Below are 65,580 nucleotides of genomic sequence, written 5' to 3'. Positions count from 1 at the left end.
CTGTTCTGGCACCTCCTCCCCAGCCCCCTGGCGGCAGGTTGTGGTGCTGGGTGGATGGGAGCATGACCAGGGGGCCGGGGTCTCCTCAGGAGAGACCAAAGAGTGCTGTGTTTGCCAACGAGACGAAGGTGAAGATGAGTGTGGAGGAGCAGCTGGACCGCATGAAGCGGCACCAGAGCAGCTCCATGAAGGAGAAGCGACGCAGCCTGCAGCTCCCCAGCAGCCAGCAGCCCGAGACCCCCAGCACCAAGGCACCCACAGCCTACAAGGTGGTGAGTCCCTGCCCCAGCCACGGGGCTGGTTTGCTTTGGAGCTTGATGTGGCCCTGAGCAGCCTGCTGCGGATGGAGCTGTCCCTGCTGGCTGCAGGGGGCTTGGACGAGACGACCTTGGAGGGTCCCTTCCAACCCAAACCATTCATGATGCCAAATGGCCTCCGAGGCAGAGCCCCCAAGGGCTGAGCCAGCCCAGATCCCAGCGTGGCCATGGAGGGGGTGCTCAGCAGGCTGCTGTGGGCAGGGGAACTCCTGCAGGGAGCGAAAGGGCTGCCTCGGGGCCGGGCTGGAGCTGCTTTGGAGGGTGCCTGCAGCTCCCCGGAGAGCCCTGGGGGGGCGCTGGGGGCTCCCGGGAGAGCTAAGGGGACACTGGGGGCTGGGGCAGGGGCCGGTGCCCCACGGCAGGGGGCTCAGCAGGGCCGGGGTCCCTGGCAGGTGCGCCGGCACCGCAGCATCCACGAGGTGGACATCTCTGACCTGGAGGCCGCTCTGCGCTCTGACGACCCCAGCAAGGTGCAGGAGACCCCCCAGGAGGAGATCGCTCGGCTGCGCAAGATGGAGCTGGAGCCCCAGCACTACGAGCTGGACATCAACAAGGAGGTGAGGAGGGGGTGCTGGGGGCGGCCCTCCCTCTGCCCCCCTGCTCCAGGAGGGGCTTGATCCACCCTCCTGCATTGCTCAGCACCCTGCGGCCTCTGGCTGTGCCCAGCCAGGGTGCTGGGAGCTGGGGGGGGGGGGAGAGGGGCAGTGGGGCAGGTTGGGTGCTGGGGGGGGGATGGGTGCCCAGCGCTGGTGCTGAGCTCAGCCCCTGGCCTCTGTGCCCAGCTCTCCACGCCAGACAAGGTCCTCATCCCGGAGCGCTACGTGGAGCTGGAGCCTGACACCCCCCTCAGCCCCGAGGAGATGAAGGAGAAGCAGAAGAAGGTGGAAAGGATCAAGACCCTCATTGCCAAATCCAGGTGAGGCTGCCCGTGCCCCCCCTGCCCATGCCAGCCCTGCCCTGCCCGTGCCAGCCCTGCCCTGCCCATGCCAGCCCTGCCCTGCCCGTGCCAGCCCTGCCCTGCACCCCTGCCCTGCACCCTGCCCCGGCCAGCCCTCTGGGATCCATCCTGTGGAGGCCTGGCAGGGGTGCTGACGCCGGGCACTGATGCTGGGCGCTGTGTGTGCAGCCTGCAGAACGTCATCCCCCTGGGTGAGGGGGAGGTGGATGCCCCCCAGGACCCCGAGAGCCAGCTGCAGGAGCAGGAGAAGAGGATTGAGATCTCCTGCGCCCTGGCGGCAGAGGCCTCGCGCCGCGGCCGCATGCTCTCGGGTAAGGCACCGGGGGGGTGGGCACGGGGGGGGCATCCTGCCAGCAACGTGGCACAGAGGACCACCAGGTGGACAGGTTGGGTGCAGGCAGGAGGCTGAGGAAAGACCTCGTTGCTCTCTCTGCAGCTCCGGAGGCAGGTGGGGGTTGGTCTCTTCTGCCAAGCACCAGGCGAGAGGAGGAGAGGGAAGGGCCTCGGAGCTGCTCCAGGGGAGCTTTAGGTTGGGCTTTAGAGGAAACTTCCTCCCTGAAAGGCTTCCCAAAGCCTGGAGAGGCTTCAAAGCCGCAGAGATGTGGTGCTGAGGGCCAGAGTTTAGCCCCAGCCTTGGCAGGGTTAGAGAGCGGTTGGACCGGGTGAGCTTTGACAGGGCTTAGCCAACCCAGACGGTTCTGTGGCCATGATAGGGGCAGCAGAGCCACTGCCTGGGGCAGGGCACCCCTGTGGGGTGGGGCAGCCAGCCTGGTGGTGCCAGTCATGGAATCAATAAGGTTGGAAAAGACCTTCGAGGATCATCAAGTCCAACCTGCCACCCCAGAGCTCATGCCGGTGGTGCCCAGGGCTGCCTGCCCCTGGGGGATGGAGCAGGCACTTTATGGGCAGGAGGTTTCAGCAGCAGGTCAGAAGCATTGGGGAGGCTGCAGGGTGGCATGCTGTGCCCAGCTGAGGGCGCTGGCATGCGGTGCCTTGTCCATGAGGAGCCCTGTGGGCAGCTCACGTGTGCACGCTGCTGCCGGGCACCGCTCTGGCTGCTCGTCCTGACCCTGCTTGCTTCCTTCCCTCCCTCCCTCCCTTCCTTCCTCTTCACTTCCTCCTCTAAGCTCTGCTGGGTCCCCTCCTTGCCCTCACTGCTCCAGCAGCTTCTCCCCTTCATGCCCTTCTCCCATTTCTTGTTTCCAGCTCAGTGTGCTACCCCCAGCCCTCCCACCTCCCCAGCCTCCCCGACTCCACCGACCAACCCCCTGGCGTCCGAGCCGCCCCGGGGCGCCGACAGCAGCCACTTTATGCGTGTCTGAGCCGTGAAGTAAGCATCTCTTCTCTTCTTCCTCATCCCACTCATCCTCCCTCCAGCCCAGGGAGGGCCCTGGGCAAGGGGAGGGTGCTGCCTCTTCCGTGCCCAGCATCCCTCCCCCGCTGCTTGCTCCGGCTAACATCTCCTGAGCCACGTCAGCTGCGGCTCCTCTCATGGACCAAGGGCAGGTGGCTCCAGGGAGACCTTAGAGCTGCAGTTCAGAATCTCAGCTACAGGAAGGGCTGGGAGGGACTCTTCAGGAGGGTCTGTGGAGACAGGATGCAGGGCAATGGTTTGAAACTGGTGCAGGGCAGGTTTAGGCTGGGCAGCAGGAGGGAGCTGTGCACGGTGAGGGTGAGGAGACACTGGAACGGGCTGCCCAGGGAGGTGGTGGAGGCTGCATCCCTGGAGGTATTCAAGGTCAGACTCGATGTGGCCCTGAGCAGCCTGCTCTGGATGGAGCTGTCCCTGCTGGCTGCAGGGGGCTTGGACAAGATGACCTTGGAGGGTCCCTTCCAACCCAAACCATTCATGATGCCAAATGGCCTCCAAGGCAGAGCCCCCAGGGGCTGGGCCAGCCCAGATCCCAGCGTGGCCATGGAGGGGGTGCTCAGCAGGCTGCTGTGGGCAGGGGAACTCCTGCAGGATGCAAAAGGGCTGCCTCAAGGCCAGGCTTTGGGGTACACCTGCTCTGGCATCTCCATGCTGGGGGCTGTGAACAGGGGGGACACTGCATCCCCCTGCTCAGTTGGAGGTTGCCCCCAAGGGGCACAGAGCTGAATCTGTGCTTGGTTTTTCCTCCAAGCAGGGCAGGAGAGGGGTCTGTGGGGTGGGCACAGAGGCTGTCTCACCACCCCACACCCTCTGTGCAGCTCAGCTCTCCTCTCTTCTCCCTCCAGCTCAAGCCCTGGCTGCTGCTGGTGCCATCAAGTTCCATGGGGCCACGTTTTAGGACCCCAACACAACACTGAGCCTCTTGCCATCGATTTTTGGTTCTCCTTGGACCCCCTTCCCTGGCACTGGTGGTGAGGCCACGTGGCCTGGCATCACCAACAGCACCCCGAGGAGATGTGTGGGTGCTGGGAGGCTGCCTGCTGGAACGAGGTCCCCGAGGAGCCCCCAGGCTGCCAGCCAGGACAGGGACAGCTCCATGGCGTCCTGGGCATCAGGATTTCGTGGAGGGCTGAGCAGGGCCAGCAGCAGCACGGTGCCCACCTCACTGCTGGGGCAGCCCTGGGCAAATGTAGGACTCCCTGGGCTCCCCATGCTGATGTGTTGGTCTCCCAGAGGTCTGTGAAAGGGATTCTCCTGGCTGGAGAGCAGCCAGTCCCCACCACGGATGGTGCTTCCACCTGACACTGGACCTGGATGTGCCATCTCTGCTCCACGGGCACCTCCTCCCTTCCCTGTGCCCTGAACCTGCTTTTGGCATCCATCTGGGGGTGGTCACCAGCAGAGCCAGGCCTGGCCCTTCATGGCTCAGCAGAAGGAAGGAGGAGCTGTGCTGGGGCCAGGGTGGATGGAGGTGGCACCGGTGGGGGACACAAAAGTGCCCAGGGGGAGTGCTGTGCTCCATGTCAGGGTGGCACAAAGGCTGCCCTGGGGCCCTGGTGCATGGCTGGCACAGAGCAGGAGGTCTGGGCAGGGATGGAGATGTTAGAGGGGAGCAGAGGAGCGATACAGGGAGCTGGGAGGATGAAGGTGAAGCTGTGGGCTCAGCAGTGGAGGGGAAGGGGTTCAGGGCCAGGCAGCAGCAGTGGCCTGGGGAGCAGCACCCTGCCTGTCCCCTGGCCCATTGCCACCTCTCCCTCAGCCCCTCTGAAAGCCTGGCAGTGCATCTCCCCTCCAGCCCTGGTGGCACTCCAGCCTCCTGCCCTTCCTTTGCCTTTCCTGTAGCAAATTTCCCCTTTCTGGAGGGAGAACACAAAGCTGCCTCTGCCTGGACAAGTCGTGAGGCTGGCAGGGCTGGGGAGTCAGCAAGGCTGGCTGCAGCCAGGAGCCAGCACCCAGCCAGCCTGCAGCTATTGATTTCCCTCCTGGCTTGATCCTGGCGCCCCCCCACCCCTCCCCCCCCCAGAACCCCTTCCCCACGCTCCCCACCCCCCTCATAGCAATACTGGTAGGATCCCAGGAGCCCCCAAGTCCTGCTCTGCTCCCAAGCCTGGACCCCAGCCCCTTTTAGCTCATAAAGCTGGCCCTTTATTTTGCTATTTACATGCCTTAATATATGTTTGATGGAAATTCTACATTTATAATATATATCTATATTGGGTTGGTGGCTTTTGGTTTGGTTTCCCTTCATTTTGGGTGGGTGTTTTTCCCCTCTTCTTTTCTGGGAGGTACTCTCTGTGCTGAGCTCTCTCTCTCTCTCTTTCTCTCTCCTCCCCCCAGAGGTTGTTTGGCAGCAGCCTTGCCAGGGAGGTGATTAAGAAAAAGAAATGAACATAAAAGGGGAGGAAAAAGAAGGAAAAAGGGGGTTGGGGAAGGAAAAAAAAAAGGGGGGGGGAAGGGGAAAAAAGGGGGGAGGGGAGAAAAAGAGAAAGGGAAATAAAAGGGAGGGGGGAAGAAAATAAAAATAGAGGAGGAAAAAAAAGGAAAATAGAGGGGGAAAAGAGAGGAAAAAAGGAAAAATAAAGGGGGGAAAAGAGAGGAAAAAAAGGAAAAAATAAAGGGGGGAAGAGAGAAAAGAGGATAAAAAAAAGAAAAATAAAGGGGGAAAAGAGAAAAAGAAAAAGGGGGAAAAGAGGAAAAAAAAGAAGGGAAAAAGAGGAAAAAAAAGAAGGGAAAAAGAGGAAAAAAAAGAAGGGGAAAAGAGAGGAAAAAAGGGAAAAAAAAGGGGGGAAAAGAGAGGAAAAAAGAAAAAGGAGGGAAAGAGAAAAAAGGAAAAATAAAGGGGGGGAAAAGAGGGAAAAAAAGAAAAATGAAGGGGGGGAAGAGAAAAAAGAGAGGAAAAAAGAAAAATAAAGGGGAAAAAGAAAAAAGGATCAAAAAAGGGAAAAATAAAGGGGGGGGAAAGAGGAAAAAAAATAAAGGGTGGGGAGAAAGAAAACAGAGAGGAAAAAGGAAAAATAAAGAGGGGAAAAAGATAAAAGGATCAAAAAAGGAAAAATAAAGGGGAAAAAGAGTGGGGGGAAAAGAAAAATAAAGGGAGGGAAGAAAGGAAAAAGAAAAATAAAGGGGGAAAAGGGGGAGGGAAGGAGAAAGAAAGAAAGAGGGAACAGGAAAAATAAAAGGGGGGAAGGAGAAAGAGAGAAAAAAGAGGAGAAAAAGAAGGAAGAGGAGAAAAAAAAGTAAAGGGGGAAAAAGAGAAAAAATAAGGAGAAAAAAAAAGGTAAAAAGAGGGGAAAAAAAGAAGCAAAACTCTATTTAAAAATCTCTATTTTTTCTGCTTTTATGAAAAGCAAAGTTTATTTAAAATAAACTATGAAGAGACTCTAAGTTTTGGAGAGCTTTGATGCATTTATTTCCCTTCTCCCTCAGCCTGCCAGGCCCCGAAGCCGAGCTCCCCAGCTGCTGCAACTGGGGCCAGCCCCCCACTTACACCGGCTGGGGGGAGGGGGTCACCCCCGGGGGCTGTGCTGCAGGGCTGTGCCCCCCCCCCCGGGAGCCGAGGGGCGCCCCCCACACCCAGCCACAGTCCCTGAGGGACTGGAGGGGGCACCAGGAGCAGCGTCCCTGTGCTCCACATCCTCTCCAGCTCTGAGCTTTCCCCAGGGGGTGAGCACAGCCCCAGGGCCCCAGAACTGCCCTGCTGCAGAACCTGCTGGGTCCTGATTTTGGGGGTGGTTTGGAGGGGGGGAGAGGGAGGGAGGGGGTTAAGAAGATAAGAAGCCGACCCCCACCCTACCCTCCGCTGGTGATTTGCTCTTGGCTGTTACTTTCGTTCATACCACTTCACCTAGCAGGGACTCAAACCAGAGGAAGGGTTTGCAGCCCTGGGGAGATCTATTTATGCACTGGGGAGGGGGGGCTGGGGGGCAGTGCTCTTCTGGGAGGGGGGTTGGGGTTTTTTTTGCTAGTGTTAGAGGAATAAAAGTATTTAAGAAGCAAGGAAGTGTCAGTGTCCTCTGTCCACAGCTGCCTCCGGTCCCCACTTTGGGGGGGGACTGAAGGGATGGGGGGCAAAAGGGCTCCAGTGGGGAAAGGTCTCACTCTGGGGGCTGGGGGCATCTTCTCCTCCTTTAGGCTGGAGAAGGGAAGGATGAGAGGGGATCTGCTCCATGGCTGTGAGGCTGAGAGGGGATCTGCTCCATGGCTGTGAGGCTGAGAGGGGATCTGCTCCATGGCTGAGAGGGGATCTGCTCCATGGCTGTGAGGCTGAGAGGGGATCTGCTCCATGGCTGTAAAGATGAGAGGGGATCTGCTCCATGTCTGGAAGGATCTGAGAGGGGATCTGCTCCATGTCTGAAAGGATCTGAGAGGGGATCTGCTCCATGCCTGGAAGGATCTGAGGGGTGGGTGTCAGCATGAAGGTGCCAGGCTCTGTTTGGTGGTGCCCAGTGAGGAAGGATGGGTGCAAGCTGGAACCCAGGAGGTTCCACCTCGATGTGAGGAGAAACTTCTTTGGTGTGAGGCTGCTGGAGCCCTGGAGCAGGCTGCCCAGAGAGGCTGTGGAGCCTGCTCCTCTGGAGGCTCTCCAAGCCCCCTGGCTGTGTCCCTGTGTGCCCTGCCCTGGGTGAATGGTTTGGGTTGGAAGGGACCTTAAAGCTCATCCAGCTCCAACCCCTCTGCCATGGGCAGGGACCCCTCCCACCAGCCCATGCTGCTCAGGGCCTCATCCAGCCTGACCTTGAAGGTGGATGGAGGTTTGTGGTGCCCAAGGTCCCACTCTGACACCCCAAGTGCCAGCACAGCCAGGCACAGCTCTCTGCTTTGGGGGTGGCTCCAGGACAGGCAGGGAGGGCAGGACCAGGCAGGGGCCACCAGCCCCTCTCTACCCCAGACTCCCAGCATGATGGGGGGTGGAAGGGACCTCTGGAGACCACCCAGTCCAGCCCCCTGCTAAAGCAGGAGCACCCACAGCAGGGTCTGGAAGCCTCCAGAGGGGACAGCCTCCTCTGCCTCTCAGTCTCTGTGCCAGCCTGCAGCGATGCTCGGCCCCCAGGCCGGGAGGCGCTGCCAGCCCGGGGCAGGCGTTGGCAGCTGTTAATGATTTGCAGGCTGGTGCAGGGGCCAAAGGGCCTTCCAAGGGTCACCCTGGGCAGGCCCTGCCCAGCCCCAGGCCGGCAGGATGGTAGCTCTGAGCGACTTCCAGAGTAAGCTGGGGGGGCCGGGAGGGCACCGTGCAGGGGGCGCTGCCCAGCCCCGAGGCACCAGGGATGGTTCCCAGCACGGAGTCAGGGCTGGAGGCTTTGGTGGTCTGAGCTGGGTGAGGGTGCAATGGCAAACCCCCTCCTGGGGCAGGGGGATGTGGTGGGAGCCCAGGCAGGGTGTGGGGACCAGGGCTGGGGTCCTGCCCTCTGCCCCAGCGCTGCATGGGGGAAGGGCAGCTGGGGAGGTGCCAGGCTCAGGTGCAGGACATCACCAGCCTCTCCCCCCAGCTTCCTGCACCAGCAGCCTTTGTGCCACTGCTGGAGAGGACCTTCCCCTGTGTTTCTTTCTTTGTTGTGGTGGTTTATTCTTCATCTGGAAGCCCAGAGGGGTTTTGAGGGCACCAACAACCTCCCCAAGGCTTGGGAAGGTAGAGAGGCTGCTCCTAAGCTTTGGAAGGGCAACGAGGCTGGGGAGGGGTCTGGAGCACAGCCCTGGGAGGAGAGGCTGAGGGAGCTGGGGTTGCTTAGCCTGCAGAAGAGGAGGCTCAGGGCAGACCTTCTTGCTCTCTCCAGCTCCCTGAGGGGAGGTTGTAGCCAGGTGGGGGTTGGTCTCTTCTCCCAGGCAAGTAGCACCAGAACAAGAGGACACAGTCTCAAGCTGTGCCAGGGGAGGTTCAGGCTGGAGGTGAGGAGAAAGTTCTTCCCAGAGAGAGTTGTTAGCCACTGGGATGTGCTGCCCAGGGAGGTGGTGGAGTCCCCATCCCTGGAGGGGTTCCAGAGAGGATTGGATGTGGCATTTGGAGCCAGGGTTTAGTAGCCAGGAGGTGTTGGGTGACAGCTTGGACTTGGTGATCTCTGAGGTCTTTTCCACCCTTACTGACTCTATGAAACAAATCCAAAGCACATTCCTGGGAAGGAAAGAGGCCAGGGAGGTGCTGAGGAGAGCAACCACAGCCCGAGGTGGGACCTGAGCTGTGTGCCCAGGGCCTCATCTCAGCCTTGCAGGGATCGGCGTGGGCCTGGTTGGCTTTGGCCTCTTCTTCATCCTGTTTGGGATCCTCCTCTACTTCGACTCCGTGCTGCTGGCCCTGGGGAACGTGAGTGTGGTGGGGCTGGGGCTGCCTGCAGCAGCTGCTGCTGGCCAGCACGGAGCAAAGGCTCTGGGCAGCTCTTCCCTGACCTGCTCCCCTTCGCCCTCCCAGCTCCTCTTCCTCTCCGGCTTGGTCTTCATCATCGGCTTCAAGAGGACCTTCAGCTTCTTCTTCCAGCGGTCAAAGATGAAGGGCAGCAGCTTCTTCCTGGGGGGGGTCATCATTGTCCTCATGAGGTGGCCCCTCCTGGGCATGCTGCTGGAGGCTTATGGCTTCATCAACCTCTTCAGGTCCATCCCACACCACCTGCCCACCCCAGCGGGGTGTGGGGGCCCTGGGCTGGGTGGCAGGAGCTGGGTGACCCTCGTGCCCTGCAGCCCCTGGCAGACCCCCACCCCCCTGCCCCCATCCTGGAGCTGAACAGAGACTTTTCTTCTGGCACAGGAGCTTTTTCCCAGTGGCTTTTGGGTTCCTGGGCTCCATGGTGAACATCCCCCTGCTGAGCAAGGTGAGCAGGGGCTGAGAGGACCCTCGGGGTTTGCAGTGCTTGGGTGAATCAATCCTGAGTGCCAGGGCTGGGACCACACAAGGAAGGTCACCGTGGGCCCTCTGCAGCCCCCTGGGGATGCCCTGCAGGATGTTCCTGCTGCTCAGCATCTCTCCCTCTCGCAGCTCTTGCAGAAGGTGGGGGACAGCAGCTCCATGGTGTGACCTTGCCAGGTGGGCCACAGTCCACAGGAGATGGGATGGCACCAGAGAGCCCTGGGGCTGGCTCTCCTGCAGTGACCTCTCTCGGCCCTGGGACCCTCGGTGCTGGCCCTTGCCACCCGCACCGTGGGGCTGAGGCCTTGCTGACCCCTGGAGCTCCCCCACCAGCAGCTCCTCAGCGAGGCTCTGGGGGCCACTGGCTGCTCCAGAGGGGTTGCTGGAACTCTTGGAGTTGTTTTATTCTTCTGTTGAAAGACTGAATTAAAAACTGTGTCTGAGACTGACCTCAGGCTGTGCTCCTTTCCTCTGCCCCAGGGCTTGCTCCAGCTCTGCCACCTCTCAGTCTCCCCATGGCATCATGGGCAGGGCTGGAGGTGGCACAAGGACCTTCCCATGGCCAGGGCTGGAGGTGGCACAAGGACCTTCCCATGGCCACAGCTGTGGGTGGCACAAGGACCTTCCCATGCCCAGGGCTGGAGGTGGCACAAGGACCTTCCCATGGCCAGGGCTGGCACAAAGACCTTCCCATGGCCAAGGCTGGAGGTGGCACAAGAACCTTCCAGTAGCCACAGCCTCCTGCTGTCCTGGCCAGGAGCCCCAGGCAGCTCGGGCAGCCCTGGCACTGCCTTCCCATGGGTCCCACAGGGATGTGGCTGCAGAGAGCAGAGCCCCAGGAGCCAGGGAGAGGGCAGGGGAGGGCAGGAAAACAGCCATTAAAGCACATCAACAGTACCCGGCCTGATGGGAGCAGGGTGAATTAACCCCTTGGAGTGTGGCCACCAGGAGCAAGCAGATGGCTCTGGGGTTATTAAGGAATTGAGAGAGGCTGGGGTGGGAGCAGGGGGGGCCTGGAGCAGCTGCAGAGGGTTACAGTGTTGGCATCTCTGAGCTTCATGGGCCAGGACCTGGCATTTCCCATGGACCTGCTGCCTGCTGGGCTGGAGCAGAGCTGGGTCTGCAGGCTGGGCTTGGAAGGGTGAAGCTGATGGGGGCTGGGGGGGCACTGGGACAGCTCTGTTGGGGGCTGAGCCAGGGAACATCTGCAGCAGCCTCAAGGTGTGGGCATGGATGCTGGAGGGGGGTCAGGGGGACACAGCTCTCTGCCTGGTCATGACCTGGACATCTGCATCACTGCAGGAGAGGCTGCTGGTGGCCTCCAGCCCAGGGAAGGTTCCAGCCCCCCCAGAGGACCTTTGCATCTGCCACACAGCCCCAGCACACCCCCTGGCACGGCCAAGGGGAGCTGCTGCCTTCCAGCCTGCCTCTGCAGGGACAGAAAGGAGCTGTTTCAGCCAGCTGCTGGTGACACCTTCATCACCCACCTCGTCCTCTCTGTGGCCTCTCTGCAGCTGGCTTGGCCTCAAGAACCCCTCAGGCCCAGATGCTTTTAACAGCCGCTGGAGGCAGGAGCTGTGCTGCTGGGGACCCATCACAGCATCAAGGGTTGGCTTCTCCCAGGGAGACCTTCATGGCAGGCAGGACCCTGAGGACAGTGTGGAGCTCTCCCAGCTTTTAACATCAGGTGATGTGAAGGAGCTGCTCTGCTGGGGCTGCAGAGGCTGCTCTCCCCAGGAGCACTGCTGGGGAACTGGTTGGATAGCTCAGTGGGGCTGGAGGATCAGAGGCAGGAGCTGGGTGGATGTGAGCCAGGTTTCTGTGAGCACTTGGGAAGCTGGGTGCTAGCAGGAGTTTAATTAACCCAAGGCAATCACATCAAAGCTGGTCCCTCTGCAGATCCCCTTCTTAGCTTGCAGGCATTAATTAATGAGTCTGAGTTAAACCTGTTCCCTCCTGAGTGAAGAGCAGCCTGATGGAGCTGGTGGCTGAGCTGCCTGGCATTCAGCATTCACCAGGGCCCAGGCCTGCACCAGCTGAAACCAGAGCTGGGAACTGCTCTGACTGCTCAGCTGAGCTGAGGTCACTCATCTGGGCACCTCAGACCCAGCCCCCAGCAGCCAGGGCTGAGTCACAAAGCAGCAACTTCCCAGCAGGGATAAATCAGGACAGCCCTCCCCAATCCCCACCCCTACCCCCCTGCAGCTGGTGAAGGGTCTGGAACTGGTGAGGAGTGGCTGGGGGGTGTTAGGTCTGGAGAAGGTTGAGGGGAGACCTTTTTTGCTCTTTTCCAACTTTTCCTGGTCAAGCTTCATCCTTAGAGCTTCACCTTAAGGAAGAGGAATGGTCCTAGAGGCATCATAGAGTTGTTTGGGTTGCAGAAGACCTCCAAGGTCCTCGAGCCCAACCAGCAGCCCAAGACCACCAGGGCATGGTGTGCAGGACTGTCCAACGTCCCCATCCCTGGGGAGGAGCAGGGGGGGTGCCCCAGGGGCTGTCCCTTCAGCCTGCTGGCAAAATCAAGCCAGGAGGGAGCATCAGCCCCGGGGTGGCAGTGAGGGATCCCTCCCAAGGTGATGCAGGGATGGAGCAGGCAGCAGGGATGGAGCAGGCAGCAGGGATGGAACAGGCAGCAGGGATGGAGCAGGCAGCAGGGATCCTGTGGTTGGGAAGCTTGCTGCTGGGGAGTTGTTTTTCCCCTCTGGTTCAGGGAGTTGTGGTTTCAATGTTTGGGCTTTAAGCTTCTGCTGCCATCAACCACCAACCCCCCCTGCTGCTGCTGCTGCCATCCAGAACCTCCTCTAAATCCTTCCCAAAGGCCACTTCTGTGCTCCAGCTTCTTGCCCATCCCTCAGGAGCCTTCTGTGCTTTTACTAGGAGCAAAGTCCTGGGCTAGAGAAGTGTGGGAAGGCCAAAACTGTGCCCAGCTTTGGCCAAAAACAAAGGAAGGGGAAGATCCCTGAAGGACTCAGGCTGCTCAGGAAAGCTTCCTACTGCCTCCATGCTGAGAGGGAAGCACTTAATGAGTGGAGCTTTATTTTAAGCTCTGGAGGAGCTCATCCATCTTGCTCCTCTCTGGAAAGCCTTTCCCTCCAACTCCACTCTCAGCTCAGTCATTTGACTCCTGGAAAGCAGGCAGGGAAATAACTGCTGGAGCATTCCCCTGCTGTTCCCAGATGAGCTGCTCCTCACAGGGTAGGGAAGCCCAGGGCTCTGCAGTGGTTTCTCCACAGCAGGGCATGAAGTGAGAGGGGAGGTGGCAGCTGTGGCTGGGGGCCTGGCACCTTCAGTCACCCCCAAAGTCAGGTGAGGTGATGCTTTGGTTGGAGCTGCCTGATGCTAGGAGGCTGTGTGGGAAGAGTGAAGCATCTGCCCTGTGGCTCTGGGGCCTCCTGAAAGGCTGGGGACAAAATCAGGGTGGTCCTGAGCACAGAGTGGCAGCTGCTGGAAGGGACCTCTGGAGGTGTGGTGCCATCCCCTGGGCACGGAAGGGGCTGCCTGCCCCCGGGGCTGGAGCAGGGTGGTGCTGCCTCTCCCCTGGTCCCCCTCCATCCACTGTTCCCAGCCACATCCTGCTCCAGCTGGGAAGGAGCTCATCTGCGCCTCCCAGGGAAAGGCAGTGCCCAAAGGCTCCTCAGGGCTCCTGCAGCCGTGCCTGGCCCTGGCCCTGGCTCAGAGGGCAGCTGGAAATGCCAGAGCCCCACGGCCCAGCATGCTGGAACCCCTTCCCCCGGCTGACGTGGGCCCTTCCCTCCGCGGTCACGGCGCAGCCCCAGCCTCTCCTCTGGGGGCTCGGCAGAGCCCGCGGGATGCCCGGCAAAGGGAGGGATGCCCAGGGGCTCCCTGCCAGGCTCTCTCTCTCTCACATTGCTGTGGCTCCCGGGCTGAGCTGCTGCCTCCTGACCTCTGCACCTCGCTGCAACCTGCCCCAGGGCAAGAGGCTCCCCGGAGTGACGCAGCACCGCGGCTCGGCGTGGGAAAAGACGTCAGGACCGGGGGGGGGGGAGCAGGGCTGCGACCCGCGGGGCAGAGCCTCGGTGCCCGCTGAGGTCACCTTCCCCTGGCTCCAACCACTGCAGCCCAAATCCCCCTGGGAAAGAAGGTTTTAAAGCCCCGGGTTGGGGGTGGGGAGGAAGCTGCTGGTAGCTTCTGGAGTGACTTCCTTACCCCCTCCCCAGCAGCAGTGCCCTGCACGACTGCCATCCATGGCAGGAGCTGGGGGGGTTGTAGCTGAGGGTTTCAGGTCAGGGGCAGTTGTGTCCTCAGGTTTCATCCAAGAACATTTTCATTGCCTTTTGCCATCATTTCCTACCAAGGGTCCTTGAGCTCAAGCCCTGGGCTTGAAGTCACGGGGCCTGATCCAGCACCCACCCCCACCAGCTGAGGAGACACAGCTGAGCTGGGCACCAGTGATGCATCCTGTCCAAAGCAGCCCTCTGCAGTCTGCCCCTGGGGTTCCTTGGGCAACATCTCCTCCCAAAAGCCAGAGCAGGGCAGGGCACAGCAGCCTGGGCACCCAGAGCCATGCTGGGCTCCTCTGCACCCTGCTGCTATCAGATGCAGAACAAAACATCTGCCCCCCAGCCAGGCTGTGGGTGCTCATACCTTGGGGGTGCAACAACTGCAATGAGTTTGGCTGTCCTCTGGCCCAGGCTCTGCCCCCTCACTGGTTTAACAGAGCTGGGGTGGGGGTTTTTGCCCCCCTCCCCGCTCTGCTCAGAGCAGCAGCAGTGGGGTCTGGTGGGTTTGCAGGCAGTGTCTGCATGCTTGGAGGGGCTCTGGCTGAGCCTTCACTGATCCCTGCCCTGGGCTTTTGGGGAATCCTCATTTCCCTGTGGCATGGAGCCCAGGGGCATCTCCTTGGCCACCTTTCCACATGGACCTGAGCATCACCCACCAGCTCTCCTGACTGGCACCAGCAGGCACTGGGCACACACGAGGGTGGCAGTGGCCTGGCACTAGCACACAGCAGTGCTGGTAGCCAGGGGGAGAGAGGCTTTGTGGCTCTCACCTCTTTGCAGCTCCCCTCAGCAGCCAAGCTTGCCAGCTGTGCCCTCCCCCTGCAGGGTCTGACCTGCTCAGCATCCAACCACCTGCCCACAGGACTCCCCAGCCCTCCCCCAGCCCACGGGGAGGAGAAACCCAGGAGGATGCAGGGACCCAGGCTATAAAAGCATCCTCCCCTTGGGGACACAAGGAAGCTGCCGCTGAAGGAGCTGCCCTAGGAGAGCAAGATGCTGGCAGGACACAGCTGGAGGGTGCAGCAGTATCTGGTGGTCTTGGCCGTGGCCTGGGGCGTCAGCTTCTTCCCCTCACCAAGCCAGGCTTTGCAGAGGTACAGCCATGCATGTCTCAGCTGGTCCACAGCCTGCTGGGTCTCCATGTGCCCCCCTGTTCCTGGTGCTTGGGCTGGAGCTGAGGACCAGAAGACTCTCCTGATGCTGCAGCTATGCTGGGAAACCCTCTGCCTCCTCCCTTTCTGTTCTCTGCTGGCACACCTGCCCTCCCCTGCCCCTCTTCTGCCCTCCCCTGCCCCTCTTCTGCCCTCCCCTGCCCCTCTTCTGCCCTCCCCTGCCCCTCTTCTGCCCTCCCCTGCTCCTCTTCTGCCCTCCCCTGCTCCTCTTCTGCCCTTCCCTGCTCCTCTTCTGCCCTTCCCTGCCCCTCTTCTGCCCTTCCCTGCTCCTCTTCCTCACGGACCACCATGAGGCTCAGCACCATCCCCTGCCTCCCCAGTAACCCGGGAGGCCAAGAGGAAGACTTTTCCTCGCAGAGCAAAGGAGGGGAGCGTGGGGCTGGGCTGAGCCCGTGGGGTCTGGGGGTGCCTCCTGCAGCGGTCAAGCCCGCTGGGGTCCCTGTCCTGGGGTCTGGCGCAGCCCCTGCAGGACCAGGACGGGGCTGGTGGAGGGAGGCAGAGGGCTGGCAGCGCAGGGTGCTGCGGGCAGCTGCTGCCATCTAGAGCCACCCTGCTGGATTTCCCGAGCAGCGCCGGGGAACGGGGAGGGGGTGGCAGGCAGCCTCGGCGCTCCCTGGTCCCCCAGCCCTGCCCTCGCCCCGCTCCCGGCAGGATCCCGCTGCGGAGGATGCCTTCCATCCGCCAGACGCTGCAGGAGATGGGGGTGAAGGTCTCGGATGTCTTCCCCGAGCTGAGGCAGAGCAGGCGCAGGGCGGTGGTCGGCCCCCGGAACGGGACGGCTCCCACCCTCCTCACCAACTACCTGGACGTGAGTGTCTCCCTTCTTAGGGGGGGCTGTCACCTCAAAACCACCCTGCCCCCGACGAGTCCCACCCGCTGCACCCCACCGGGCATTTGTTGCCCTGGCACCCCCACCTCGTGTGTGAGCTGTGCCCCAGGGATGCTCCCCGAGCCCTCTTCCTTTCCAGACTCAGTATTTCGGCGAGATCAGCATCGGGACCCCCGCCCAGACCTTCAAGGTGGTCTTTGACACCGGCTCAGCCAACCTGTGGGTGCCATCCTACAAGTGCTCCCCACTCTACAGTGCCTGTGGTGAGTGTGGGGCATGGCTGGAACCAGGCTGGGGCTGAAGCTCTCCAGCCTCAGCTCCAGTCGGTCCCAGACAGTTCCTCCACCCTGAGGGCTGCTCAGAGCAGGCTGGGATGGGTTTAACCTTTGGGCAAGGGGGGGTCTGCCTGCTGCTACCCACCCCTCTGGCACTGGGCCAGGGGCTCTCAGCTGATCCTGTCGTTGTCACCTTTATTTGCTTGCTTTATGGAATCACAGAGTCATGGAATTGTTTCAGCTGGAAAGGGCTCTAAGGTCATCCAGTCCAACCTTCCACCCAGCCCCACCATGCCACCAAACCCTGCCCCCAGCTGCCATGGCCACAGGTTTCTTCAACAGCTCCAGGGATGGGGACTCCACCACCTCCCTGGGCAGCCTGTGCCAGCCCCTGACCACTCCTGCAGCGAAGAAACTTTTCCTGGTGTCCAACCTAAACCTCCCCTGCTGCAACCTGAGGCCATTTCCCCTCATCCTCTCACTTGTTCCTTGGGGGAAGAGACTGCCCCACGCCCGGCTCCAACCTCCCTCCAGGGAGCTGCAGAGAGCAATGAGGTCTCCCCTCAGCCTCCTCTTCTGCACACTAAACACCCCCAGCTCCCTCAGCTGCTCCTCCCCAGCCCTGTTCTGCAGACCCTCCCCCAGCTTCGGTGCCCTCCTCGGTGTAAGAGCAGGGCACGCCCTGGCTGGCAGCTGCTTCCCACCGGAGCTCCGTCTGAGAAGCAGCAACCAAACCTGGCCGGCGCAGGGCTCAGGGATGTCACAGCCTCCTGCCAAGCGGCCACCACCACTGGATGCTCCTTCTCCCTCCCCCCAGTGTCCCACAGCCGCTACGACTCCTCCAAGTCACGGACGCACATCGCCAACGGCACCGCCTTCGCCATCCGCTACGGCACCGGCAGCGTCAAAGGCTTCCTCAGCCAGGACATCGTCATGGTGAGCCCATGCCCCCAGGCCACCCTCCTGGGGCTGCCGGCTCGGCCAGGACGTGCCCACCTGTGGCTCTGCTGCCCTCTGTGAGCGCTCCCGGCTGGCCGAGTCACCAGGCAGCCCGGTAGGGTGGTGATGGGTGGAGGGAGATGGAGGTGGGGCTGGAAGTGGATGGCGATGGGGCTGGAGATGGGGCTGGAGATGGGGGCTGGAGGTGGGGCTGGAGGTGGATGGAGATGGGGCTGGGTGGAGATAGGTGGAGGTAGATGGAGATGGGGCTGGAAGTGGATGTGGGTAAATGAATGTGGATGGAGATGGGTGGAGGGAGATGGAGGTGGGGCTGGATGTGGATGGAGATGTGGATGGAGATGGGGCTGGAGGTGAGGCTGGAGATGGATGGAGGTAGATGGAGGTGGGGCTGGAGGGGGATGTGGGTGAAGGGGATGTGGATGGAGATGGGTGGAGGGAGATGGAGGCAGGGCTGGAGGTGGATGTGGGTGGAGAAGGATGAAGCTGGATGGAGGTGGGGCTGGAGGCAGGCGGAGGAGGTGTTTATTCTCAGCCGTGCCCGGGAGGGTATCTGGGCTAAGGGAGGAGCTCCCTGGGCGATCCGGCCCCTGACCGCCCCCCCGTGCCCTCCCCCAGGTGTCAGACATCCCAATCGTCCAGGTGTTCGCCGAGGCCACGGCGCTGCCTGCCTTCCCCTTCATCTTCGCCAGGTTCGATGGGGTGCTGGGGATGGGCTACCCCAGCCAGGCCATCGATGGCATCACCCCCGTGTTCGACAGGATCCTCTCCCAGCAGATCCTCAAGGAGGAGGTGTTCTCTGTCTACTACAGCCGGTGGGTGCCGCGGGGGGCAGGCGGCGGGGCCGGGGAGGTGCTTTGCTCTTGCCGGGCACCGCAGCCAGGGCAGCGCTGGGCTTGCACCCGGGAGCTGGGGAAGAGCTGGGGCCGGGGGACCCGGCACGGGGTGGAGGGCAGGTGGAGGATGCCTGGAGGGGCTGGGATGGAATGAGGCAGCACAAGAGGTAGAACCAGGTGGGTGCTTATCTGGAGCTGCTGGGCAAGGAGTGCCAAGGCCGGGAGTGGCTGCTCCCTGCTTGTTTGTCACTGCTGGATTGCACCAAGTCACCAGCTCTGCTGGTGGGGCTGCAGTGGTCACAGCCAGGGGTGGGTTTGGTGTTTCATCTACAGGCAAAGTTAAAAAGGATCCCCCAAATCACTGACAAAAGAGCACTGGCAGCCAAGCCTCCTTCCATTTCTTGCCCCAGCATCTCCCCTCCCAGCAGCACCAAACCCCAGAGGGGCAGTGGGGGTGGGCAGCCAGTCCTGGCAGCTCTGGAATGCTGTCCCCCAGCCCAGCACTGCTAACCAGCCCTGGCAACGTCCAGGGCCAAACAGATCCAACCAGCTCCTGCTCCAAGCAGGGATGGTAGCTCCTCACCTAAAGAGGCACCCAGCAATAACAAGCAAAGCCTGAGGACGCTGGCTGCAAACTGGGGTGCTGCTGGGGCCCCCTGGGCACCCCAGGGGCACAGCTGGCCTCGGACCACAGGCTTATGGAGCCTCTTTCTCTTTGCAGAGCTTCGAAGTAAGAAGACCAAAAGCATGAGCACCCTTGAGACACCACCACTAACCCTGCACCCTGGGCACCAGCAGCACTCCCTGGGGACCAGCAGCACTCCCTGGGCACCATCAGCACTCCCTGCTCCCACTGCCAGCCCCAGGCCAGCCGTGCCCAGTGCTGGGACCAGTGGCAGACAGGCACTGCTCTGTGGGAGCTCAGATACCTGCCCCAGGCCCTGCCCACAGGCTGCCAACATCATCCTGCTCAGAGACCTCAGCATGTGGCACCTTTCTCCTGCAGGCTCTTGCACCTCTCTGAACTAACTCAGGGTTCCTTCTGCTTCTCCACCACTGCTTGCCAGAGCCTCAGGGCTGAGCAGGGTCCCTTCTTGCTGGGTTCCCGTGGGACAGCAGCCGAGGGGGAATCACTCTGCTGCATTTTGCACCCTAGGAATGCTCCTCTGAAACCTGGGGGGGAAATAATCCTGGGAGGCAGCGACCCAGCCTACTACAGCGGCGACTTCCACTACCTGAACGTCAGCAAGAGCGGCTACTGGCAGATCAGCATGAAGGGGTGAGGCCAGGGGGCGCCTGGGGAGAGCTTGCTGGGTGCTGGGGAAGGTGGTCCACGGGGGTATGAGTTCACTTGGGGTTGCTGGTGGATGCTTTCCCTTCTGTAGGGGAGTAAGGTTGGGTCCCTCCAGCACCGGACTGGGTCCCTCCAGCACCGGACTGGGTCCCTCCAGCACGGGGCTGACCCCTCTGGGCTCAGCAAAGAGATGGAGAACGCAGAGCTTGGGCTGATCGAACTTGGAAGCCACAGAGGAAGAGTCTAACTTCCTTTAGCCCTGCAGAAGGACTGAAACAATTCTGCTGTGTTTGATTAACCACCAAAATCCACACCCCCCACCCCCACACGTGATGGAGCTGGGCTTTGAGATTCAACAAGCTTGAAGGGAGGGTTCCCAGTGCCCCTGGAGACTCCGTGCTCTGGAGGCAGGGGGAGCAGCACAGGCTCTGCCTGGCCAAAGATGTGACCCCTGGGCACCTTGTGGCCCTGGGAGCTGAGCTGTGGTGCTCACGAGAAACCCGGGGTCAGCCCTTGCCCTTCCCACTCCAGAGTGTCTGTAGGGGCTGAGATCCTCTTCTGCAAGGAAGGCTGCTCCGTGGCCATCGACACCGGCGCCTCCTACATCACCGGCCCTGCCGGCCCCATCTCCGTGCTGATGAAAGCCATTGGGGCAGCAGAGATGGCTGAGGGAGAGGTGAGCAAACCTCCTCTGTCCCCTCTCCCGCGTCCCACCACCTACTCCTTTGGCTGCCTCTGCCCCAGCCCTTCCTTGCCCCAGCAAACGGGCACAGGGCTGCCTCCTCCTCCCCCTGCAGTACGTGGTGGACTGTGAGCAAGTCCCTCAGCTGCCCAACATCTCCTTCCACCTGGGTGGGAAGATTTATGTCCTCAGTGGCTCAGCCTACATCCTCCGGGTAAGCTGCACCCCTCTGGGTGGGGTGGGAGGGCAGCAGCTGTCCCCAGGCTGGGTGCATGCACCTTGGGGTGCAGCCCTCCAGCAGTACCCTGCACCCTCCTTGCTACCCAGCTCCCCTGCACCCTCCTTGCTGCCCTAGAGCAGCTAAGATGAGCCCCAGAATAGTTCTTCTTTCTCCCCACACCTCCCTGCTTGGCAGGGGTGTCCAGGTGGGTCAGACCAAGCTGTCACCGTTTCTTTGGGTGGTCTGGGGGAGATCTGGGGTGAGCAGAGACAGGCAGGGGTGCTCCTTCCCGGGAGAAGGAACATCCAGGCTCAGCAGAGTGCTGAGCTGGGGATCAGAGCTGGAGGGATTGCCCCTCCTGCCCCCTCCATCACCCCGCGGGTCTCCTTCTCTCTGCAGCAATCCCAGTACGGGGAGGATGTCTGCGTGGTGGCTTTCTCAGGGATGGACATCCCACCTCCAGCCGGTCCGCTCTGGATCCTGGGCGCCAGCTTCATCGGGCACTACTACACCAAATTCGACCGGCGCCACAACCGCATCGGCTTCGCCACGGCCCGCTGAGGGCTGGGGGCGCCGCGGGGAGGGATGGGGAGGGACCAGCCCGGAGCGCCGCTGGGAAGAAAGCGTTTGAAGAGCATTTCCTTGCAGCTCAGCCACCTCCTCCCTGTGCTGAAGCAACTGCAAAACCTCACCTTCTCCCACTCCAAAACCCCCGCGCTGCCTCCCGGGAATCTCTGCTGCCGAACCTTAAAGGCATCTCCTCGTCCCTGCGTGCAGGGGCTGGGAGTCCAAACGGGACCCTGGGGCTGGGGCTGCAGCTCCAGCGGCTTTGAGGGTACAAACTGGCCCCAAAGAGAGCTGCTGCTGGGTGTGGAGGTGTTGCAGGCAGCTGAGGAGGGATGATCTGCTGGGGTTTGTGTGATGCTTGGCACGGGAGGAAGATCATCTGGCTGCTGTTTAGTGATGGGTTTCGCTGGTGTTAGCCCAGCCCCTCCCCATGACTTTGACATTAAAGAGTCTTTGAGCAGCAGGACACTGAGGGGCTGCTTGTTCTGGAGCGCTGGGCACTCCTGGGGAGTCAGCAGAGAGGGAGGCACAGGTCAGAGAACCACAGAATTGTTGAGGTTGGGAGACCTCTGAGGCCATCAAGTCCAACCACCCACCCAGAGCTCACAACTCCCCCACTGCTGCTGAGCCACCAGCACTAACCCACGGCCCTCAGCACCACACCCAAGGGCCCTTTAAACCCCTGCAGGGCTGGGGACTCCACCACCTCCCTGGGCCAGTGCCTAAGAACCCTTTCTGGGAAGGAATCTTTCCTCATACCCTGAGCTCCAGCCCAGCCTCTCCACAACCTTGTGGCTGTGCAGAGATCCTGGGAAGCTTCTCCCCTTCCTTCCTCTTGGGAACTACTGAGCTTCCTCCATCCCATTCTACACCACACAGTCTCTGCCCTGGGGAGGACTCAAGTGAGGCCAGCTTCAAAGAGCAGCCGGTGGCTCAAAGGCCCTGATGGCTTCAGCCCTCAGCTGGCCTAAACCAGGATGGTTTTTCCCCAGGTCTCTCCAGGTCTGTTCCTATTCAGCAGAGTTCATTTCAAGCTGCAGGAGGGAGGGGGAAAAAATGCCTGGGCTGCTGCTGTGTGGTTCCTGGGCCCCTTAAGCCAGGCTATTAACACCTCTAATCGCTTGTGCCAGGACAATTTCCCGGTGGCTGCTGCCCAGTTCTGGCTGCAGGGCACCAATAACCCACCGCTGCCCCACATTAACACTCAGGATCATTATGGGCCAGCAATTAGGGCCACACTCAGCCCAGCAAAGCAACAGGAGCAATTATGAGCATCCCATTAAAACCTGCCAGAGCTGCCTCTATATTTAGCAGCTCGGGTGAGTGGCTGCTGGAGTTGTATTCTACTTTTCTCTCTCTCTCTGAACGATTTTCCCCAAGTCCCCACGGTCCATTTAGCTGGTTTCAGCCACCAGCCAGCTGTAAGCTTTGGAGGGGGCAATTCTCTGCTGCCAGCCCTCTGCAGTTGTTATTTCCTCTGATAATGAAGTGGGGCTGGAGTGGGGTCAGCAGACCCTGGAGGGGCTGTGCCAGCCGGTCCTGCTCACTCTTTGCCTACCAAACCTCTCCCCAACCCACCTGGAAATCCCTTAGAGGGGGAGGGCAGTGCTTGGTGGGTGAGAGGTTGGTCCACAGGGGACCTGCCCCTCCTGGAGCCCAGGGTGCTGCCAGCACATCTTGGGGTGCATCTCATGTGCACCATCCCCACCCTTTTTATGGCAGCTCTCAGATGAATGGAGGGGGCTGGGGGGCTGTGTGGAGACCTCTAAAGTGGTTGAGGGGGAAGGAGAAAGTACCTAGGGGCTGCAGGTGTGGAGAGGGGGTGGGGGTATCCCCACCCTGCTTATCCCAGATCCCAAAGGGATGTAGGGGCTCTGTGGGCTCCCCCACCCCGGGATGGCTGAGGAGGATGGAGAGGGTGGGGGGGAAGCAGCCGGGTGGAGAGGAGCGGCAGCAGGTGCGGGTGAGGGCTGTCCCGCTGCAGGTCCCGGGCGGTGCGGGCGGCAGCATCCCCATCCTTGGGATTCCAGCGGGATGGGGCTGGGGCTGTGCGGGACCCTCCCGAGGGATGCCGAGATGGGAGGAGGGAAGGCAGCCGGGAGGGAGGCACCGGCTGCAGGTGCTGAGGGCGGGGTGGAGGGTCCCGGTGCGGGTCCGGTGCGGGTCCCGCTGACCTCACAACGCGGGCGGGCGCTGCCGCGGGAGGCGGGAGGAAGGCGGGCCGGTGACTCATGGCTTCCCAACGGCGGGCGGCTCCTCCTCCTCCTCCTCCCCCTCCCCACGGCCGCCGGCCCCGCGGCAGCCCCCGGCACATGGGCCGCAGCTCCGGTGGCTCGGAGCTGGCTATGGCCGTGTCCCCCGGCCGCTGTCCCGACTGCCCGGCGCCGGAGCGGGGCGGCGATGCGGGGGCGATCTGCAGCGTCCCCCACCTCGGCATTGCGGTGGACGAGAGGGATGTGCTGCCAGGGGCTCTGCGGCTCATGCGGGAGCTGAGACCCGGCTGGGACCCGGCCAAGGTGAAGACCAAGGTATGGCCCTCTGCGGGTGGGAATTCGGGGAGGGGGGAGGAGGGAAACCTGGGTGGAGCATCCCCCACCGCCCTCAGGGACCTGCTGCTGCAGCCCAAGAACCCCCCGGGGGGGCTGCAAAGCTCAGCCTGGAGGGCTGTAGGGGCTTCACGATGAGGTATAAGGGGCAGGGAGGGGAGGCTGCGGGGTGCACCCAGGGGTGCTACAGGGCTCACCCTGGGGCAGCTGTGGCGCTCACTCAGAGGGGGCTATAAGGTCTGTATGAGGTTGGCTGTAGGACACACCGTGGGGGGCTTTAAGACCTGCCAAGGAGGGTGCAACATCCTGTCCTGACACCCCGGTTCTACCCTCCCAGCATGTAACTGGCACTGATCAGCTGTGCAAAGCTGTGATACCATCCCCCCACCCCTCAGGCTTCGGGGACCCCTTGGGCAGGCACCACTCTGTCAGCATGGTCCCAGGGTCCTGAAGGCTGCCGAGGTGGGGAACGGCCTGGGGGGTGGCATCCTGCACAGCTGGGACCCCTAGAGCCTGCCCTGCAGGTGCTGCACCCAGTGGTGCCAGGCCCCTGCTCACAGGAGCAGCTGCTCCCTAGAGGAGGTCTCACTTGGGTTACTTGTTGGCTGGCACCTCTGCCAGGCTGTGCCAGTTTGGATGGGAGCTGGGCTTTGGTGCTGGGCTCCTTGCTCGGGGTGGGAGCTGGCTGTCTGGAGCTGGCAGGGCTTTGCTGTGGCAGCTGCTTGTCAGGGGAGTCCCCTGCCCGGTCTGGGGTGGAAAACTGAGGCCAGTGGTGTCTGTGCCCTCGGTGGGCTCCAGAACTTGGGCACAGGAGGGTGGAAGTGGCAGAGCTGGGTGCTCTTAACCCCCTCCCCCCCACGTGTGCATGTGTCCCCCCTGCAGGGCTGTGCTTCCCCTGTGCCTGGAGGGTCATTAAAAATGTATTAATAGCCACGTGAAATTAAATACAAGAAGCTGCAGGAAAATCCATATGAAAGGGCAGATGGCAGTAGGCAGGAAGCTGGGAGCTGGAGTTCCTCAGCGCTGGAGTGAGCTCCTCACAGGAGTCGTAAGGGCAGGAAACGTCTTGGGGCTCTGTGCAGCACCCAGCGCAGCCCTCGGCAGGGATGGTTGCTTGGGGAGGACTCAGCTCTGCCGGGGTCCAGGCTCCCTGCAAGCATCAGAGGGGATCAGTGCGCAGCAGCAGCTTGTCTGTGTCTGTGTGTGAGGGGGGAGTTGCTTTTAATTAAAGTAAATAGGGTAAACCCTCCCCCCCCCAAGCTTAGGACACAGCCAGGGGAAGATCCTTCAGCTGTGTTTCCTTCCGCTGCCATCGCAGGAGCTGTTCAGGAGGGGACTGGAGCAGTGCTCTGGTCCTCAGCTGGTTCCCATTAGCCTTTCTGTTCCCTTTCCCCCACTCGCTGGAGCTGTGCCCAGTTCACAGCACCTCACTGCACAGTGCTGGTGCCCAGCTGCTTGCAGGGACTGTGCCAGGCTGTGCCAATGACACCAAAACCTCTGCCCGTGCTTCGGGCAGGCTGTGGGAGATGGGAAGGCTCTGGCTGCTTGGCCTCTCCCCCACCCTGCCCTCTTTCTGCTAGGATCTTCAGCCCCTCTGTGCTCCAGCTTGTGCCAGCTTCCCAGGGCTCCCATTCCTCAGCCTCTGAGCTCAGTCCCTGAGCAGCAGGATCTGGGTGCAGGGAAGGCACAGGCGGTGTTGGTGAGTCAGGGAAGCACACACTCCTCCATCACACTCCTCCATCCCTCAGACAGAGATAAGAAGAGCAGCAGCGACATGGAGCCAACCCCCTGTGAGAACTCCAGCCCAGCTGGGATGTTTTTAGCCCAGAGTTTGGCAGCAAGATGCCCTTCTGCAGCCTGGCCCTGGGCTGCTGGCTACCTCTCAGGCTGGGGAGTGCTGCTGGGGGTGCAAGGAGCCAGCCCAGCCACGTTTAGGGGATGCTGAGAGGATCTCCCAGGTGGAGCAGCTGCTTTCCAGCACCTTTGCAGAGGGCTTGGGTCTCGCTTTGCATCTCTCTGCTGCAAGTGGAGTGGAGTCAGGCTGCCTTTTTGTCACACAGCCACAGCAGGGAAGGGTTTGGGCTGGCAGCAGCAGCACTGTGGCCCCGCTGAGAGCACTTTGGATCCACAAGGAACAGCACTGGGAATCTGCCCAGCAGCCCTGCTCCTTCCCTGGGAGCCGGAGGAGCTGCTGCCTGCCAGCCAGGCGAGTCCCTGCCTGCGTGAGTGCAGGGTGCTGAGGAACCACGTGTGTGCCTCCGAAGTTAGTGACCTGGAATTCAAGGGGGGGGGATAAGGCTCAGTAATCCTGTTAAACCCTCTGGAAAGGGCTGATCAGGGCTGCGGAGCAGCAAAACAAAGCAGCAGAAGGACGCTGGAGGTGAGGTGGCGCTGAGGACCCTGCCGCGGAGCAGGGCACCGGCCCCGGGGCACAACATCCTCTGCACGGATGAGCCACGACCCCTCCTGGCTGCCGGATTCCTGGCCTCTGGGGCCTGGCAGGACAGGGAGAGGAGGCAGCCAAGCCCGGCACCGTGGTGGGAACACAGATTATCTGGCCTGGGAAAAGCAGCTCGGTGGCTTGAGAAGGCTCAGCTCCCCCTCCAGCAGCCGCAGCTAGGTGGCAGGGGGCGCGGTGGGCAGCTCCCCTCTTGCCGTGCTGGCAGCCAGCTGTGTCCTGAGGGGTGTGCTGGAGCTGCCTGGCTTGGGATGTCTCATTCCAGTGCCTGGAGCTTCCCTGGAGGCTGTGTGGAGCCCTATATATAGGCAGCCTATATAGGAGTGCGAGTTGCTGTGTGGGATGTCTAAAATTAGCTGTCCCACCCCCGGGCACCGCTGCTGCTGCCACACGTGCCCTCGCCCCCCCCTCCTGCTCCACACCTGCTGCAGCTCCCCAGACCCAGGGCAGAGCAAGAGATCACCATGCTGGGGAGCAGCACCCCCCCAGCACGCTCAGCCTCGCTGCCAAGCTGGGATCCAGACATTCATTGCATGGGATGGGATGGGATGGGATGGGATGGGATGGGATGGGATGGGATGGGATGGGATGGGATGGAAGGGACCTCAAAGAGCAACCAGTTCCAACCCCCCTTGCCCCAGACAGGGATGCCTCCCACCAGCCCAGGTTGCTCAAGGCCTCATCCAGCCTGGCCTTGAGCACCTCCAGGGAGGATGCCTCCCCAGCCTCCCTGGGCAGCCTGTGCCAGTGCCTCCCCATCCTCGCTCTCAAGAACTTCTTCCTCATCTCCAATCCCAATCTGCCCTGCGTGGGGCTGAGCCTCCCACCTGCAGGGGGTGGGGGGTTTCCCCTGGGGGCGACGGCAGCCCAGCCCCCTCGGTGTCACCAGCGGCAAGAGGAATCCCCAGGGGATGAGGAGAGGAGCTGGGCAGCGGCGGCAGCCCCTGCATGTGCCCGGGCAGCCGGCCAAGGCGAGGCGAGCCGAGAACAAAACTCTCTTTCCATCTGTGAGGAGCCATCAGAGCAATGACACAGAGATGTCCCCAGCAGCGACGTCCCTGCCTATCAGCGACCTGGCCCCGCGGGGGAGGGTCGGGAGGAGGAGGGGGTGGAGGGGGCGGTGGTGTTTGCTCCGAGTGCTTTGCTGCCTCGCTGTGGCGTTTGGAGGTTGTTTGGGGTAGGGGAGAGGGGGGCGGGGGTGGTGGTGTTTGTTTATTGGTTTAGTCATTTAATGCCAAAAGATTTACTCAGATTTTGGGGGGGAGAGTGGTTGCCAGGGCTGGTTGGTTGCCAGCTCTGCTGGTGGCACATCTGGGCTGGTGGCACACCTGGCCTGAGCTTCCAGGTGAAAAGGGGCAGGATTCCCACCCAACACCCACCCCCCCCACCCCCCCCCCCCCCCCGCCTCCCCTCCTGCCTGGGAACCTTGAGGTCTTGCAACCTTGTGCCACCTGCTGCTGTGGGCATCGCTGCTCCGTGTTCCCTTCTGCCCCACTGGCACAGAACCAGCAAATTGTTTGGGTTGGAAGAGGTCTTTCAGGTCATCAACTCCAACCCTTAACCCCAGCACTGCCAGGGCACCGCTGAACCATGGACCTCAGCACCACACCTCCAGGGCTGTGGAACCCCCTCCAGGGATGGGGGCTCCACCTGGGCAGCCTGGGCCAGGGCTTGGCACAGCTGAAGGGGAAGGAATTGTTCCTCAGGTCCAAGCTGAACCTCTCCTGGTTCAGCCTGGGGTTGCTGCCTCTTGTCCTGCTGCTTGTTCCTTGGGAGAAGAGGGCAACCCCCACCCCTGCCACAGGGGTGCCAGGGAGGGGCCATGGGGGTGGTTGTAAATCCTCAGTGCTGGATAAGCTCCAACAGCAGATTTGCCTTTGGGACCCCTGTGCCACTGTCCCACTCCAAAGGACCCAGGACCCACTGTGGGTTTTGAGCCCAGGACACTCTGCTGGTGATACTCTGTCTACAACTGCCTGAAGGGAGGTTGGAGCCAGGTGGGGGTTGGGCTCTTCTCCCAGGCACCCAGCAGCAGAACAAGAGGACACAGTCTCAAGCTGTGCCAGGGCAGGTTCAGACTGGAGGTGAGGAGAAAGCTCTTCCCAGAGAGAGTTGTTGGCCATTGGGATGTGCTGCCCAGGGAGGTGGTGGAGTCCCCATCCCTGGAGGTGTTCAGGAGGGGCTTGGATGTGGCACTTGGTTTGGTGGTCAGGAGGTGCTGGGTGCCAGCTTGGACTTGATGATCTCTGAGGTCTCTTCCAACCTTTCTGACTCTCTGATTCTGGAGGCTTAATCCAAGTGGAACAAAATCTGTGCCTTAGAGCCCTCCTCCCCCCTACCCCCGCCCTGCCTATTGCCTTTGCCAGGCTGCTTTCACCCCCGGGGCAGGGGGGGGAAGGGGCTTCCCCCCTGCCCAGCCGGCGCGGTGGGGGCAGGGCTGTGCCTCTCCTCTTGCCCTCCAGCTCTTCACCGATGGCATCACCAACAAGCTGGTGGCCTGCTACACGGAGGAGGGCCTGGGGGACGCGGTGCTGGTGCGGGTGTACGGCCGCAGGACGGAGCTCTTCGTCGACAGGGAGACCGAGCTGCGCAACTTCCAGGTGCTGCGAGCCCACGGCTGCGCCCCCGACCTCTACTGCGCCTTCCACAACGGCCTCTGCTACCAGTTCCTGCCCGGCGTCGCCCTGGGGCCCCACCACGTGCGGGACCCCCGCATCTTCAGGTGGGCAGCACCCCTGTGGCCTCGGGGGGGACGTGGGGCTGGGGGCAGCCCCGGGAGCCAGAGCTCCTCTGTGCTCCCAGCTGCTGCTCTCTACAGCTGCCTGAAGGGAGGTTGGAGCCAGGTGGGGGTTGGGCTCTCCTCCCAGGCACCCAGCACCAGAACAAGAGGACACAGTCTCAAGCTGTGCCAGGGGAGGTTCAGGCTGGAGGTGAGGAGAAAGTTCTTCCCAGAGAGAGTTGTTGGCCATTGGGATGTGCTGCCCAGGGAGGTGGTGGAGTCCCCATCCCTGGAGGTGTTCAGGGGGGGATTGGATGTGGCACTTGGAGCCAGGGTTTGGTGGTCAGGAGGTGCTGGGTGCCAGGTTGGACTTGATGAGCTCTGAGGTCTTTTCCAGCCTTATTGATTCTGTGATTCTTCCTCTCCTTCATGGAATCATTTGGGTTAGCAAAGGCCTTTGAGCTCATCCCCTCCAACCATTCTCTGACTCTACCAAGGCCTGGGGCTAACCCCTGGCCCTCAGCACCACAGCTCTGTGGCTTTGGAACACCTCCAGGGCTGGGGATTCAGCCACCTCCCTGGGCAGCCTGTGCCAGGCTTGGAGAACCCTTTCAGGGAAGAAGTTTCTCCTCATGCCCAACCTAACCCTCCCCTGGGGCAACCTGAGATCATCTTCTCTCACCCTGTCACTTGTTCCTTGGGAGCAGAGCCCAACCCCACCTGGCTCCAGCCTCCTTTCAGGGAGCTGCAGAGAGCAGTGAGGTCTCCCTCAGCCTCCTCTTCTCCAGGCTGAACACCCCCAGCTCCCTCAGCTGCTCCTCACAGCATTTGTTCCCCAGCTTTGTTGCCCTTAGCTCCAGACCTGTGCTCAGGCATTGCTGGGGGGTGAAGAGAGGTCTCACAAGAGCCATGGCTTTCACCTGACCTTGCCCTGGCAGGCTGGATGCTGCTTTGGGCCCAGAGAGGGTCTAGCAATGCTTCAGAGGGTGGCAGCTGGGGCAGAAGGGAGTCTCACCTGGGCTGAGCCTGCGTTTTTCAGCACAGGCCATCTGCAGGCTGGCTTTGAGGGCTGCTGCTCTCAGCAGCGCTGCTCCAGGGCCACCTCTCCGGCTCTGTGCTCCTTGCAGGCTGGTGGCCCAGCAGATGGCCAGGGTGCATGCCATCCACGCCAACGGGAGCCTCCCCAAGGCCATCCTCTGGCAGAAGCTGCACAAATACCTCACCCTCGTGAAGATGGATCTCAGCCCAAAGGTATCCAACCCCAGGTAAAGGCAGAGGGATCCCAAAGAGCCAGGCTCTGGCTTGGGCATCCGCTGCCCACCCAGCCCTGAGCTTATGGGACCAGGGGGGAGAGCCCCAGGCCCCAGGTAAAGCCTCTGTGGGTGACTGGGCTGGGGGCTGGCTCTGACCATGTGGCCACTTCTGGGTCCTGGAATGCCTTGGGCTGGAGGGGACCCTCAAAGCTCCCCCAGTCCAACCCTCCTGCAGCGAGCAGGGGCAGCCCCAACCAGAGCAGGCTGCTCAGAGCCACAGCAGCCCTGAGCTAGGCTGTCCCCAGGGATTCTCCTGATCCCTCTGTGAGAAAGCTCATGGCCAAGCCCCCCCAGAGCAGGTGGGATGGAGGCATCCCCCTGCACCCTTCAGCTCCCTTCCTCCTGCCAGTCTGGGAGCAGGATTAGAGCAGAGACAGCTCTGGGTTGTGTCTGTACAGCACCCAGGCAGGATCTAGCCAGAGCCTCCCACCTGCTCTGCTCATCCTCCTCCTCTTCCTCCCTGCAGATCTCAGCTCTGCATTTTTAGCCTTCCCTAGAGTAAGCTCAGGGCCTTCTTGTGGGGATCTGAGCAGCAAGGCTGAGCTGATGCTGGGAGGGAAAGCCTGTAGAGAACCCATCCAGCTCCCACTTCAGACCAGTCCAGCCCATTTCTGAGGGCCTGGGTTCAGGCCAGGTGAGTGCTGGGATGTCTGGGAAGGATTGGGGCAGCCCCAAGAGGTGGTGGAGGTGAATGAACCTGAAGGCAAGCAAATGATTAACCTGCTGCCTGAGCTGCAGTGCCAAGACCTGGGGGCTGTCCTCAGCCCTCCCCCTGCTGCAGGCAGACTTTACCCAAACCCACACCCCCAGTGTCAGCCAATTGATTAACCATTAACCAGCTCTGCTCCTGGAGCTGGACCTCCTGAGCTCCCTGAGAGGGGGACGTGCCCTGGCAGAGCCCAAAGCGTTCCTCTTGCCTGGGGATTAATTGGGAGCTCAGGCAGGGAGGGTTAAGAGGCTTGGTGCCTGCCTGGGGGGGAAGCCCTCCCACTCCAGAAATGTCTTCTGACCCCCCCTGGTTAACTCTGCAAAGGTACTGACTGCAGCAGCTGGTGGAGGAAGCATCTTCACAGCCTTCCTCCTGCCTGGGAGGACACAGTTTGAGCTCCAGCAGAATGCACAGGCCAGGGGGCAAGGGACACAAAAGTGGAGCCCAGGAGGCTCCATCTGAGCAGGAGGAGAAACTTCTTTGGTGTGAGGCTGCTGGAGGCCTGGAGCAGGCTGCCCAGAGAGGGGCTGTGGAGTCTGCTTGTGTGGAGAGCTTCCAACCCCCCCTGGCCAGTGTGCTCCTGGGCAAGCTGCTGTGGGTGCCCTGCTTGGACTGGGTGAGCTCCAGAGGTCCCTTCCACCCTCACCAGGCTGGGATCCTGTGCTGTGGGTGTTAGTGGGGAGGAGGGCAGAGCTGTGGCACCTGCCAGGCTCCCTGGGCACACTGCAGGACGTCAGACTTCAGCTCCACTCCAACCACGTCCTCATTAGCCCCATTGTGAGAGCCCCTAACCCACAGGGATGGAATCCAGGGGGTCAGCACTGCCCCCTGCCCCTGAGGGAGGCTCCCCAGGAGCAAGAGTGATTTTGTTTGTTGGTTTCCTCCCCTTGCCCAGCCTCCAGCAGGATGTGCCCAGCCTGGAGGTGCTGGAACACGAACTGGCCTGGATGAAGGAAGCCCTCTCCCAGCTGGGGTCCCCTGTGGTGCTGTGCCACAACGACCTGCTCTGCAAGAACATCATCTACGACCAGACACGAGGTTGGTGGCACCTCCACTGCCTGCCCAGCAGAGGGTCTGTCCCTTGCCCACCCCCCAGGAGCACGGGGGGTGGCTGGCAGCCTCCCTCACAGCCCTTTGCCTCCACAGAGCAAGTTCACTTCATAGACTACGAGTACACAGGCTACAACTACCAGGCCTTTGACATTGGGAACCACTTCAACGAGTTTGCAGGTGAGCTGAGCACCAAAGGTCCCATCCTGGCTTCCAGTGGCTTGCCTTGAGGTCTGCCCAGCCCTGGAGGTGGCAGCTGGGTCCCCATTCCCACGCTGGGAAATGAAGCAGCTTGGTGGTCTTGTGTGATCTGCTCTTGGTGACCCTGCCCTGGCAGGGGGCTTGGACTGGATGAGCTCTCAAGGTCCCTTCCAGCCCTTCACATTGGCTCTGTGGCTCTGGGTGAGCCTTTGGACCTGCTGGATCTTGAAGGCCTTTTCCAAGCCTGGTGGTGCTGATTCTCAGGTCAGAGCGAGGTGTGAGGGGCAGGGGAGGCTCTCTGCTGCTGGTGCTGAGCTGCTGGGTGCAGCACCTCTCACCAGCTCAGCTCAGCCATGCAAGGGCTGCCTGGGTGCCTCCAATCAGCAGCTTTAATCCCTGGCTTGTGCTCCTTCCCAGCCTGCAGGGGGCTGGAAGGGACCTTCCAAGCTCAGCTTGCCCAATCCCCGCTGCAGGCAGCAGGGACAGCTCCAACCAGAGCAGGCTGCCCAGGGCCACTGCAAGGCTGACTTTTGAATGCCTCCAGGGATGGAGCCTCAACCACAGCTCTGGGCAACCTGTTCCTGTATTTCATGCCTCTGACTGTGCAGGACTCCCTCACCAGGGGCTCTGCAGGGCTTCCCCTCCCCCATGAGAGGGGGAGAACCCAGTGCTCAGCTGGCTGTGTCCTAGAGGAAACCTTCCCTTTGCCCTCGTGTCCCTGGGGCATGGCTGACCCTGGCTCCCCTTGCAGGTGTGAAGGAGGTGGACTATGGCCTCTACCCCAGCAAGGAGACCCAGCTGCAGTGGCTGCACTCCTACCTGCAGGCTTTCAAACAGCTGACCCAGGGGGAGAGAGGAGGCAGCGAGGTGTCCAGGGAGGAGCTGGAGGCTCTCTATGTGCAAGTGAACAAGTTTGCCTTGGTGAGTGCTGCAGATGGGAAGGAGCCAGCCTCTCTCAAGAGGGCTTCCCTCTGCTCTCAGGTGAGCTTGGATGGTGAGGACAGGGCTGCAGGCACCAGCCTCTGGGAGTTTGGAGGCACCTGGAGCAGTAAGCTGGCCCCAAAGAGCCTGGCTGCACCTCAGAGGCCCTGGGCAAGGTCAGAGATAGTGCTGGCTGCCTGCCACCCCCCCCAGCACATGCCAAGGAACAGAGTGTCTCTGATAGCTGTGGCCTTGGGCATCCCTTCAGAGAGGTCAAGCAGAGCTGGGCATGAGGAAATCCTCTTTGGTACCAAAGCCATGGGCAGGCAGAGCCAATTTTCTGGAAGCTTCAGGCAAAATCCCAGCTGGTTCCTGGCTGGAGCTGCCAGGAGGCACAGCCCAGCTGGTACCCTGAGCACCCTTCCTGCTGGGACCAGCCTCCAGAGGGTACCAAAATCCACCCATGGGCCAGCTCCAGTTTGGCTGCCACCCCTCATCCTGCCACCACAGCCATGGCCCTGCTGGGACCTAACCAGGGAATGCTCCCTGCCTGCTTCTGATCCTGGTTTTGCCTGTTGCAGGCATCCCATTTCCTCTGGGCATGCTGGGGGCTGATCCAGGACAAATACTCTACCATAGACTTTAATTTCTTAAGGTGAGTCCAGTGGGGCTGGGGGGATGTGGGGGCTCTTAATTTGCTCCCAGCACAGTTTGGTGCTGGCTGGAGCACGAGGACCCCAAGGGTCACCTCCAGCCTGGAGGGATCCTCTGTAGCCAGGTGACATAGAGCTGGGGGGGGGAGGAGGGGGGACAGATGTCTCAGCTCTGTGCCCCTCTCCTCTCTTGGCAGATATGCAAAGCTAAGGTTTAAACAGTACTTCAAGATGAAGCCAGTGGTCATGGCCCTGCAGAGCCCCAAGTAGCCTCTCTGGCCCTGAGCCCCTGAACTGCTTTGTCCTCGCTGCGGCCACAGCTCTCGCAGCCCCCTCGCCCCTTGCCCACCCCAGCCAGGGGCTGAGGGCAGGTCTTGATGGTGGGAAGGGGAAGGAGAGGAGCTCTGACCCAGCCACCACTTGAAAGAGGCCTTGGACATGCCTGAAACTGGACCATGAGATGCTGAAGAGGACCACGGCCTCGGAGAGGTCCCTGCCTGTGCCAGGAAGCCTTAACGCCCAGCCCCGGCTGGCAGCCCCTGCCCAGCAGCTCCCTGCTTTGCTGCCACGGGGCCTGCCCTCCACTCTGCTCCCTCCCTGCTGGCCCCAAAGGGGGAAAGGGGTCCCTGCCATCTGCTCAGGAGCACCCAGAGCTGCCCAGCTGCTTCAGCTGCCCGCTGCCCGTGCTGTGCCCATCGCCTTCGCTGCTCCCTCCCTCCCTCCCCTCTTGCTCGGTGCCCCCTGGGCTCCCACCCCCAAGCCAGCACCCTTCCTGGGTCCTTGGTGATCCTGGCCTTGGAGCTGTCTCTGGGCATGGGACCCTCTTCCAGGAGGGGTGTGTGCTGCTGTGCTCCAGCTTAGGTGGAGCGGAGGGGCAGCGATGGCCACGAGCCAGGGGGGCTTGGGAGCAGCAGGCTGCTGCTGCTGGTGCCTGGGTGCAGCCTCTCGCTGTGCTCAGCCTCTCTGCCGCTGCCTCTCCCCATGGCTCTGCCCTCCCTGCCTCCTCTCAGCTCCCTGCTCCCCTCCTGGCTTCACTTGGAGCATCCTCTGCTGCTGGAGCAAAGGGCTCCCAGCTCTGCCTTCCCTCTCCTCCAGTGCCAGGGGGACTGGCTGGTCCTGCCCCTCACATGGGCACCCTCCCTCTGCTCCCCTCTTGGCTGTGTCCCTGCATGGGACCCCTCAGCAGGAGCTCCATGGGCTGGGCACAGCTTCCTCCCCAGCACTCAGCTGCTCCCCAGCCCCTGCTGAGGCCCATCCAGCTCATGCCAGGGGGGGAGAAATGGACTCAGCCCCCTCTGCCCCTGCCTTGGCTGCTTGGGGAGAGGACAGGGTGGCTGTGCCCTCTGCCAGTGCCAGCAAGGACCAGGGCTGATGCTGCAGCTGCTGTCAGGCTTGGTGCACAATAAAAGCTGCTGGTGGCTGGAAGCAGAGCAGGTGCTGACTCTGGGGGTGCAGCCAGCTCTGCTGCAGCTGCAGGTGTCCCCTCCTGGTCCTGACCTCCCTTTGGGTGCTGCAGCACAGGAGGGGGTCTGCATGCAGCACTTGCTGCCCCTCCCCTGCTGTCCTGCTCCCACAGCCCTGCCCTGGGGTTTAAAACCTCCTCCTGCAGAGCTGATCCCACACCTTCATGGTGGGCACCCCAGCAGCCCCTTGAAGCTCTGCTGGGCTCTGGCAGGTGGGCACTGGGCAGAGGAGGCTGAACCCCAAAGCTGCTGCCCTGTGGGGTGAGACCTTGAGAAAAACTCAGGGGAGAGGTGGGAGGGAGCAGGGAGCAGCTCAGCCCCACCAGGGAGGAGCAGAGCAGGAGAAAGAGCACAAGTGGGAAGAGGGGAGGCAGAAAGCTTTGGGGGGAGGGGGGGGAGGGGGGAGCTGTGCTAGGAGAGGGGCAGGGAATGGAGAATGGGGGGGGGGGGGGGCACAGAGCACCCCAACCATCTATGCCCTGCCCAGCTGGGGGTGGTAAAGCCAGCCCTTGCTTCTGCCAAACCCCAGCTTGGCAAAGTCCAGACCTAGAAAGTCCTGCTCCAAAAAGTCAATTTTATTGTGCCAAGAGGAGGGGTGGGGGGCGGGGAGGGGGAGGTGGGGGGCAGGGGACAGTTGTAAACAAGTCTGTGAAATATACAGGTTAAGTTATTAACAAAATAAAGCTCTATCTATATTTACAGTCTTAAAAAAACCCAAAGAGAGAGGCAGAGCTGAGGCCTTGGGGGGCAGAGCTCAGCCCCCCCCTTGCAAGCTGGCACCCCTTCCCCAGGGATATATCCCCCCAGAGACCCCTTCCCCAGGGATATATCCCCCCAGGGACCCCTTCCCCAGGGATATATCCCCCCAGGGACCCCTTCCCCAGGGATATTTTCTCCAGGACACTTTTCCTCAGGGATCTCTTCCCCAGGGGCCCCCTCCCCAGGGTACCTTCCCCCAAGGATCCTTTTTCCTCAGGGACCCTTTTCCCAGACCCCCTTTCCACAGTGATCTCTTTCCACCCAGGAACTCCTTCCCCTGGGACCTCTTCCCTGGGACCCCAACCCCAGCCAGAGCAGCACAGGGAGGGGGAATAAATAAAGCACTGACAAAGGGCAGGGGAGGAGGGGAGGTGGGGGAGGGTGGGTGGCAGGCAGGATGCTCCCCTGGAGCAGCCTCTTCTCTCCATCCCTGTTTTCACGATGCAGGGCACAGGTGGAGCTGGCAGAGGCAGGGAGAGGTGCCCAGGGAGGGATGGAGCACAGCCCCAGCAGGGCCTGGGCTTGTGCCCAGGGCAGGGGGGCAGGCAGGGAACAGGCACCTGCTTTGTTTACAAAGTGGGGCAGAGCTGTCAGGAGCATAAAGGGCTCCTTGGAGCCCTTGGCTGGTGCTCAGGTCCAGGCAGCAGCTAAAAAATGGATCCGTGGGAATGTGCTGGCAGGGGATAAATGCAGCAAGGAGGTCAGGCAGGGCTGGGTGAGGGACAAGAGTGGCCCCAGCCCCTGGCCCTGGCAGTGGGGGTGGCAGGTGAGGCTCTCTGAAGGGACCCATGGGTGCTGGAGGTGGGGGGGGGGAGATGCTCTGGAGACTTTCCCACACCCCAACCCCTTCAGTACCTCCTGGGGGAAGCTGGGGGTGGGGGGTGGCAGCTCAGCAGCTGTGGCAGCCACATCTCCAAGCAAGGTGGCAGCAGCTGCCCCCTGCCAAGCCCTGGGTGCCCACCTGCAGAGGTCCCCTCTGGCAGGGCAGCAGCCCTCCTGTGCTGCCTGCACAGCCCTTGGGCTGAGTCCCATCAGGCTGGGGAGGGGGGAGGGAAGCTGTGACCTCTGGTTTTGGTGGCAGCCAGCCCTGTCCCCCCCCGCTGCCCTCCCCCCGGGCCCCCTCAGTCTGTCAGCACCACCAGCTCTCCGTCGCTCTTGTCCTCGCCCTCGGAGTCCTCCTCCTCGCTGTAGCGGTACAGCTCCCCCTCCGGCCCCGGGGCGCCGTCCTCGGCGCCGGGCCCGCCCTCGCCCTCCTTCAGGCTGCGAGTGTTGACGATGATCGGCATGCTGGGGTCCATGCCCCGCGGCAGGTAGTGCTCCATCAGCGGAGGGGTCAGCTGCATGCCCACCGGCCGCTGGTACAGCACGTCCGCGGAGCCGGCTGGCAGCTGGCTGCCCTGGGGTCTGCGGGAGGAGGAGGGCAACAGAGTCACCAAGCCAGGCACCGAGGTCCTTCCTCTCCCGGTAGGATGATTCAGGTTGGAAGAGACCTCTAAGGTCCTCGAGTCCGACCCCCACCACTAAACCACAGCCTGAAGTGCCACAGCTGCACCTCCAGGGATGGAGACTCCACTGCCCCCCCGGGCAGCCTGTGCCAGGCTTGGAGAACCCTCTCCGTGGAGAAGTTTCTTCTGCTGTCCAACCTGAACCTCCCCTGGGGCAGCTCAAACCCATTTCCTATCTCTGGTTAGTTGGGAGAGCAACAGCAGCCTCCCTGCAGCCTCCTTCCAGGCCTCCCCCCAGCCTCCTGTGGCCCCTGGGTGAGCCCCCTTAGGGGTCAGGGTACCCACATTCTATGGGCATCTGGGTGATTCCCCCTCAGAGGTTGGGGCACCCACACCCCATGGGCACCTGGGTGATCCCCCTCAAGAGATCAGGGCACACACAGTGAGCCCCCTCACAGAGCAGGGCACCCACACCCCATAGTGAGCCCCCCCCAGAGGTGGGGGCACCCACAGCCCATGAGGAGGCCCCCCCAGAGATCAGGGCACCCACAGCCCATAGTGGGTCCCCCAAGAAGTGAGGGCACCCACACCTCATGCTGATCCCCCCCAGAGATCAGGACACCCACAGCCCATGGGCACCTGGGTGATCCTCCCCCAAGAGAAGAGGGCACCCACACCCCATAGTGATGCCCCCCAGGGGTCAGGGCCCCCACACCCCATAGTGATGCCCCCAGAGATGAGGGCACCCACACCCCATAGTGATGCCCCCCAGAGATGAGGGCACCCACACCCCATAGTGATGCCCCCAGAGATGAGGGCACCCACACCCCATAGTGATGCCCCCAGGGGTCAGGGCACCCACACCCCATAGTGATGCCCCCCAGAGATGAGGGCACCCACACCCCATAGTGATGCCCCCAGGGGTCAGGGCACCCACACCCCATAGTGATGCCCCCCAGAGATGAGGGCACCCACAGCCCCTAGTGATGCCCCCCAGGGGTCAGGGTCCCCACACCCCGTAGTGATGCCCCCCAGGGGTCAGGGCCCCCACACCCCATAGTGATGCCCCCAGGGGTCAGGGCCCCCACACCCCATAGTGATGCCCCCAGGGGTCAGGGCACCCCCCTGCCCCCGGTGCCCCCCACGTTACCCTATCAAGTATCCCTGCCTGGCGTCCTGGCGCCGGTTCCTCATCAGCGCCTTGTACTCGCCGACGCGCAGCCGCTTGCCCTCCACGATGCAGGTGCGCTTGGGCCGCGGCTTGTACTTGTAGTCAGGGTACTTCTCCAGGTGCTGCCTGCTCAGCCTGGCCTGCTCCTCGTAGTAGGGCTGCTTCTCCTGGTTGCTCATGGACTTCCACCGGGAGCCTGCGGCGGGAGGAGCAGCTGTGGGCGGCGCTGCCGACCGCCGGGGCCGGGAGAGAGCCGGCCTGGGAGCAGAGCCGCGGGCTGCCAGCTGCTGGGCACGGCAGCTGGGCTGGCACCGAGATTGGCGCCCCAGTTTGGCACCTGGGGAGGGGATCTGAGCTTGGCAGCTGAGCCTGGGACCTGGGGAGGGGATCTGAGCTTGGCAGCTGAGCCTGGGACCTGGAGAGGGGATCTGAGCTTGGCAGCTGAGCTTGGGACTGAGTTTGGTACCTGGAGAGGGGATCTGAGCTTGGCAGCTGAGCCTGGGACCTGGGGAGGGGATCTGAGCTTGGCAGCTGAGCTTGGGACCTGGAGAGGGGATCTGAGCTTGGCAGCTGAGCCTGGGACCTGGGGAGGGGATCTGAGCTTGGCAGCTGAGCTTGGGACCTGGAGAGGGGATCTGAGCTTGGCAGCTGAGCCTGGGACCTGGAGAGGGGATCTGAGCTTGGCAGCTGAGCTTGGGACTGAGATTGGCGCCTGAGCTTGGGACCTGGAGAGGGGATCTGAGCTTGGCAGCTGAGCTTGGGACCTGGGGAGGGGATCTGAGCTTGGCAACTGAGCTTGGGACTGAGTTTGGTACCTGGAGAGGGGATCTGAGCTTGGCAGCTGAGCTTGGGACTGAGTTTGGTACCTGGAGAGGGGATCTAAGCTTGGCAGCTGAGCCTGGGACCTGGAGAGGGGATCTGAGCTTGGCAGCTGAGCTTGGGACCTGGAGAGGGGATCTGAGCTTGGCAGCTGAGCCTGGGACCTGGAGAGGGGATCTGAGCTTGGCAGCTGAGCTTGGGACTGAGCTTGGTACCTGGAGAGGGGATCTGAGCTTGGCAGCTGAGCTTAAGACTGAGTTTGGTACCTGGAGTGGGGATCTGAGCTTGGAACTGAGGTTGGCACCTGGAGAGGGGATCTGAGCTTGGCATCTGGAGCTGGGACTGAGTTTGGCATCTGAATTAGGTTTTGGTTACCTGAAGTGGGTCTCGTGAGTTTGGCATCTGGAGCTGGGACCAAATTTGGTACCTGAACTGGGGTTTGGCAGCCGAGTTTGGCACCTGGCTTTGGTACCTGGGCCTCTGAGCTTGGCACCTGAATCTGCATCTGAATTGGGCAGCTGAATTTACATCTGAATTTGGCACCTGGGTTTGCATCTGAATCGGGCAGCCAGGCCTGGTACCTTGAATTAGCATCTGAATTTGGCACCTGAACTTGGCACCTTGAATTTGCATCTGAATGTGGTGCCTGGATTGGGACCCAACTGGGGCCACAGCTTCTGGTCCTCCCCAAGCACCAGGCAGGTACAGATGCCCAAGCTAAAGCAGACTGTGCCAGCCTGGCACTCACATTCCCCCACTGCTGACCTTCGTGGCCACCACATCCTGGGCAGGGCACAAAGCAGGGCAGGGCACAAAGGCTGCTGGCTGGGAGAGGGGCTTGGGGCCAGGCTGGCAGAGGGAAAGGATTGATCCTGGGAGGCTGCAGCTGGTGCCCAGGTGTCCTCCACCAGGTCCTTCCCTGTGTGCTCAACCGTTCCCAGCAGCTCAGAGCCTCACTTCCAGGAGCTGGAGAGCACACAGGAACCAAACCACCCCCAGCCTTGGTGCATACCAGCTGGGTACCACCTAGCAAGGGCATCACCCTGGTGTGGGCATCACCACCCATACCTGGGGGGTGGCTGAGGATGAGAGCCTGGCACAGGTTGCCCAGGGAGCTGGCAGAAGCCTCCTGCCTGGAGGTGTTTGCAGCCAGGCTGGAGGTGGCTGTGAGCAACCTGCTGTGGGGTGAGGTGTCCCTGCCCATGGAGCTGGCTGAGCCTTGAGCTCCCTTCCAGCCCTGCGAGCAGAGCAAGCAGGTGGACAGAGCTGGTGCCCCACACCACAGGGCTGCAGAGAAGGGCCCTGGGCAGCTGGCCAGCACTCACCCAGGATCTTGCTGATGCTGGAGTTGTGCATGTCTGGGAACGCCTGCAGGATCTTCCTCCGCTCGTCCTTGGCCCACACCATGAAGGCGTTCATGGGGCGCTTGATGTGGTTGTTGTTCCTGGACTCGGGGAAGTGCCGAGAGCCTGCAAGGGCAAACCCCAGCCCGGCTCAGGAGCCAGGGGAAGCAGCCAGCAGGCAGCCAGCAGCCAGCCCGGAGCTCCCAGCCACCCCCTACCGTCCATCTCGCAGGGCAGCAGAGCCTCGTCCAGCCGGTGGGTTGGGGTCTCCTCCATGCGCTCCTTCACCGGGGAGGAGTCCATCCCCGCGTGGTCCTGCGGCAGAGGGGAGTCAGGAGCCGGCCCCAAGCCAGGGAGCTCGCCCCAGGATGGAGGCCTGGCCCTGGATGCTGACAGTGGGGGTGGGAAAGGGGAGGCTGAGCCCCCAGCTGGTGCCTCTCACCTTGCGGTAGGAGCTGCCCAGGGACCCCTCCAGGGCTCCGCTGTGGCCATGCAGCAGCTGCCGAGCGTCCTGGATGGCCTTGGTGATGGCATCCCCTTCACCCAGGAACCCTGGCAGGACACCAGCACCCATCAGCACCGGTGCCTGCTCCTCCACCGCCCTGCAGCACCCCATCCCACCCCAGCAGCCACAGCTGTGTGCCCCAAAGGGGTGGCAGAACGCAGCTGGTGCCCATCCAGGCCACCCCAGGGAGGTGTCTCTGTTCCCCAGGAGGGGGCCAGGGAAGAGAACATCCAACAGGACCTTAGAGTGAGGGTGGGGAGAGCCTGGCACAGGCTGCCCAGGGAGGCTGTGGCTGCCCCCTCCCTGGAGGTGTTCAAGCTGGGCTGGTGGGAAGTGTCCCTGCCCACGATGGAGGGGTTGGAGCTGGAAGACCTTCAAGGTCCCTTCCAAGCCAACCCAATGCCAGGGAAGGTGCCTGGGAACCTACCCAGAGGCAGGTTGGAAGGGCTGGTCTGCAGGTCCCTGCTGGCACCATGGCTTGGTGTGAGGGACTGGCAGGAGCTCATCTTCAGGCTGGGCGAGCTGGAGGCACTGGGGAGGTCGGAGCCTTTGGGTTTGGCAGTCAGGTTCAGCGGCTGTGAGGTCTCCTGTGGTGCAGGGGAGGAGGGGTTGAAGCACAGCCCCCCACAGCTCCCCTAGCCTGGGGGAGGGGGGGTTGGGGGCTGTACCTGCAGCTGGAGGTGGCTGGAGCCGGGGGGTCTCTTCAGCGGGGGGGGGGGGTGGGCTGTGCAGCAGCTGCACAGGGTAGTCCACTGTGGGGAGCAGAGGAAGAGGGGTTGGGGGGTGGGGAGGGACACGAGGCCACCCCACAGGGCTGGGGCAGTGCCAGGGGCCCCCTCTCACCTGGTTTGCAGGGGATGGGCTGGATGGGCAGTGCCAGCTGGGAGTCAGGAGTGACAGGGAGGGGCTGGTGGCTGGGGGTGAAGGCAGGGATCATGACGTAGGGCAGGTTGACCTGCTGGGGGGAAGAGGGGGAGAGAAGCAGAGAGTCCAGATGGCCACACTGGGACACCTCAGGTGGGTGGCACCCCCTTGCCTGGCCCCGGGAAGGGGCACCCCGGGGGGGGCTGAGATCAGCCAGAGTGGGAAGGGGGTCACAGGGAGGTGTCCCCTGCCTGTACCTGGATCTGCTGCTGGAGCAGGTTGATTTTGTGCTGCTGCTGGATCAGCTGCTGCTGCTGCTTGGCGATCTGGCAGAGGGGACAGCAGGGCTCAGTGGCATTGACAGCAGTGCCAAGCTGGCCCCAGCAACGCCACAGCCTGGCACCAGCTGCCCAGCACCAGGAAAACAGAGGCAAGGGGTCCCAAGGGCCGTGGGGAGGGCAGGTAAGAGGTGGCTGAGCTGCCCCTGGGCCATCTTGATGGGCATGGGGAGAGGAACAGGCTGGGAGGGTGGTGTCACCCCCACCAGAGGGTATGTTGGGGGTATCACCCCTGCCCTTGGCACCATATAGGCCAGCAGAGGGGAAAAGCAGGTGTGCAAAGAGCATGGCCAGGAAGGACCCAGGCTGGTTTAGCTCTCTGAAGCAGACCAATTCCCATCTCCTTTGGCCCTTGTCCCCCAGCACCAAGGGAGTCCTGGGGATGGGCACAGAAAATGGGAGAGGTTCTGGGCGGACAGAGCAGCCCCAGTGCCCAAGCCACCTCTCCACCACCCCCCTGGGTCTTGGTCCTGTGGCCCTAGGGGATGCCCAAAGGCTCTGTAGGCAAGGCCTTGCCCCAGGCAGGCAGGACCTGAGCCCACCTGCTCCTGCTGCTGCCGTGCCAGCTCCATCTGCTGCTGCTGCTTCTCGAAGAGCATCGCTGCCATGTTCTTCTGCTCCGAGTGGGCTGTCAGCAGCTGGTCCCTCAGCGTGGACAGCTGGTTGATCATGACAAGTAGCTGCAGCTCCTTCTCAGCCAGGCTCTCCTGGGTCCCTGGGAGAGACCAAGCAGGTGAGGACCGACAGCAGCATCGCCACCCACGGCCAGGGAGCGCCCAATGCGCTGGGGGCAGGGAGAGCCTCATGTGCTGAACCATCCCTCCCAAGCAGCCAGGGGCAAGCTTCTAGCAGTGATGTTCACCTTCCAACAGTCAGATGACAGGATTCAGACTATGGGATCCTTTTGGCTGGAAGAGGCCTTTAAGCTCAGCCACTCCAAGCACTCTCCAAGTCCACCGAGGCTGGGGCTAAGCCACAGCCCTCAGCACCACATCCCTGCAGCTTCGATACACCTCCAGGGATGGAGAGTCAAACCCCCTCCCTGGGCAGCCTGTGCCAGGCTTGGAGAACCCTTTCAGGGAAGAAATTTCTTCCCATGTCCAACCTAAACCTCCCCTGGGGCAAGCTGAGGCCATTTCTTCTTGTCCTGTCAAAGCAGCGCTTTGGTTAACCAAAGCACAGAGCCCTGTTCAGCACAGACACTTGCAGCCACTGCTGCCCTCCTGCCAAGGTGGGGAACACCCTGGGAGCAGAGCCCAGGCTGCCCAGGCAGAGGGCATGGGAGAGAGGGTGGTGGAGGTGGGTGGCCAGGAGCAGACCTCACCTTTCACTTCCTTGGACTCGGCAGCGCTCTGGCCCAGCAGCCTCTCCTTCCAGTCACTGGAGAGCAGCTTCTCGATGGTTGGCATCACTGGTAGGGTGCCAGGGTGAGGGAGCAGGGAGAGGGAGAGGAGAGCCAGGTGAGCACAGCCACAGGCTCCCAGAGGCAGAGAACCCTACAGCTGCTTCTGTTGGAAATGCCCTCTGAGAGCACTGACTGCAACCACCAGCACTCCCAGGAGGTGGCCAAGGAGCTGCTCCCTGTGCTGGCAGAGAGAAGCAGCCAGAAAACTTGGCTGGCAGAGGGAGCAACAGCAGCACCACCACAGCTCACCACCAGCTCCAGCTCACCACCCCCCAGGCTCTCCCCAGCCCACCCCCTGACCTGGAGCTATGGGGGCAGCACCTCCCAGGCCGTGGGCAGCAGGCAGGATCCATCCCCCAGCACCCCACACCACCTCCATCTTTCACCCCACCTGTGCCTCCTCATCCCACCCCACGGCTCTGGAAAGCTATGGAGGGGTTCAAAGGGGGTAGGGAGAGGTCCCAGGAGGCCACTTGGAAACTTTTCTTACCCTCCTTCAGGTTCTTGTTGAAGTCCAGCTTGTCCTGGCCGCTGGCGGCCGGCTCGAAGGCAGAGCGCCTGGGCTCCGGCGCATCGCTGGCAGGGGAGGAGGACTCCTGTGGCACACACAGAGCTGCTGGCTCCTGATCCCAGGCATGGGGACACCCCCAGCTCTCCAGGCAGGAGGTACTGGGCTGGTAGGATGCTTGGAGCCAGCCCTGCCTGGCTAACTGCTGGGTCTCAGTGCCAGACACATTCCTCCAGCCTGGCTGGAGAGCGACTCTGCTCTTCGTGCCCCAGGGGCTGTCCGAGGGAGGGTTCTGCCCTCTCTCCACCCTGCCCAGCTCCTCGGGGCACTGTCCCCACCCAGGGAGGCAGAGCAGGGAGTGGGAAGGGCTGAGGCTGTTGGTCAGGGGGAGGGAAAACCCGAGGGCAATTAAAAAGGGATGGAGAACACCTGGAGGTGGCCATGAGGAGCTTCGCAGTGAAGAGCTGAATCCCAAGACAGCCCCAAGAGCATCAACAAGGGCCAGAAAGCCTGGGGGGGGCTCAAGCTTCAGCTTGGGATGAGGGAAAACCACCCAGAGAAACAACCCCCCCCCACATCTGCCAGGGCTTGATTCCTCCTGCCCAGGTCTGGAGCAGGGATGACCTCCATGCTCTGCCAGCCCAGAGACCCCAGTCAGGACCAGTGCTCGTCTCAGGCACAGGACTCACCTGTGGCAGGGTCTGGGGGTCGGTGCCTTCCCTCGGGGGTGGCCCAGGGGGGTCGCTGGAGCAAGGCTCAGTGCTGGGGGCAGCCCCGGGGTGGGACTCGTAGTCAGCCTCCTTCTTCTCCTCTGTCTTGATGGTGCAGTTCACCATGCTGCCAGCTCCATCGAGCTCCAGGTGGGGAGAAACAGAGCTCCTCATGGACATCCTGTGGGCAACAGAGCTGTCAGCAGGGCCATGGGCACCCCCCAGCCCCCAGCAGCCTTTGCCCAGCCTGGCCCCACACTGGGGTGCTCTGTGGGGCTGCTTTTCAGGGGCAATGGTCTTGTTTTTTGCCAGGGAGCATTGGTGAGAGCCTGGGGGTGCAGGTCAACAGATGGCTAGGATCAAGCAGGCTGTGCCCAGGTAGCCAAGAAGGCCACCAGCAGCCTGGCTTGCATCAGCAGTGGTGTGGCCAGCAGGACCTAGGCAGCTTGTCACAGCTGCCACACGTCCTGGGTGGCCTTGGTGCTGGCATCACCTTCACCCAGGAACCCTGGCAGGACACCAGCACCCATCAGCACCGGTGCCTGCTCCTCCACCACCCTGCAGCACCCCATCCCACCCCAGCAGCCACAGCTGTGTGCCCCAAAGGGGTGGCAGAACGCAGCTGGTGCCCATCCAGGCCACCCCAGGGAGGTGTCTCTGTTCCCCAGGAGGGGGCCAGGGAAGAGAACATCCAAGAGCACCTTAGAGTGAGGGTGGGGAGACACTGGCACAGGTTGCTATGGGGGATTGTAGATGTCCCCTCCTTGGAGGTGTTGAGAGCCAGGCTGGATGAGACCTTGAGCAGCCTGGGCTGGTGGGAGGTGTCCCTGCCCCCGGCATGGGGATGCTCCTTAAGGTCCCTTCCAGGCCAACCCATTCTGTGTCTCAATCATCTCGAAGGTCTTGTCCACCCCACACGGTTCCACCCCCCCTACAGCCAGGACCTCCTTAAAGCAGGGCAGGGGCTGCGAGCCGAGCCGAGGCGGGCCCGGGGCTGAACCTGGGCTGCCCGGCTTCGGGGGCGGGGGGCAGCAATTACACAACAAACAAAGCCCAGCTCAAGCTGCGAATTAATCAAACGGCCGAAAATAAAAACCTTCCTCTCAGGAACTCCCAACAAAAGAAACCAAAACAACAAGGCTGGCTGGGTAATGAAAAGCCAGGGCTGTGAATAGGGGACAAAAGGAAGTGGAACAATGGGGTGTTGGACAAAAGCAATAAAGCAAAGGGAAGTGTGACAGCTCCACAATAGGGCACTGTGCTCGCCAGCCTTTCTGATCTTAGCGGGGCCGGGTTTAATCTCGGTTCCCTTGCCCTCCTTTGCTGAACAAACCAGCCCCGGGCCCAAGCCGTCCAGCTTCCTCCTGCCCTCGGGAGCGCTGCATCCTGCCCCGTCGCCCCCTTCCTGCCCCCAGCTCACCTTGGCCGGCAGCGGGGTCGCCCTGGGGCAGAGAGGAACCAGACACCTTGGTGCTGGCCGCAGGCCAGAGGGAGGCTGTGGCCCTGGGGCTCAGCCAGCTCAGCTCCGGCCACCCGCAGCCGCGGGAGGCTGCTCCAAAGCCTGCGGCGTGCCGCGGGTGGGGAAACTGAGGCACAGGGACCGCAGCAGCAGCGGCTGCCCAGGGGCTCTTGTGGAGAGGCTGGGATGGAGCTCAGGGAAAATCCCTTCCCAGAAAGGGTTCTTAGGCACTGGCCCAGGCTGCCCAGGGAGGTGGTGGAGTCCCCAGCCCTGGAGGGGTTTAAAGGGCCCTTGGGTGTGGTGCTGAGGGGGGTGGTGGTGGCTGAGCAGCAGTGGGGGTGCTGTGAGCTCCGGTGAGTGGTTGGACCCTGATGATCTCAAAGGCCTCTTCCAACCTCAGCATCTCTGATTCTGATCTTGTCCCACATGGGGAAGCCGAGGCACAGCTGCACCAGGGCTGCAGCATGTCCTGCATGGGGAAACTGAGGCACAGCTGCACCAGGGCTGCAGCATCTTGTCCTGCATGGGGAAACTGAGGCACAGCTGCACCAGGGCTGCAGCATCTTGGCCCACATGGGGAAACTGAGGCACAGCTGCACCAGGGCTGCAGCATCTTGGCCCACATGGGGAAACTGAGGCACAGCTGCACCAGGGCTGCAGCATCTTGGCCCACATGGGGAAACTGAGGCACATCTGCCTGTTGACTGCAGCACCTTGCCCATGCCCTCTCCTACCTCTGGATCTGCAGGTGTGGGTGCAAGCCCTGCTCCCTCCTTCCAGCCTTTTTGGTCTTTTAAAGGCAAACCTCACCCTGTCCAGTGCCTCCCTGCCCCAGATCCCCCTTCTCTCCCTGCTGCCCAGCTGCCCAGGGGCTGGGGCAGCAGCAGCAGCCAGGCTGCAGCACGGAGCGGTGCCAGCGATGCCATCTGAGGCTCGCACAAAGGCTCCTTCCAGCAGGTCCCATTTCCATGGCACTGAAACCTTCCCAGTGCCACTGGGAGCTTCCTTTTACAGAACGGGGTCGGTGCTTCACTGGGGTCTGTCTGAAAGGGGCCTCGCTGCGGGGTTCTGGTACAGGTTTGGCCAACGACCAAAAGAAGAAAGAGGAAGAAGAAAGGAGGGAGCCGGCGCCGGTCTCTTGTTACAGGGCTGCTTCCCTGCGCTGAGGGCTCAGGTGCTGGGCTCCAGGGCTGCCTGTGGCAGACAATAGGACCGGGAACAATAGGCCCTGGCACTGGGAGTGCAACAGAGCTATGCCTTTAATGTTTCCCACTTAATGCAGGCTGGAGGGGAAGCGAGGGAGTGGGGCTGGGATGCCGGGAACGAGGTTGGGATGCGAAGCGCCAGCCTGGAGGAGCGAACCGGGGAGCCAGGAGCCCTCCTTGCACCACCAAGGGCCCGTGGGGCTGCTTCCCCCTGGCACAGCGTTTGGGGGAGCTCATTCCACAAGCCCTAGAGTGCTCAGAAGTGGTCAGGCATTGACCTCCAAACTCCAGCCCAGCAAATCCAAGGGCTGGGAGGGTTTTTTCTGGGGTGGTGACAGCTTTGCTTTCTCCATCCTCTCCCCCCTGAACTCACGTCCTGCCATTCTCCCCGTGGCTGTGCCACCCTTCCTGCCTCCAGCAGATCCTATCTGCCCCATTTGTGTTCCAGCAGAACAGCTGGGAAGTGCCAGGGGAAAACCAGGCACCCACAAGCCCCCACCCTGCCCAGCAGCACAGCAACCTGGGGAGCACCGGTGGTGAGATGCTGAGAGCCCACCCCAGGCACCCAGAGCCTCGTCCCTGTTGCTGCTTGGCAGAGAAGGAGGTGGTTGGCATCACCACATCAGCACAAAGCAGCAAGGGGACACCAAGCCAAAAAAACCTCCTGGGAGAGGATGTGGGAATCCTCCTAATGCTCAGCAAGGGATAAAGGGTGGGGGGCAAGAGGCTGGGGCCAGGCTCTTGTCAGTGGTGCCCAGGGACAGGCCAAGGGGCAGAGGGCACAAACTGGAACCCAGGAGGCTCCACCTGAGCAGGAGGAGAAAATTCTTTGGTATGAGGCTGCTGGAGGCCTGGAGCAGGCTGCCCACAGGGGTTGTGGAGTCTCCTTCTCTGCAGAGCTTCCAACCCCCCCTGGACATTGTGCTCCTGGGCAAGCTGCTGGGGGTGCCCTGCTGGAGCAGGGGGGTTGGACTGGGTGAGCTCCAGAGGGCCCTTCCAGTCCCTGCCATGCTGGGATTCTGTGTGACTGGTCCCACACCCCTGCCTTGTGCCACAGCATCTCTGCTCCCTCTCTCAGCACAGCTGCCTTGGAGCCAGTCCTGCCCCTCAGCTTGGGGCAGATCCACCAAGGGGACAGCAAAGGTCTCCTGCAGAAGGGGGCTGCGAGCTTGGCTGGAGGAGCTGAGCTGCCCAGGTTTGCAGGCTGGCCTTGCCCCTATCTACCTATTCACCAGGGCAGCAGTTCTTGAGGCTTCTCTTTTCCTCTCTGCCCTCAGTTTCAGCAGAAAATGTTCTCTTCCCAGCTTAGGGAAAGCTCTTCCCTTCAGGAGCCATCCCCAAGCAAAACCCTTCCCTCCCCAGCAGCAGGTGACCGACCCAGCTGGGGAAGGAACACACAGGGGTGCAGCAAACACCTGAGTGGGGGCTGCAAACCCCACCAAGTGGGGCTGCAGACACCTGAGTGGGGGGCTGCAAACCCCACCGAGTGGGGCTGCAAACACCTGAGTGGGGGGCTGCAAACCCCACCAAGTGGGGCTGCAGACACCTGAGTGGGGGGCTGCAAACCCCACCGAGTGGGGCTGCAAACACCTGAGTGGGGGCTGCAAACCCCACTGAATGGGGGCTGCAAACACCTGAGTGGGGGCTGCAAACCCCACCAAGTGGGGCTGCAAACACCTGAGTGGGGGCTGCAAACCCCACTGAATGGGGGCTGCAAACACCTGAGTGGGGGGCTGCAAACCCCACTGAGTGGGGGCTGCAAACACCTGAGTGGGGGCTGCAAACCCCACCAAGTGGGGGCTGCAAACACCTGAGTGGGGGCTGCAAACCCCATCAAGTGGGGGTGCAAACACCTGAGTGGGGGGCTGCAAACCCCATCAAGTGGGGGTGCAAACACCTGAGTGGGGGGCTGCAAACCCCACCAAGTGGGGCTGCAAACCCCACCAAGTGGGGATGCAGACACCTGAGTGGGGGGCTGCAAACCCCACCAAGTGGGGATGCAAACACCTGAGTGGGGGGCTGCAAACCCCACCAAGTGGGGCTGCAAACCCCACCTGAGCCAGCAGCACAGCGATGGCACCGAGAGCCACCGGCGCCGGGCACGCAGCAGCCACGTGCAGCACCCACGGCCCCTGGCACCCCCTCGAGATGGAGGTGGGGAGGGGGTGGGGAGAGGAACAAATAAGACACCCATGGATGTTTTCTTCTTCCAAGCAAGGCCCAAGGAATCCCTGCTGGCCAGCAGGGCAGACAATAGCCCATCTCCTGCCAGACGAGCGAGCTGCTTTCCTGCCAGACTCGGAATGTCCTCCCGGGGCCCTTTCCAAGCCCTTCCTGCACATTACAGAATGGATGGCTTCCGCCAGCCTGCCCGGGCTGGGGTGGCCAGGGACAGCCAAGGTGAGTGGCCCTGCCTGGGGGAAGGTCACAGGGCTGCCAATGTTCCCATTCACAGCATGAGAGCAGTCATAGAATCATCACAGAATAGTCAGGGCTGGAAGGGACCTCCAGGATCGTTCGGTTCCAACCCCCCTGCCGCGGGCAGAGACACCTCACAAGCTGCTCAGAGCCACATCCAGCCTGGCTTGGAGCATCTCTGTGAGGAGCAAAGGAAGCTGAGAGCCCTGGGGCTGCTGAACCTGGAGAAGAGCAGCCCCAGAGGGGATTTGAGCAGTGCTCAGCAAGAGCTAAAGGGTGAGGGGCAAGAGGCTGGGGTCAGACCCTTGGTGGTGGTGCCCAGGGACAGGACAAGGGGCAATGGGCACAAACTGGAGCCCAGGAGGTTCCATCTGCACAGGAGGAGAAATTTCCTTGGTGTGAGGCTGCTGGAGCCTTGGAGCAAGCTGCCCAGAGAGGTTGTGGAGTCTCCTTCTCTGGAGCCTTTCAAGACCCACCAGGATGCACTGCTGCATCACCTGCCCTGGGTGAGCCTGCTCTGGCAGGGGGCCTGGACTGGATGATCTCCAGAGGTCCCTTCCAGCCCTCACCACACTGTGACTCTGTGACAATGTGGGAGCCTGGGATTCATTGCTTCTGACAAAGCAGAGCTTAATCCCAGCAGCTAACTGAGAGCATTCAGCCCCAGAATTGCTGTCACCACGGGAGCCACAGCTCCACATGTGCCCTCTGGACACGCGTTGCCCCCTGTGGGGTCATGGCACAGGTCAGCACCCACCCATGCTGCCCCCCAAACCAGGCTGCTGCAGCCACAGAAGCTTTCTGCCTTTGGGGGAGGACTTTGCACACCCTCAGATGTTGCCTTCTCAACCCCTTACCTGCCAGCCCTGCTCCCACAGGAAGCCACAGCCCCCTTCTGCCCACAGCCCCCTTCTGCCCACAGCCCCCACCTGCCCACAGCCCCCTTCTGCCCACAGCCCCCTTCTGCCCACAGCCCCCACCTGCCCACAGCCCCCACCTGCCCAGGAGGCTGCAGGGAGCTCAAGCTGCCAGGAAAGCTGCAAAATCCCCACTGGGAAGGGAGAGCTTTGGCAGGTTGAGAGGGATTTGGGGAGGGCAGTGCCCCAGGTGGGCAGCAGTAAGCACCCAGCAGGCACAGAAGTGAGCTGGCACCCGCGTGCCAAGATGTGCCACAAGCAGGACGAGGCCCAGGGGAGCTGCCAGGCATGTCCTGCCTAGCAGTAGCTGATGGATGCTTCACCATCCCAGAGAGACTCCTCAGAAGCTAGCTCCATCCTGGCAAGGCTTGGGGGTGCCACGGGACCAGCTCTGGCGCCGGCAGGAGCTGGGATTTCCCACTGCCCGCACAGAACAGAGCAGCCTTTGTCCACCCTCCGTCCACCAGCAGCTCCCTGACAGCAGTTTCTCACCCTGTGAAGGACAATGGCCTCCAGAAACATCTCTGCAGGGTCAGAGCAAAGTGGTGACGCCGTGGGGAGAGCATCAGCAGGGCAGAAGCTGCTGGCAGAGGGCACACACCGCTGCAGGCCACCTTCCTGGCATGGCTTGAGGATTACTCAGCCAACTCTCTGCCCACGAGGTCTTTACCCACCCCCCATCCACCACCTGGCCACGCTTCCACAACCTGGAATCCAGGGATGCCACCTCCCAGGAGCCTGGCTGGGTCAGGATGCCAACCAAACCCAGCCAGGAGCTTCACAACCATCCAGCTAACGAAAGCAGCTCGGGAGGGAGAGGCAGCTGGCTCCTTCCTGGCGTTGAACCTGGCACAACTCCACCACCTTCACAGCCAGGACCCAAACCTTTCCTTTCCTGGGATGAGTGTGGGGCTGGGTTTTAAGTAGGGGGAAGGGGGGGGGTAGGGGGGTGGGAGGGAATTAAACTGAACCTCAGGTGGAACTTCCTGGCCAGGAGATTTATGAGGCAGGCAATGAGCTCATCAGGGAAGCAGAGAGGAAACTCCGCGGCGCTGGAAGGATTTCAAACCCTGCGCAGCTCGGAGGAGGAAGGTGCAGGAACAGTCCCAGTGACAGCCCACGTGGTGGCTGGGGGACTGCTCTGGTCATTCCCATTTCCTGGCTTCAAGAGCAGACAGTCTGCAGGATGCCTTCTGCTGTTGGGTTTTTTTTTCCCCTCCCTCTTCCACTCAACAAGATGCAGCCATAAGGAAAAGCAAAGCCCAACCAACCCCCTCCGGCTTGGCAGGCAGAGGGGGTCCTGAGCAGGGAAGGTTCTATGGTTCAAAATGTGGAATTGTGGAATCCTTTCAGTTGGAAAAGGCCTTGGAGCTCATCCAGGTCCAACCATTCCCTAGCTCTAACCAAGGCTGGGGCTAAAGCCTGGCCCTCAGCACCACATCTCTGTGGCTTTCAAACACCTCCAGGGCTGGGGATTCCAACCCCTCCCCGGGCAGCCTGGGGCAGCCTTCCTAATCCCAGACACTCTCCATATTCCCAGAGAACCCCTTGGAATCATGGAATCAGCAAGGTTGGAAGAGACCTCAAAGATCATCAAGTCCAAGCTGTCACCCAACACCTCATGACAACCAGACCATGGCACCAAGTGCCACATCCAGTCCCCTCCTGAACACCTCCAGGGATGGGGACTCCACCACCTCCCTGGGCAGCACATTCCCATGGCCAACCTCTCTTGCTGGGAAGAATTTCTTCCTAACATCCAGCCTGAACCTCCCCTGGCACAGCTTGAGACTGTGTCCTCTTGTTCTGCTGCTGGTTGCCTGGGAGGAGAGCTCAACCCCCACCTGGCTCCAACCTCCCTTCAGGTAGTTGTAGAGAGCAAGAAGGTCTCCCCTGAGCCTCCTCTTCTGCAGGCTAAGCAACCCCAGCTCCCTCAGCCTCTCCTCACAGGGCTGTGCTCGAGGCTTCCCCCCAGCCTTGTTGCCCTTCTCTGGACATCTTATGGCATCCCTCTTCCCAGCCCTTCCCACCTTCCCCTGCCCTGCAGTCCAAGGAGACATGGAAACCCCACAGCAGGTCAGCAAGGGGTGGTGCCTGAGGAGGGAGGAATGCTGAGGCACGGAGGTTTACCTTGGATTTGCTCTTTTGTTGCCTTCTTTTTGCATCAGGAAGGACATTTCAGGCAAGCCTCCTCCTTTGCACAAGGGTTTGCCTCACTGCAAACCAACCTGCCCAGCTCAGGGCTGCTGAGCTTTGGCACCCAGCACCCAGAGCGGCTGGATCAGACCCCTAGTCCCACAAGGAGGTGCCCAGCTCCTGAGGCCTGGTGGAGCTCACAGCTTCTTAGAGTAGTTTGGGTTGGAAGGGACCTAGAAGATCACTCAGGTCCAACCTTAAAGATCACTCAGGTCCAACCTTAAAGATCACCCAGGTCCAACCTTAAAGATCACCCAGGTCCAACCTTAAAGATCACCCAGGTCCAACCTTAAAGATCATCCAAGTCCAACCTTAAAGATCATCCAGGTCCAACCTTAAAGATCACCCAGGTCCAACCTTAAAGATCACCCAGGTCCAACCTTAAAGATCATCCAGCTCCAACCTTAAAGACCACCCAGTTCCAACCTTAAAGAGATCCAGGTCCAACCTCCCCACCACGGGCAGGGACACCTCCCACCAGCCCAGGCTGCTCAAGTCCTCACCCAACTTGGCCTTGAACACCTCCAGGGAGGAGACATCCACAACCTCCCATGGCAGCCTGTGCCAGTGCCTCCCCACCCTCACTGTAAAGGATTTCTTCCTCACCTCCACTCTCAATCTGCTCCCCTCAGCTCTGCCCTCCCCGGGGCTGCTCCCAGCACAGGCATCAGCTCCTTCCACCTCCCCATCTCACCACTTCACATCCATCAGTGAGTGATGGGAAAGAAATTCCCACCCCCAGGAATCTCAGAGCAAATAAAGCTCCAGGAGGGGCAGCAGCAGAGCCAGGAGGGGAAGGCTGAGGAGGACTCACCCGGTGCCGGCGGGGCAGGGCGCAGCGAGGGAGAGCGGTTAGCAAACCTCCCTCCTTCCCTCCTCGCTTTCTGTCCTCCCCTCACCCAAAAGCAGCCCTGGGGCTTATCAGGGAGGCTGATCTGGGTGTCGTTTTTTGTGTCATTTCACTCACTCAGCGTTTCCAGGCAGAGCAGAGGGCAGGTCTGCCTCGCCTGCTTCGTAAACAAGACTTTCCTATCGCCTGGGTGAAGACATCTGACCCCTTTCCTCTCCTGCTGAGAGAAAAGAAATGCCACAGGGCTCAGCCACCTGCACACTGCTCTGCCCTGCACCTCCTGGCCTGGCCTTTTGGAACCTTTCCCCTCCCCCCCCCTCCCCTTCTTCTCTTTGATCCATTGTTTCTTCCATGCTCCACTCCACGTGGGTGAGGTTGGTGGAACGTGGGACCCGGTGCTCCTTTGGCACGGCCCCCTGGGTGCATCTGACAGGGTGAGCCACTGCCTGGCACCTCTTCTGTTGAGCTTCTGGTGGTGTTTGATACAGAATCATGGAGTTGTTTGGGCTGGAAGAGACCTTTAAGGTCCTTGAGTCCAACCCTTAAGCCAGCACTGCCAAGTCCTCAGCCTGGCCCTCAGCACCACATCTCCACAGCCTGGAACCTCCAGCAGGGATGATGGGGACTCCACCACTGCCCTGGGCAGCCTGGGCCAGGCCTTGACAACCTATAAGGGGAAGAAATTGTTCCTCATGCCCAGCCTGAACCTCTCTTGGTGCAACCCAAGGCCATTTCCTTTCCTTCCATGGGAGAAGAGACCAAACCCTCAACCTCCTCTCAGGGAGCTGTAGAGAGCAATGAGCTCTCCTCTCAGCCTCCTGTTCCCCAGGCTGAGCAGCCCCAGCTCCTCCAGCCATCAGTGTCACCTTCCACTGCTATCATCAGCTTCTGGGGGGGGGGTGGGGGTGAGGGGTCCCATTTGCAGGGGGTGGGGTGGGGGTGTCCCACCTTGCTTGCACTCATGGCTCTCTGCCCCAGCTGGGCACATGCATGGGCACCAAAAGGCTGCCTGGAGCCAGCCCTGGCCCCCAAGCCCAGAGTGGCAACCAGAAGCCCTGGGGCCATGCTTCCGCCCGCAGCGCCCCGCCGGAAGCCTTCGGGGTCCCTCTGCACGAGCTGCTGAGCTGCAGCAAGCAGGACCCAAGCTGCTGGGGCACAGAGGGACAAAGGCTCCATGGAGTCACTTCACCCCTTCCAGCTGCTGCTCCGATTCTGGGCAGGGGGCAGCCCCAGCTGCTGCCTCCCCCCCGACCCCCGACGCTTCGGCAGCAGCTTTGCTTTGCTGCTGCGCTGAGAGCTGCTCCAGCAGCAGCCTCTGAGGGGGCAGGCAGCCTGAGGGACGAGTGCTGGGTGCCAGAAGCTGTCCATCATCTGCCCCAGACCCTCAAACCCTCGCTCATGGTAACCCTGCCTCTGCTCCTGCCCTGCTCTGGCTCAGCAGAGCCGTGGCTGGGCCAGGTCTGGATGAAGGTCCCCAAGGAAAATGCTTTGAGCCTGACCTCTCCTCAGCATGAGCCAGGGTCCCTTGGAGGGGGTTGCCTCTCCTTTAAGGTGTGGGTTCAGGCTCCTTGAGTTCAGGGCTCAGGAAGGAGATCATTCCCTCACCCCAGGGGCAAGTCAGAGCACCTGAGAGCAGCAGCAATGGGGCTGGCAGCCAGCATCACCCCCTGGGGCTGGTGGGCAGCTGAAGTGGGCAGGGGAAGACAGAAAGTGCAGGAGGGAGCCAGGATCTGCTGCAGTGGCCTCAGGCACCCACATGGCCCCCGTGTCAGAACTCCAGGGCTGAGCTGGGGGGGGACACCAGGGCTGAGCTGGAGGGGGGGACACCAGGGCTGAGCTGGGGGGGGGGACACCAGGGCTGAGCTGGGGGGGGGGACACCAGGGCTGAGCTGGGGGGGGGACACCAGGGCTGAGCTGGGGGGGGACACCAGGGCTGAGCTGGGGGGGGACACCAGGGCTGAGCTGGGGGCTCAGCCTCTGCCCTGCCTCTTTATGGAATTATTGTGGTTGGAAGAGACTTTTAAGGCCATGGAGTCCAACCCTTGACCCAGCACTGCCAGGGCACCTCTGACCCATGGCCCTCAGCACCACATCTCCGTGGGTGATGATATTTTTATTGCCACCATTATTTCACCTCAGGCAGAGACTCCAGGCTCTGGGGAGGGGTCAGGGAGGGATCCTCCACCACCACAGGACCCAAGGGATCCAGCAGCAGCCACCCTCCAAACCAAGACCACCTCCCGAGGCTGGGCTGACATCTCCACCCCTCCTCTTTCTCCTCACATCAGAGCAACTAAAGCCCCTGAAGCCCTGGTGGTGCAGCAGCTCCCAGCCAGGCTCTGCTGCCCTGTAGGAGCAGAGGGGCTTGGGAACAGGTTTTTACTGGCCCACCAGGATCGTTTCCATTGCACAACAACAACACAGCACAGAGCAGGACCGAGGCTCTGCAGCAGGAAGCTGCCAGCCCTCCCAACAGCCCCCAGCCAGCCCGGGGCTCCCCGAGTCCCACAGCACACAAGGGGCTTTTTGTGCCCTGTGGCACCTGTCCCCCTATCCCCCTGTCCCCTGGGATCCCTGAGCCTGCTCTCTCCACTGAGGGCTTCTGGCAGCTCCTGCAGCCCTGTGCCAAGTCCCAGCCTGCTCCCAGGCTTGGCTTAGAGGAGCTGTGGGCAGGCACAGTTGCTCTGCCCACACGGGCAGGCAGATGCAGGCAGCCCTGCTGTGCTGCCCACCACTTGTGTGCCATGGAGAAGAGCTCAGGGAGGGCAAGAGAGAGTCTGGAGGCATTCGATGCCCCCCTGGCAACGTCACAGGTGGCTGGCTGAGCCAGGCAGCTGCTGGCTGGCAGTGCTGGCACCCCCCAGGGAGGGCTCAGCCTTGCTTTGTCCCCTCCTAAACAAAGTGGGGAGCAGGGCTCTAGGGGATCTTGGAGCTGTGGTTTGCAGCCTGAGGTGCCCAGGAGCACTCAAAGGGCTTCTGTTGCCACTTAACACCAAGAGCCACGGGGTGGTACTCAGTACCCCCCCAGCACACAGACAAAGATGGGCATTGCCCAAGCCAGTGCCCAGCATGGACCCACAGCCCTGAGGCAGCACAGCTGGATGGACTGGGCAGGGGCAGCCCAGGGGGCAGAGCTGCTCCTGGAGACCCAAACCACAGCCTAAAAGCCTCCAAGAAAGGCAAATGTTGCCCTGGCTCTGTGCAGGCTGCAGCATGGATGTGGGCATGGATATGGGCATGGATGTGGGCATGGAATCACAGAACCACAGAATGGTTTGGGTTGGAAGAGACCCTCGAAGGTCCATGGCTGGACTCCATGATCCTGGAGGTCTTTTCCAACCAAAACAGTTCCATGATTTTACCTTCCTTTCCTACCCCCCTGCAGTGAGCAGGGACACCTCCAGCTCTAGCTGGACAGGCATCCATATGGGCATGGATGTGGATGTGGGTATGGATATGGATAAGGATATGGAAGGGTCCTCCAGCCTGCCCAGGTACAGCCCTAGGGAATTCCTCCAACTCACCCCTCCAGCTCCTGAACTCCCTGTGTCACAGCAAGCAAAACCAGCAAGAAAGGTGCCCATGGGGAGCAGCACCCAGGCAGGGCCACAGAGCCCAGACTGGTGAGGGTGGCCCTGCCCATCCCTGCCCAGAAATCCCCTCCCGCAGCCAGGCACACTCGGGTGCGAGCCTCTGCCCCAGGGGACTCAGCTTTCCGGCTGGGCGTGCAAGGTAGAACAATAGGGCCAAGCCCTCTATTGTTCCAGACAAAAGATAAGCCAGGCTCTGGCATTCCCCTGCATTCCCTACGCCCTCTTGGGCAGGGAGCAGGCAGGGAGCAGGCAGGGCTGCCACAGCTGCCACCTCAAGCCAGGGCTGAAGGGTTTCTCACCCCTTCCCACAGCACTTTCGGCAGGCAGAGCAGAAGGGGGTCCGTAGGGGATGATCCTCCTGCCCCAGCTCAGAGCTTGCACACAGCCCACCCTGCCTCATCCCTGCTCACCCTGCCTCATCCCTGCTCACCCTGCCCTGCAGGATTTGTCCCAGCCCTCTGTGCTCCCCGGGTTCTGCACGGTCCTCAGCTTCTCTCTGCTGCTCAGTTTCTGCTGCGGCAGCCTCAGGCACCCTCAGGCTCCTCCGTGTCAGAGCACCAGGGGTGAGCTGTGTGCTGAACCCCTGCCCTGGCTCTTCATAGAATCCTTTTGGTTGGAAGAGACCTTGAAGAGTCCAACCCTTACCCCGGCACCGCCAGACCATGGCCCTCAGCACCACATCTCTATGGCTTTGAAACTCCACCCGGGATGGGGACTCCACCACTGCCCCAGGCAGCCTGGGCCAGGGCTTGACAACCCTTCTGGGGAGGAAATTGTTCCTCAAGTCCAACCTGAACCTCCCCTGGGGCAATTTGAGGCCATTTCCTCTCATTCTGTTGCTTGTTCCTTGGGAGAAGAGACCAACCCCCACCTCACTCCAACCCCCTCCCAGGGAGCTGCAGAGAGCACTGAGGTCTCCCTCAGCCTCCTCTTCTCCAGGCTGAACCCCCCCAGGTCCCTCAGCTGCTCCTCCCCAGCCCTGCTCTGCAGACCCTTCCCCAGACCCTCTCCAGCTCCTCAACGTCCTCCTTGGAGTGAGGAGCCCAAACCTGAACACATTGGCCTAGCTCAGCTTTCTCAAACAGGCTCTGAAGAAGGCTGTGAGGCAGAGCCCTGCTGAGCTGCAGCACCGGGGAGGAAGACTATGGGGGACGAGGGCTGCTCACCGCAAACCCACACCCACCCAGGCAGGAGGTGACTTGCTGCAGTGGGTGCAGCAGCACCAGCAGCCTCATCTCTGCCAGGAAACATCCCCCACAGGCTGCCCCCACAGTGCTGCCAGGCCCAGCCTGGTCCTGGTGTCATGGAGTGGGTAGGGTCGGAAGGGACCTTCCAGACCATCCAGTTCCAACCCCCCCTGCCGTGGGCAGGGACACCTCCCACCAGCCCAGGCTGCTCAAGGCTCCAGGCAAGCTGACCTTGAGCACTGCCAGGCTGGTAGTGGCCACAGTGCCTCTGGGCAACCTGTGCCAGTGCCTCACCACCCTCTTGGGGAAGCCCTCTGAGCTCATCCAGTCCAAGCAGCAACCCAACCCCACCATGGACACCGAACCCTGGCCCCAAGCGCCATGGGCACACATTTCATGAACCCCTCCAGGCATGGGGACTCCACCACCTGCCTGGGCAGCCTCTGCCAGCCCCTGACCACTGCTGCAGCAAAGACATTTTCCTGCTAGCCAACCTAAGCCTCCCCTGGCTCAATTCCAGGCCATTTCCTCTTGTGCTATCACCTGAGGCTAGGCAGAAGAGACCAACCCCCACCTCACCCCAACCTCCTCTGCTAGATGTCGTTTAGAATCTCACCTCCTTTCCTCCCAGTGAGCTGCCACCAGCTGCCTTCACCAGGTAGACCTCCAAAATAACAACTCAGGGCAGCAGATTTTGTCCTGGGCCTGTGGATGCTTGCAGGGCTCCTCCAGACACCTTTGCTGATGAGCCACTTTATCTTGTTTCTCTCTGATAAGGCACCCCGGGGGGGGTGGGTGGGGGTGAGGGGGGTGGGGAGGAGGCTGCCTGACCTCTGCAGCCACCAGGCTGCATCTTTCCAAAGGGTCACATGCCTGGAGCAGCTCTGGCTGGTAATGGAGCATTAAATGATGGCAAGGCAGAATCTGAGCTGCTTCAGAGCCAGCTCCCTGTTTGCCTTCTCCAGCTGGAGGGCTGCAAGCAGGAGCAGGACAAGGAGGCAGGGGAAGGAGCTTCCTCTCTGGTGCAATGCTCACAGAAGTCACTTTCCCCTTGGGCAAGCAGCACTAAAAGTGTCTGTGGAGCCACTTGGGGTGCAAGCAGAAGTCACTTTCCCCTTGGGCAAGCAGTACTAAAAGTGTCTGTGGAGCCACTTGGGGTGCAAGGTGCTGGTAGGTGCTCAGAGGTGAAGGGGACAAGGCTCTCTGAGCAGTGCCCCCTCCACTGCAACCATGCACTGCTTTGTGGGGGCAGCTTCAGCCTCTGCAGCCCCCAGAATATTTCTCACCGACCTATCTGAGCTGCCAGGAAGGTTCTGATGTGAGCCAAGGCCCTGCAAAGCTCCCCTGCACCTCCCCTCCCTGCCAGCACCAAGCTGGTGGGACTGGGCAGACCAAGGGCCCTTGTTTGGGGCTGGAGTGGTTCCAGCTTGGGACATGTGGTCCTGGAGCAGGTGGACATGGAGTGGGAAGGAGAGAGAGAAGGAGGGAGGGAGGGAGAGAGGGAGGGAGGGCTTCTAAGCAGCACTTGGAGCCTGCCAACTTTCCTGGTGCTGGAGGAGCCCACGCACTTCTCAGCCCAGCACAAGCAAGGCATGAAGAGCTCAGCAGGGGCACGGCCAGCCCAGCAGCAGCTCCACACAACAGGGAGGGTTCCACTCCTGCAGTCAGTCCCCAGCAGGCACAGGGCTGGGGCAAAGGCACTGAGATATCTGGGGGTTCTCTTCCAGCAAGATCTGTCAGGAGCTGCATTAATTTATGTCCCTTCTGCATGTCCTTCCCTGGGTTAAAGCAGGGTGGAAATTTCGTGCTGCATCCTGCAAGAACTTTTGTGTTTTTCAGTGGCCCAAATCTTCCTCCCCTGCAGTGCAATGAAACCAAAACCTCCACAAAGCTTCTGAAAAAAAAAAACAACAAACCCCAAACCGACCCAAAAATAAAGCAGCAGAGCCTAGGAAAGCTCAGCCCTGGCTGGTCAGGGGTGGCCTGGATGCTGCAAGGAACCCCCCAGCCAGGGGAACACCCGACCCTGGAGCAGCTCCATCTTTCTGGGCTCTCCCTCCTGCCGAGCACAACTCCTTCATCAGCCCCTCTGCCAGCCCAGGCTGCTGTCAGAGGCACAAACAAACGGCGCCTCTGCCCCATCAGTGCCTTCTAGCCCAGGGGCAAACGACGAGATTTCACCACCCGGCAGTCCCCAGTCTGCAGCGATGCTCCCGGGCCCGGCGCGGCCGCAGGAGAGAACAAAAGAGGCCGAGGCAGCTTTCTCCACGGCCTCACAGGCTGGAGGTAACTGCTGCCCTGCCTGCCCGCTGCTTTGTTTTGTGTCGAACCGAGCCGGTCCCGAAGGGAAGGGAGCAGGATGCTTTTAGGATTGCCACGGCTGGGGAGGCTTCCCGGCGGCGAAAGCAGAGCGGAGCTGCCCCTGCCGAGCGCATCCCTGCCGCGGCTCGCAGCCGCCCGCCAAAGGTCGGAGCCTCGGCGTGAGGAAAGGTTTCTCCTTTCCACAGCCACACATCTGGGCGCAGAGCTGGCCCGGCACAAACCACCCCAACTGTTCACAATGGGCTAAAGCTGGAGGAGCAGGCAGGGACGTGGCTTGGCAGCGGGCAGACAAAGCAGGGCTGACCGCGCTCCGTGCCGGGGCAGGCGGGACGGCAAGCGGCCCCGGACCACAGCCTCGCTGAGGGACCCCCTGATCCTCCTCAGCCCGGGTCCGCAGTAAGGGACCCCCGCCTCCAAAAGCAGAGCCCACAGCTCTGCTGTGACAGCAGCATCACCTCAAAACCCTTCCGAGTTTGTTTGGAGTTGCCCCACGCTGGGGAGCAGGCAGCATGGCACAGAGCATGGGAGAGGGCTGGGGACAGCCCAGGTGACCTCCCGCAGTGAGCAAAATGTCCCAGCCCGTGCCCCCACGGCCCTCTGTATCCCACAGGGATCCACTCCACCACCCCACCTGCTCAACAGCAAACTCCCAACCCCTTTGACATCAGCTCAGTGCAGCCCCAAGGATGCTCCATCCGCGGGACACCGCTCAGAGCCACACTCCAGCGACCCCAGGAGCAGCTGGGCATGCCTCTCCCCACCACCTGCCTCCAAAGCAGCCCTAAAACAGAGCTCAACTCACCTGGGAAGCACGAAGCACGTTGCCACCAGGTCCCAGAGTCACCCTTTGTCCCTGCCCCCACCGACCTGCTCAGAGGGTGTGCGAGGGCTGCTCAGAGAGTCTGGGTTCCAGGAAGGCAGGAGGGCAGCAGGCTTGGGCAAACACCCTGGGGAGCCCCCCAGCAAGCAACGAAGGTAAAAATAAACCCACTGAAAGAGTAGCTTTACTGTGCCTCTGCCTTCCCTGCACAGAGAGAGGAACCCTTCCTGAGAAGGAAACCAAACCCCCTCCAGCACATAACAAGTTTACGACCTGCTCCATCTCCCCTTGGTCCCAAAGTGCCAGGGCACAGCTCCACCCCTCCTCCTCTGGCACCCCCATGGCAAATGGGCATGTGGGCAGGGAGACAAAAAGCCCAACTATTCCCCTCCAGGGTATTTTGCACCCTGGCTGGGATAAACTTTGTTTGTCAGGACCTTGTTGGGGTGGGGGGAATGGTTTGGGTGCTCTGAGTTGGTAGGGGGAAGAAACAGCCCTGCAGGCAGGCTGGAGGTGAGGTGACAGCACGAAGAGCTCCACAGCGAGGAGGGAAGATGGAGCTTTAGCCAACTGAGGTCTCTGCTCCTGCTTACTGCCCTGCTCCAAAGGGATTTGTGCTCACTGGCTGAGAGTCATGGAATGGGCTGGGTTGGAAGGGACCTTGAAGATCATCCAGTTCAGATCCACTGATTAGAAGTGGATCCACTGATCAGAAATGGATCCACTGATCCACTTGGGTTAGAAGGGAGCCTCGAAGGTCATCTTGTCCAACACCTCTGCCACAGGCAGGGACACCTTCCCCTAGACCAAGCTGCTCCTGGCCTCATCCAGCCTGGCCTCCAGGGAGGCAGCCTCCCTGGGCACCCTGTGCCAGTGCCTCCCCACCCTCACTGGCAAGAATTTCTTTCTCATCTGCCAGCTGAGATGCCAAGGGCAAGCCCCCAGCCCCAGCAGCAGCTCTGAGGGCAACAAACAAACAGCACAAAGGGAGATGCTGGGGGGGGGGGGGGGGGGGGGAAATGTGTCAGTGGGCAATGATTTAGCAAACTGTCTGTGGCCTGCCCACGTTTGTCAAAGGACAGCAAGCTATTTTTAACACAAAGCCTCTGAAATCACAGAGAGAAAGAGAGGAGGGTGGGAGGGAGGGAGGGGTGGGGGGGGGAAAGAAGTCCTGTATCAGTGTCAACAGAATGGATTTGGGGAGCAAATGAAATTGAGCTAAAAGGAAATTGCATGAATTACAAACACGAGTTATTGGCTCAATAGGAGAGTCTCCCTGAGTGATATTATCTGCTCTGTGCTGTGGAGAAAATCACATTAAGCTGAGCTAATGGCCCCCTTTTTTTTCTCTCCCCCCTCCCCGCCCCCACCTCCATTCCTAATATCTATTACTCCTGATTTGCTGTGGAAGTCAAGTGGTTTCCACACTGAAGGTACTCCACAAGATGTAACTGAGACTCCAGCACCACACAGGCACCGTCTGGGATTTTTCCTGGGCAGCACAGACCCCCACCCCCCGACCCTCCCACCCCCACCCCTCTCCCCAGCACCCAAACCCTGCAGAAAACACTGGAAATCATCAGGTGGAGGAGGAAAGAGGCAAAGCTTTGCATTTACCTGCACATTCCACACCTAACCCCCTCTCCCTGGTGGCTCCCCAGGGGGTGCATCCCTTGGTTTTGTTCCTCCACCACCAACTTTGTTGATGTTTTAACCGTGGGGTCCCCCGGGGACCGGCACCCAGCTCCGTGCTCCATCATCCCCCTCCCTGCTTCCTGAGCTGAGCTTTAGCAGCACGCAGGAGGTGCAAGCCCCCCAGCAGCTGCACCCACACCCCCATGGGGCGCCCAGATGGCTGTGGGACCCCCCACACACACACGGCACAGAGCTCACTGCTGGGAGGGGTCCTCTGTGTGGCACTTTCGGGCCCCGGTCTGCCCAGGTCAGGTCGGGCATGCGGCTCCGAGGCTCGGGCGGGACGCGCATGGCTGCCGGGGAAGCTCAGGGACAAGGTTCCTGTGCTCGGAGGTCTCAGCAAGTGACCGAGTTTAGTGCTGAGCCCAGCCCCAAACCCTCTCTCTGCTGGCACGGCGCTGGGGCTGAGGTTTGGCAGAACAACCTCAGCCCCTCTCGGACAGACAGACACCCACGTGTGGCACCCACGGCAACTTTTCCTGCCCGGCCCCTGCGCCTGCTCCCCGCTGATGCCGCAGGGCCGTGGCTCTGAGGGGCTGGCTTGGGGTGATGCTATCACAGAAGACAGCAAATTGCCTCTCTGTGCACGGCAAAGACAGAGGGAGGTGGAGAAGGGGTCAGGGATGTCCCTTCTGTGCCACGGTGAGGCAGGGGTGAGGGACGGGGATGAGGCATGGGGATGAAGGATGGGGATAAGGGATGAGAAAAACGATGTGCGACAGGGATGGAGAGGAGGGATGAGGACAAGGGATAGGACCCAAGGAGGGAGAGGAGGGATGAGGACAAGGGATAGGACCCAGGGAGGGAGAGGAGGAATGAGGACCCCAATCCCTGAGCGGCGCAGAGCCAGGAACCCCCCCAGACGGCCCCAAGCCCTGCGGACACAGCGCCATGTGCCGACGGCAGCCGCGTTCTGCGCCCGTCTGTGCTGCCCGAGGTGTCAGTGTGTCCGTCTGTCCCTGCACACTGCCATGACCCCCAGCACCGTGTCTTGGGGGGGTGCCAGATGTCCCCCCGCATCCGTGACCCGGAGTATACAGCGAGGCCGGGACTGCGTGCCCGGGAGAAGGGGACAGGTCCGCGCCCCAGGAGCCCCAGAGACCAGCGGGAGGGGGCGAGAAGCCTTCCCAGGGTGGGGGTCACGGGGGGCCGGGGAGGGGGCTTCAGTGGGACAGCCTCTGGTAGCCAGGTCAGGGGTCGGGAAGGAAGAGAATGTCCTCATGGGTTAATTCTTTACCGCCCAGTTCTGTGCCCCCGGGGGTTGCCCGTGGCTTAACCCCTTCCCTGCCGGGCTCTCGGGGGTGGGGGGTCGGGGGGGAGAGCTCTCGGAGGAGAGTTTGCAGCCCCAAACTTTGCAGCGGAGACCGGAGACGGCTCCCGCACCCCACTTCCAGTATTTCCTTCTCCTCTTTAGGCAAAAAAAGGCTTTGGAGAGGGGAGGGGGTGTCCTGCCATGCGACCCCCCCTCAGCCTTTCTCAGCCCAGCCGGGATCAGGGACCTCGACCCGAGAGGATGCTCCTCACCCCGGGAGGATGCTCGCTGCCCCAGGACCGTGTCGGTGCCCCGCCTGGGGCAATGCCCGTGCCTCCCACACCGGGGTTGTGTTCCTTGCCCGCTTCCCCGGTTCACTCACGGCTCCTCCGCGCGGTGCCCCGGTCCCCGCCGCCGCTGTCGGTGCTGCCGCCGGTGCCGCCGCCGGTGCCGGTTGCCGGTGTGGGCTCCGCCACCGCTTCGCCCGGCTCAGGTCCGCTCCATGTCCCCAGCGCCTCCGGTGGGAGCTGCCCCGGCGCCGGGCGGAGAGAAGGAGCGAGGAGGAGGAGGAGGGGAGGAGAAGGCGGAGGAGGGACACCGGTCCAGCCAGCCAGCAGCCGGCTCCGGGGGCGGCCCCTTTGCCCCGTCCCCTCCCCTCGGGACCCCCTGCCCTGCTGGGGAACCCACGTGTGACACCGCCGGGAGCCCCTCGCCCTCTTTCCTGAGTCCTCTTTGGGAACCTAGACACCCCCAAAGACTCGGAGGAATCCTGGGAGGCTGCCTGGGACCCCCTCCCCAGCACGCCCCGGGACCCTCAACCATGCAGGGACCCAGCGAGGAGCTGGAACAATGCCTGGCTTGTAGGGAGAGCCCACAGCTCTGGGAGGGTGGGGGGTCCCAAACCCACGGCACACCGAACGAGGGTCCCCAAAGCCCAGCTCCCAGCCTCTCCTCCCCACGGCACCCCCAGCTTTCGCTCCTTTGCCCACACCAGCAGCCCGGAGCTGCAGGACCACCAGGGCTCTGGGAGACCACATCGGCACGGAGCAGGGGTGGGCAGCAGGCAGAGAGCTGCCCTCCAGACAGACAGACAGACAGCATTGGCACACGTGGGCTGGGGGTCCACAACCCGCAGTGCCCAAAGCCCAGCTTCCAGCCTCTCCTCCCCACATCACCCCCGGATTTTGCCCACACAAGCAGCCCAGAGCCGCAAG

General features: G+C 61.7%; 5 protein-coding genes across 21 annotated transcripts in view; 4 read left to right on the top strand and 1 right to left on the bottom strand.

Annotated features, from left to right (window-relative positions):
- The window catches only part of PLEKHA6 (pleckstrin homology domain containing A6), a 50,765-nt gene extending 46,739 nt beyond the window's left edge, over positions 1-4,026 (top strand). For 10 of the 16 annotated variants that reach the window (XM_054176332.1, XM_054176330.1, XM_054176326.1 and 7 more), the window contains 6 exons: positions 24-272; positions 710-874; positions 1,100-1,233; positions 1,444-1,586; positions 2,482-2,605; positions 3,493-4,026. In XM_054176332.1, coding sequence (XP_054032307.1) covers positions 24-272; positions 710-874; positions 1,100-1,233; positions 1,444-1,586; positions 2,482-2,597 — 807 coding nt within the window. In that variant the 3' untranslated portion in view covers positions 2,598-2,605; positions 3,493-4,026. The remainder of the gene's footprint in view (positions 1-23; positions 273-709; positions 875-1,099; positions 1,234-1,443; positions 1,587-2,481; positions 2,606-3,492) is intronic. The other 6 variants (XM_054176339.1, XM_054176336.1, XM_054176337.1 and 3 more) reach the window with 2 other exon arrangements.
- A 3,797-nt stretch (positions 4,027-7,823) lies between these two features.
- On the top strand, positions 7,824-9,647 carry GOLT1A (golgi transport 1A). Its single transcript, XM_054176287.1, has 5 exons — positions 7,824-7,848; positions 8,851-8,942; positions 9,048-9,259; positions 9,381-9,444; positions 9,609-9,647. The coding sequence occupies exons 1-5, from the start codon at positions 7,824-7,826 to the stop codon at positions 9,645-9,647; spliced, it is 432 nt and encodes a 143-aa protein (XP_054032262.1).
- A 5,066-nt stretch (positions 9,648-14,713) lies between these two features.
- On the top strand, positions 14,714-20,586 carry REN (renin). Its single transcript, XM_054176449.1, has 10 exons — positions 14,714-14,814; positions 15,544-15,700; positions 15,861-15,984; positions 16,814-16,932; positions 17,572-17,768; positions 18,511-18,519; positions 18,946-19,068; positions 19,615-19,759; positions 19,881-19,979; positions 20,385-20,586. Exons 1-10 carry the CDS (start codon positions 14,714-14,716, stop codon positions 20,544-20,546), a joined length of 1,236 nt encoding a protein of 411 aa, XP_054032424.1. The 3' UTR covers positions 20,547-20,586.
- A 2,267-nt stretch (positions 20,587-22,853) lies between these two features.
- On the top strand, positions 22,854-33,681 carry ETNK2 (ethanolamine kinase 2). 2 transcript variants are annotated; one of them, XM_054176490.1, is made up of 8 exons: positions 22,854-23,080; positions 28,019-28,278; positions 29,403-29,540; positions 31,193-31,335; positions 31,444-31,527; positions 32,300-32,469; positions 33,051-33,124; positions 33,320-33,681. In XM_054176490.1, the coding sequence occupies exons 1-8, from the start codon at positions 22,865-22,867 to the stop codon at positions 33,390-33,392; spliced, it is 1,158 nt and encodes a 385-aa protein (XP_054032465.1). In that variant the 5' UTR covers positions 22,854-22,864; the 3' UTR covers positions 33,393-33,681. The 2 variants fall into 2 exon arrangements, with proteins under 2 accessions (XP_054032465.1, XP_054032466.1); XM_054176491.1 differs by lacking the exons at positions 33,051-33,124; positions 33,320-33,681 and adding an exon at positions 32,738-33,022.
- A 2,784-nt stretch (positions 33,682-36,465) lies between these two features.
- On the bottom strand, positions 36,466-64,898 carry SOX13 (SRY-box transcription factor 13). Its single transcript, XM_054176383.1, is given in 15 exon segments — positions 36,466-36,748; positions 37,940-38,156; positions 40,105-40,248; positions 40,341-40,437; positions 40,565-40,674; positions 41,055-41,214; positions 41,296-41,346; positions 41,348-41,379; positions 41,471-41,585; positions 41,749-41,817; positions 42,372-42,544; positions 43,154-43,240; positions 43,725-43,830; positions 44,432-44,633; positions 64,749-64,898. Coding segments are annotated over 14 exon segments (1,845 nt in total). The 5' UTR covers position 44,633; positions 64,749-64,898.
- Positions 64,899-65,580: the final 682 nt, after the last annotated feature.

This window comes from Dryobates pubescens, chromosome 35 (assembly GCF_014839835.1).
Source record: "Dryobates pubescens isolate bDryPub1 chromosome 35, bDryPub1.pri, whole genome shotgun sequence".
Lineage (NCBI taxonomy): Eukaryota > Metazoa > Chordata > Aves > Piciformes > Picidae > Dryobates > Dryobates pubescens.
The sequence above is the reverse complement of the archived record's forward strand: the minus strand, read 5'-3'. Positions and strand labels throughout refer to the sequence as shown.

What these genes read in the sequence shown, in the direction of transcription:
- REN (XM_054176449.1), top strand. Translation starts at nt 14,714, where the DNA reads ATGCTGGCAGGACACAGCTGGAGGGTGCAGCAGTATCTGGTGGTCTTG. An exon ending in CCAAGCCAGGCTTTGCAGAG is followed by an intron (nt 14,815 to 15,543) that starts GTACAGCCATGC and finishes CGCTCCCGGCAG; the next exon opens with GATCCCGCTGCGGAGGATGC. An exon ending in GCTCAGCCTACATCCTCCGG is followed by an intron (nt 19,980 to 20,384) that starts GTAAGCTGCACC and finishes TTCTCTCTGCAG; the next exon opens with CAATCCCAGTACGGGGAGGA.
- GOLT1A (XM_054176287.1), top strand. Translation starts at nt 7,824, where the DNA reads ATGGTAGCTCTGAGCGACTTCCAGA. An exon ending in TGCTGCTGGCCCTGGGGAAC is followed by an intron (nt 8,943 to 9,047) that starts GTGAGTGTGGTG and finishes TCGCCCTCCCAG; the next exon opens with CTCCTCTTCCTCTCCGGCTT. An exon ending in CACCTGCCCACCCCAGCGGG is followed by an intron (nt 9,260 to 9,380) that starts GTGTGGGGGCCC and finishes CTTCTGGCACAG; the next exon opens with GAGCTTTTTCCCAGTGGCTT.
- ETNK2 (XM_054176490.1), top strand. Translation starts at nt 22,865, where the DNA reads ATGGGCCGCAGCTCCGGTGGCTCGGAGCTGGCTATGGCCGTGTCCCCC. An exon ending in CCACTTCAACGAGTTTGCAG is followed by an intron (nt 31,528 to 32,299) that starts GTGAGCTGAGCA and finishes CTCCCCTTGCAG; the next exon opens with GTGTGAAGGAGGTGGACTAT. An exon ending in AAGTGAACAAGTTTGCCTTG is followed by an intron (nt 32,470 to 33,050) that starts GTGAGTGCTGCA and finishes TGCCTGTTGCAG; the next exon opens with GCATCCCATTTCCTCTGGGC.